Source organism: Henckelia pumila, chromosome 2 (assembly GCF_033568475.1).
Source record: "Henckelia pumila isolate YLH828 chromosome 2, ASM3356847v2, whole genome shotgun sequence".
NCBI lineage: Eukaryota > Viridiplantae > Streptophyta > Magnoliopsida > Lamiales > Gesneriaceae > Henckelia > Henckelia pumila.
In genome coordinates this window covers 134,165,945-134,238,033 of record NC_133121.1, presented here as the reverse complement: position 1 = coordinate 134,238,033, position 72,089 = coordinate 134,165,945, and the positions used below count along the sequence as shown (strand labels likewise).

General features: G+C 35.9%; 5 protein-coding genes, 1 non-coding gene and 1 pseudogene across 10 annotated transcripts; 3 read left to right on the top strand and 4 right to left on the bottom strand.

The window, feature by feature from the left end:
* Positions 1–3,276: 3,276 nt before the first annotated feature.
* Positions 3,277–5,038, bottom strand: LOC140879715 (cytochrome P450 71A8-like). The gene is made up of 2 exons (XM_073283568.1): positions 4,098–5,038; positions 3,277–3,995 (listed from the first exon to the last, which is right to left on the bottom strand). Exons 1-2 carry the CDS (start codon positions 5,022–5,024, stop codon positions 3,384–3,386), a joined length of 1,539 nt encoding a protein of 512 aa, XP_073139669.1. The 5' UTR covers positions 5,025–5,038; the 3' UTR covers positions 3,277–3,383.
* A 7,990-nt stretch (positions 5,039–13,028) lies between these two features.
* On the bottom strand, positions 13,029–17,792 carry LOC140879717 (rhodanese-like domain-containing protein 11, chloroplastic). Its single transcript, XM_073283569.1, has 10 exons — positions 17,515–17,792; positions 17,313–17,408; positions 16,524–16,631; positions 16,005–16,101; positions 15,037–15,076; positions 14,869–14,943; positions 13,924–14,011; positions 13,748–13,815; positions 13,560–13,632; positions 13,029–13,479 (listed from the first exon to the last, which is right to left on the bottom strand). Exons 1-10 carry the CDS (start codon positions 17,656–17,658, stop codon positions 13,396–13,398), a joined length of 873 nt encoding a protein of 290 aa, XP_073139670.1. The 5' UTR covers positions 17,659–17,792; the 3' UTR covers positions 13,029–13,395.
* Positions 17,793–36,067: 18,275 nt separating this feature from the next.
* On the top strand, positions 36,068–39,160 carry LOC140881581 (28 kDa ribonucleoprotein, chloroplastic-like). Its single transcript, XM_073287003.1, has 4 exons — positions 36,068–36,646; positions 36,807–36,908; positions 38,484–38,765; positions 38,911–39,160. The coding sequence occupies exons 1-4, from the start codon at positions 36,197–36,199 to the stop codon at positions 38,977–38,979; spliced, it is 903 nt and encodes a 300-aa protein (XP_073143104.1). The 5' UTR covers positions 36,068–36,196; the 3' UTR covers positions 38,980–39,160.
* A 1,586-nt stretch (positions 39,161–40,746) lies between these two features.
* Positions 40,747–42,898, top strand: LOC140880816 (leucine-rich repeat receptor-like serine/threonine/tyrosine-protein kinase SOBIR1). Its single transcript, XM_073285613.1, has one exon. It carries the CDS (start codon positions 40,859–40,861, stop codon positions 42,755–42,757), a length of 1,899 nt encoding a protein of 632 aa, XP_073141714.1. The 5' UTR covers positions 40,747–40,858; the 3' UTR covers positions 42,758–42,898.
* Positions 42,899–43,068: 170 nt separating this feature from the next.
* LOC140880817 (protein MHF2 homolog) lies at positions 43,069–46,027 on the bottom strand. Of its 5 annotated transcripts, none has more exons than XM_073285614.1 (7): positions 45,971–46,027; positions 45,798–45,846; positions 45,632–45,672; positions 45,332–45,371; positions 44,203–44,256; positions 43,949–44,053; positions 43,069–43,552 (listed from the first exon to the last, which is right to left on the bottom strand). In XM_073285614.1, the coding sequence occupies exons 1-6, from the start codon at positions 45,992–45,994 to the stop codon at positions 43,950–43,952; spliced, it is 312 nt and encodes a 103-aa protein (XP_073141715.1). In that variant the 5' UTR covers positions 45,995–46,027; the 3' UTR covers positions 43,069–43,552; position 43,949. The 5 variants fall into 5 exon arrangements, with proteins under 5 accessions (XP_073141715.1, XP_073141717.1, XP_073141718.1 ...); XM_073285616.1 differs by having other exon boundaries at positions 43,069–43,547; XM_073285617.1 differs by having other exon boundaries at positions 43,949–44,050.
* An 81-nt stretch (positions 46,028–46,108) lies between these two features.
* TRNAT-UGU (transfer RNA threonine (anticodon UGU)) lies at positions 46,109–46,180 on the top strand. The gene has a single exon. It is a non-coding gene; the product is annotated as a tRNA-Thr (tRNA).
* A 1,341-nt stretch (positions 46,181–47,521) lies between these two features.
* Positions 47,522–50,330, bottom strand: LOC140880503 (putative late blight resistance protein homolog R1B-16; annotated as a pseudogene).
* Positions 50,331–72,089: the final 21,759 nt, after the last annotated feature.

Here is a 72,089-nt window from a genome sequence, read left to right as displayed (position 1 = left end):
AGTCTATTTTAAGTAAAAGTATATTTATTATTAAAATTAATTAAATATATATTACGGACATATTTTAAGTGCATGCATACATGAAATATTTTATGATGTGTTTATGATTAAGAATTGAGCATGAAAAATATTTTTATGGAAATTGAAGTGATGTGACAGCATAGAAGTGGGTTCTACCACTGACACAGAGGTAGTTCTACTACCGGCATAGAAGTGGGTTTTACCACTGGCACAGAGGTAGTTTACTACCAACATAGAGGTGGATTTATCCACCGCCACGTACGATGGTTCTTTAGACTGATCAGTCGGCACAGTTATTAGTCACATTCATGGATATGACCATACACAGTTTTTATGTTTATGACATGCTCAATTATGTTATGTATGATGAAAAAAGTTATGTTATGTATAAGATTTATGATTAAGCATTTATGTTATGAAAAATGTTTCCACGCATGCTCATGTACATGTATATGTATTAGTATTTACGTGATGCATTATTTTTAAGCTTGTTATAAAGGATTAGACATGTTGAGCCTCTAGGCTCACTACGCTTATATGGTGCAGGTGAGTATGATGTAGCTCCTACCGGTGGCGAGGACGTATGAGCGAGCATGGCAGTGGCCCCGTGACCGTCTCGCTAGGATTTTATTTATGCATGAGTTATATATTTAGGATATTTTTTATGTTTTTATTGGTTATGATTAATTATTGAATTTTTATGATTTTAGTAGACATAAGTTATGAATTTTCACGATAGACATTATTTTATTTACTGCATGACTCAAGATTTTATCAAATAAATGTTTATTATTTTATTAAGCGAGTTATTATTTGTAATATCAGTTTTAAAGTATATACATATATGTATGGGCGTATATGTATAATATTATCTTTAGTATATAAAAAAAAAAAAAAAGTTTTTTCCGCATTTAGTAGTACTAGGGTGTTTCAGGACTGTATTCATTATTGAAGAGACTTGAAGCTACTCTGAAAGCTTCCACCAGTCTGATAAGAACTGAGAATCTTATCTGTGTAAATTTAGGAGTTTCGGATTAGGCATTGGATAAGTCCTAAGTCTGAAGTGGGTGTATTGCAAGACGTTGTAATAACCAAAGTCTTCTAGTGAATTCCTTCCTAAGTGGAAGAAGGGGTGACGTAGAAGGATTAAGCCTTTGAACTTCCATAAATCGTGCCTTAGTCTTTACTGCATATTTATCTTATATATTGCTCATACATCGTGTTATAACTTGCCTTTGCATCACTAAAACCTCTGAACTATTTTCGCACTGTTTAAGTTGTTCAAACCGTTTTAGAAGTTGAGAAAACAGATTAAGTGAACTAAACTTCACTTGATCATTTTGAAAAGAAAGAAAATAAGTTTCAGAGTGTATTCACCCCCCTCTACCCTCTGAACCGATCCCAACACTTACAAAGTGGCTTACAGGTCCTATTAAATTAAGAAAGTGTATCAAAATTCTTTTAAAATATCTTTATTTTCAACTTACAATTATTTGTCTTGTTAAAAAAAAAACTCTTAACAAAAAAAATATTATTTTTTATTTTATTATTTATTGTGTAGTATTAAGTGTGTCAAAATTGAACCCGACACCAGTTGACAGATAATTATCGAATTAAGGTGGAGATTTTGGGGTTCAGGTTAGACCCGAAATATTTGAATTTTTAAAATTTTTAACAAAATAATTAAATACTCATAATAATAATTAATATTTTTTGATTTAAATACATAATAAAAAAATCTCACTTATATAATTTAAATTTGAAAGTTCAAGTGTACAAAGTTTAAAATATACTTAATACACAAAATAAAAATTATTTTTTAAAATCAATATTTTATAAAATAATTATTACATGTTGAAAATCTATGATACAATATACAATAATTTTTTTTCAAACATACAATATATAAAAATATAGTAAATATTTCTTAATTTTATAAATAAGTAAAAAAAATGTAAAAATTTTTCAAATCAAATCCGAATAAATTAATAGCGACCTACTCGAACTCGACTAACCCGATCAACCCAAACCTAATAATTTGTTTCTTTATTTTGTTATTTAACAAAATAATTAATTATTACACATAATAAAAAATAAATATATTTTAACTTAAATACATAATAATAAATCTCGCTTATATATGATGTAAATTTGAAAGTTTAATTTTAAAATTTTAAAATATATTTATTCGAAAAAAATAAGCAATTATTATTTTTGCTGAACTCATTAAATAATTATATTTTCATAATTATATTTTAAAATTTTATAAAATATTTATTTTTTTAACTCAGTAAAATTAATTCTATAACTAAGTAATATAAAATAATAATATTTTTGTTAAAAGATTTTTTTAGCAAGACAAAATTAATTGTAGATTGAAAAGAAAGATTTTTTTAAAAAAATTGAGATACTTTCCTAATTTAATAGAGTGTGTAACCCTCTATGTAATACTATATGTACATATAGCATTATCCATGTGAAAATGGGCCGAGGAAGTTTGTATTTGCTTTAATAATATGATGAGTTGATTGCTTCTCTTAGTTTTATTAGAATATAAGATTTTTTTCATGGTAGAATCCAAGGTGTTTTTTCGCCATCTTCAGCTGCAACGTTAGGGATTAGAGAAGGCCTCAGTTGGCTCAAGGAGCTCATTAATTTTTCAAGCATCATTTATAGGGTCCGATGCGCTTCTAGTTGTCAATGCGCTGAATAATTATTCTAGTTTTGGTTTAATTATTGAAGATTGAAAAATCATGGCGTTGGATATTTTGTCATGTACATTTGCTTTCGTTCGTCGATCAACGAATCAAATCACTCATGCGCTGGCTCGACAATTGATTCTATGACTGATTTTGAAGACCAGGTTTCTCCGACGCCTTCTTTTATTATTGATGCAATAGCTTCGGCTTTGGTTTAATGAAATATCTTTTAAATAAATAAATAAGCTTTTTCTACACATTTCAAGTTTAACTCTTAATTTTTCGCCATTTACGGTGCATATGTCGCTGATATTGAAGTTGTTCGATCTTACTCCTTCAGGTAGTCTTAAATTTTCGCTATTTTACGACACGTGTCATTGATATCAGATTTATAAACATAGGTCGTTGATATCAAATTTGTTCGATCATACTGCTTGAAAGAGTAATCCAAAGGGCCTTTATTATTATTTTTCTTTTTTGCATTTGAGATGTTTATGTGAACATCTCAACTACAAAAAATATGAACTCTTAGATCATTTTCAAGCGGTGCTATCGATTCATAATGTGAGGATTATTATAAATTTAAAGGGTCACATTTATTACCAACTATATAATAAAATCCAATCACCTTAAATTATGACAATAGCGGATGAAAACAGTTCACTAAACAGCACATTGAGTTGCAACTGCAAGTAGAGGAGTAGCTCTACCAACAGCAACCCCAGGCCTTTCTTTCATGTCCAAATCCTTCCCATCAACTCCATCAGCCAATTCCCAGTCAAATTTATACACAATGTTTGCCAACACAAACTCATTAGTAGACATGGAAAATGAAATCCCCGGACAACCCCTCCTCCCAGCTCCGAACGGAATCAACTCGAAATCCATGCCCTTGAAATCTACCTCGGAATCCAAAAATCTCTCCGGCTTAAACTTTTCGGGTTCGTCCCAACTATCGGGGTCTCTACCGATGGCCCAAGCGTTGATCATCACCATCGTCCCGCGCAAAACGTCGTATCCCCTTATCTTAACATCTTCGCCAGCGATGCGTGGCACGAGCATGGGGATTGGGGTGTGGAAACGAAGAGTTTCTTTGATAACAGCTTTCAAATAATGCATTTTCTCCAAGTCATCCTCTGTTATCTGCTGTCTCCCTTTAAGGATCCCTCTTACTTCTTGTTGGAGTTTCTTCATGAATGCAGGGTGTCGTAAGAGCTCTGTCATAGCCCATTCCAGAACAGTCGCAGTCGTATCAGTTCCGGCGGCGAAAACATCCTAAAAATCACAAAGTTGTAAGCAACATATTAGCTTTGAAAAAATTAGTTTACAGTACTGAAAGTGTGAAACAAAAACTTAATCTTGAAATGAAAAAGTTACCAAGATTATAGCTTTGATACTATCTCTGTCAATGGAGACACCAGTAGTACTATTATCCATGTAAATCCCAAGCAAGATATCAACGAAGTTATCTCCATCGCCGCTGATTCTTTCCTGGCCCTTTATCGAGCGTTCTTGAATCACTGCTTCCAGGAAATCATCCATTTCTCTGGCAACTTTCTCCACTCTCGAATCGAACCCATTAACCCAATCGACCCAAGAAAGCCATGGAATGAAATTCCCAACGCTGATACTCCCCAAAACCACCAAAAATTCTTTCAAAACCATCAAGAATCTCTTCCCATTTTCCCCTTCACCGTACTTCCTACCAAAAGCCGATCTACACACAACATCATTAGCTATCCCGACGAACATCCCACTCAAATCCACCACACCACGTGATGAAGAACATTCCCCGATCTTTCTCATCATGATTTCGGTTTCCTCCTCCCTTATGAAGTGAAAAGACTGGACCCTTTTGTTGCTGAGAAGCTGCAGCACGCAGATGCTTTTCAGCTGCCGCCAGTATTCGCCGTACGGCGCCACCGACACGTCCTTACAGTTGTAGAGCAGCCGCTTGCTGACGCTGGAATCGGGTCTGTTCACGAAATTCAGATCGTGGGTCTTCATGATCTCCTTAGCTGCGTCTGCCGATGAAACAACGAGCGCGGGCACGCTGCCGAAGTGAAGAAGCATGAGCGGGCCATGTTTCTTGGCTAAGGATTGGAGATTTCGGTGAGGCAACGTGCCCAGTTGGTGAAGATTTCCCAGAATCGGTAATCTTGAAGGGGATGGAGGTAAGTTCAATTCTTTGCCATTCGTTTTGCGGAACCAGTGATTTCTGACGAAGAAGCTGAGTACGAAAACGAACAAGGAGAAAAGGGCAGATTGGAGTATGAAGGGATGCGAAACAAATATTTCACACATTCTGATTTTCTGTACGTAAATGATACGGTTGGTATGAGTTTGTGTCGAGTGGCCTATATAAAGAGGCCCCGCCCAATCAATATCTTCCGTGTTCGGGCTGGTCGACGAGGAGGTCTTGGTTCAATGGTTAAGGTTGAGGTCGTAAAACAAATGTTAAGTTTAATTCTCACTCATTATGGGTAGTTTTTCTAATTTATTTAAGTAGATTTAGAAGTTTTTTTTTAATTTTTTTACTCGAGATAAGTACATCTCGAGTTTACACTCAAGTCTCGTATGTAGTACGGACTGAAAACAGATACATTATATGATTCTAGTTTAAATCAAAATTATATTTGTAATATAAAAAAACAGTTCGGACTCAGTCATTTCTTTTCCCAAGTAAGATGTTTCAGCAACCCTCTCGTGTAGATATCTTGTGAGTAATCTTTTATATTTAATATAATAGCTTATAAATCACGTTATTCACATAAATTAAATTAGATTATTCTTATACTACATGATCGAATGAGAAAGTATTGGTCATAGAGAACAGAATTTGTGGTCTTTTGACTTGAGGTTACTTTGGCTTATTCTACCAATTTCGACACGCAGAGACAATATCTTATTTTTTACTATCAGGAGAGAGCAGGTGTTGACAAAGTCAACTTTTTCCCAATCAAATGATATTATATTTTCATTATTTGGTTTTGAGATAAATAATATATGGATAAATAATATAATAATATAAAATAAATAAAAAATGATAGTTAATATAGTATTTGATTTGATTGATAAATTATAATTTATTTGATTTGATTTATTAAATTTTATATAAAAATGATAAATTATCATTTTGCCCTTTTAAAAATAAATAAAATATGAATAATATTATTTATAAGGGTAATATAGTAATTTGAATTTAATGATTTGATTGATGTAAAATAAATGATTAATGATTTGATTGATATAAAATAAATAATTAATGGATGGATAAATAGTATGACGAGAAGAACGCGAGATTGGATATGCTAAATTGTATATGGACTAATAATACTCGTACCAAACAGTAAATAGTTAGTATATTAACTCTATTATCTCGTGGAGTTTTATAAAATTATTAAATATTAAATCATCGCGTGCAGTTAGGGGCGAGCACGAGCATTCGGCTAATTCGGTCAAAAATCGAACTGAATTATTTTTAAGCTAACCGAACCGAATTTATGCTAAAATCGATTAATCCGGTCGGTCACCAAATTAATCGATTTTTTCACAAAATAAATTAAAAAATACTAAATTTTATAAAATTGGTGATTGAAATATGATATTTTTATCATAATAAAACACATTAACCTTAAAAAAATTAAAATAACAAAAAATAAATACAATATTAAATATAAACACATTGAAAATATATTATAAACTATATGTAAAGTCTAATAAAAAAATTTAAAATTTAATTATTTATAATTTGGCTAACCGAATTAACCGAATTTTTTTTTAAGAAAACCGAAAATCGAACCGAATTAACCGATTTTACCGAAATTTCCTAATACTAAAACCAAATTTTCATATTAACCGAACCAAATTTCTGAATTCATTCGGTTCAGTCGGTTAATTCGGTTTAATCAAAATATTACTCACCCCTAGTTAACATCCTCGGAGCTCGAGGGCATAGACTTTTTCTTACTTGATTGACGAAGAAAACTCGGAAATGAAGATTGAGTTTCGTTGTTTGGATTTGAATCATGTGATATATTGTAAATTAGTTTAGTTCACTACTTCCTCATTGTTGTATGAACCATACTACAATAAAATCAAATATTTTTCTATGTGATTATTCATGCTAGCAACAAATGCATATGCTCATGCGTATGTAAAATAGATGTTATTTTATATGTAATTTTTTGTGCGTAGAGTTGATGAGAGATTTAGTGGGATGATGAATAGGAAAGAGAGGAAAGGGTAAAATGAGAATAAAAATTGGTGTCATCTTGAGAGAGCAGTTATTAAAAGTCTCTTAACTATTATTAAATAGTAAAGATTCTTCTCAAATATTTCAAATATTTGGATATTACGATGCAATTTTATTTTTTTTCATTCTCACGTGAAATTGAATCCACAGTTGTGAGAGTTTTTTATTGCCAGAAACTATCCTTAAATTTTGTGTCAAAGAATAATCCCACATTCCTGCCTCATAATTTTTTATCACGAGAGCCTGTGGCACTTGGTTATATTCTAGTACTTTGGGAAAAACTCGGAGTTTTTTTTTATTATTATTTTTATTAATGATCATGAAACGTGAGAACGAAATGGACATATAACTATTAAGATATAATGTGTTATTTAAAAAAAATAAAAATAACGTACGATGTTATAATTATTATATAATAATAACACAATTTTGTAAATGATGAAAATCCATATAAAATGTGGAGAACTTATTATTCAGTCCTAGAAATCAAATATAACACCTATGATTCACAGGCCCGTGATAGAAATTTTAGTTTCAATTCTTTAACCTCATATGTTTGCATCATTTCAGCGTCGTGAAATTTTTTGGGTTTACATAGATGCATATTATGATAGTGTTTAGGAGAGCTTTTAGGAAGTACTTCTCAACTTTTTGTTAATAAAATTTTAGATTTTTGTTAACAGAAAAGCAAAGAAGTACTTCTAAGAAACTATTCCAAACACAACCTATATATTGTTAAAATTGTGACAAAGTTATGAGTGTCGGGCATCAACAAATATCAATTGGGTATTATATCATATGTCATAGGTAGGACACAAAAACTAATACAATAAACTTAGGTATAGGTATTAATATTATAGCACAATTGTAGAAATTTTAAGGTCAACCGCATCAAATTGATCGAGTTATATGGAAACGGTGAGATTTGGACGCAAGTCTGCGGATAACAAAAGATGATGCGTGTATGGTCTTTTACCACAAATTTAATTTTGGAAAATTGTCATAAATATACCAATGGTCGTTATCGGCATGTACTAAACCACAGTAGAGATGTTGTGCCTTAATTATAAAAAGCAACCAATTGCAAATCTCAAATTCAATTGTTCCGAAGTAATTTTTTAGTTTTATTAATATGAGATTTTTTTAACCTTAATTATAGAAAGTAATCAATTGCAGAGCTCAAATCTGAATACTATTACGTAAGGGATTTTGTGTTTTATTAATATGGGTTTTTTTTAAAAAAAAATTTGTAAAACGTTTAAGGTTTAAATTTGTTTCCTTTTCTTTTGTTTTCCTTCTCACCATCCGTCATTTTTATTATTTTCTCTTCCATCCAATATGTTAATTTTTGTTAAATTTATTTATATAAAATGGTATACAATTTAATTTATATAATTTAAATTAATGGTTATGGAGAAGCAAATTTTAAATTAATTATTTTAATATTAAATATTATTTTAATAATAATTTTTTCATTTAATAATGCAATTTTATCATTTCTCTGAATTCTATGAGTATTGTCAATTTTTTTCATGAATAATTTTTTAAAAAATATAATACTATTAACATGTTAATATTTAAATTAAAATTTAGAACATTTTCATAATGCATTATTGGATAAAACTAAAAGTAATAACCACATTTCTATACAAAATAAATATTTGGTTCATTGATTATCAGTTCAAGATAATTTATGTAATGCGAAAATTTTTGAATGCATCAAAATTAAAATTAAAATTAAAATTAAAATAAAAAATTGGAAGGAAGAAAAAAGAAGAAAAATGACGAGTCATGAGAAGGAAAACAAAAGAAAAGGAAACAAATTTAAACCTAAAATGTTTTACTAATTTTTTTTAATAAAAACTCATATTAATAAAACTCAAAAATTACTTCGGAGCAATATTGGATTTGAGATTTGCAATTAGTTGCTTTCTATAATTAAGGCACAACATCCCCTACTGTGGAATGCTCCACAGCAGGGGATCCATTCCCGTCGTTATCCCAATTCCCTCTTCTCTACATTTATTAAATAGTAATGAAAAAAAGTAATGGCTATTGCGTCCGAATATGTAACAAATATATTGTGGTTGCACTTAATAATCTTCGCAAAAAAGGAAAAAGGAAACGAGACAAAAATGTCACAATTTAAAGTATTGTAAGCTTCATCCACACTTAAAAATAAGCCCAACAAAGTGAATGAATGCATCACACATCTTTTCGACGCGTTCAAAGATTTGGAAAAATTCAAAGATTATGCAAAACATTATTTTCAATGATTTGTGATTATCAAATTATTTTTTGGCAAAACATATGTTATTTGTTTATGTTATATGATCTCAAATCTATGTCGTTCCATGCTCGATTTTGAACTAAATTTCTAAATCATATGCATGTTTCCCATGAGTTTTTAACTCTGTACATCGTGCTTTTATGGTAGAATAAAATTTTATTGCTTTTATTATTTCTCAGATATGGATCGATTTAAAGATATCGGCCCCGTTTGGTATCAAAAGCCAGGCCAAAAAGCGTTTTTTTTAATAAAAAAAACGCTTTTTGGCTAATTAGGTGTTTGGATGACCAAATAACTGCTTTAAAAAACAATTTTTAAGTAAAAAAAAAAGTTTTTTCAATAGCAAAAAATTATTACTTAAAAAAACACTTATTTTAAAAAATCACTACAAAATCCAAACGGGTTCATCAAGTCACATTGTTTTTCACATATTTTGTTAATAATAATAATAATAATAATAATTTACACCAATGTTCATTTGTATTGAAATAGTTAATCGTAATTTTTTTATTAGGGAGTAATATAATTCACACCGTTGCTCTCATATTTATTTTGCACTAGGGATGACAACCGGGCGGGTTCGGGGATGGGGGGTTTTGCCAAACCCGAGACCCGCCCCGCCAAAAAGGACCCGAACCCGAACCTGCCCGCCTCTTTTTGGACCCGCCCCGACTCATAACCCGGCGGGTCCAACCCGGGTTTGGACCCGAACCCGTTAATATTATATTTTTTTAAAAAAACTTAAATAAATTATATTTATAATATAAAATATATTTACATGCATTTATATATTTTTATTTATTTTATATGAAATGTATATATATAATGTATTACCTTATATATATTTTAAATATATATATATATACTACGTACTGTATATATGTATATATATATAATTATATAGTATTTTTTTTTTTTTGAGATGATATTATTATTATTATTATTATATATATACAGTATATTATTATTTAATATAGTATATTATTATTATATTATATTATTTATATATATTAAATATGTATAATATATTTTATATAAATATATATATATATATATATATACAGGGCGGGTCCACCCAAACCCGAGACCCACCCCAGACCCGTATCCGGATCCGTTGACTGGACCCGCCCCGCCCCGAAATCCGTTTGACCGTGTTTGAATCCGGCCCATTGTCATCCCTATTTTGTACTGACTACTTGAGTACATTTGAATCTGAATAATTCTTCATATTTTTATTAGGGACTAATGATCTAAACATTTAAAAATATACATAAAGATAGGATTAAAAGATTTTTTAAAAAATATATATATTTTTAAAATATATATAAATAAAATTATATAACGGGAGAATAATTAACTATTTAAACAAGACTTCAACAAATTGAAAAGTATTCTAACAAATTATTAAAATAAATTTATTTTTTATTGGGAAAACATTATAGGGCATATTGTTTTATAACGTTTTACAATTATACGTCCAAACGGAATCATAATTTTTAAATGCTATATATTTTTTTAGTTAATTGGAGGTGGCGTCCGTTTTCGACAATTGACGACATAAAACGACTAAAACATGACTTAATTGCGTAAATGGCGGTCGTTTTGATCAGTCAGGTCTTGGTCTTCTTTAGAATTCTCGGATGGACAAATTTAGCCCCAGTGCAGTAGACTTACTAATATTTTTGCAAATGAGCTAAAATAAAAAAATTACATTAAACTATTTTTATATGATTTAATTTTTATAATAGACTTTTTTTAGATAATGAATGTTAAATTAAGATAATTTGATATTGAATATCATGGCGGATCACTCGAAGCACTAGGCTTCTCTTGATGTCCTCCATCTAATCTAAATCTAAATACTTCAAAGGGCTAAGTTTCAAGCTTGTTCGATTTGCGGCTCTTTGAGAACGGGGAGTAAAGGGATTTAGGCGATGTTTGAGAACTTTTTTCAAATTTTATGAAGGAAAACAAAAAAATGAGACGTATTCTCAAACACTGACTTGGGTGTTTGGGAGAGTTTAAAAGCTCTTGCAAATAGCTTATAAGCTGTTTGCAAGAGCTTTTAAGCTCTCAAATTTTGTTTGGCAAAAATTTTTAAAAACAACTTATAAGCTGTCAAAATAAGCTGTTTTTTAAAAAATAAGGGGGTAGATACTTTTTTCAAAATTTTTTTATTTTAATATTCTATCTCTCTAAAATATCCTTGAATATTTTCATAAATCTCCATCTTATCCTCCACCCATTAAATATTAAATATTATTTTTTAAAAAAATTACAAATCACATGATTTTTTCTAAGTAAAATATTAAAACAATTTTATTTTTTAATATATGTTTATTCTAAAACTATTTTCGTATGTGTACAACTTAAAATTTTATTTTCATATAATTATACCTTTTTTGCTAATTTTGACAATAAAAAGATCTTATAATACCAAATATATCAACATCTTTAAGTTGTTTAAAATAAGTTTACCCAAACATTTTAACAGCTTATTTTTAAAATAAGTTCTAACAGCTTATAAGCTCGTAAAACAGCTTTTAAGCACTAGGAGCTTATAAGCTCTTTTAATAAGCTTAGCCAAACACCCTCTTATTCTATTACGCATTAAAAAAATATGCTCTACCAAATGATTTATGCTATACGAGTATGAGCGTACTATCCACAATATTGTGTTGGCCCCGTTGACCTACATCTACATGGTTTCGAAAAAGTGCAATCGAACTCCTTGAAATTTTAATTTTTTAGCACTATATATAATATTTTTTTTAAATACAAATTAATTGTGTGATATCTCGCTCAATAACAAAAAGAGTCACCTCAATTTTGACAACCATGATCATCTTTGAATAAATGACAATAAAGAAATACACATATTGGAAATCACGACGAAATACTGAGATAAGGACAAATATTCACTATTATCGCATTTAAAGGTTTTATGAAGTGATAGATTTGCAACTTCAAGAGTTAAGCAATCAATTTTACGAGGTGAACACAATTTTGTTATTATGTATGACATGTTTTGATCCATCAATGTTCTCAGTTTTATCATCTGATTTCTCTTTAATAGAGTTAATGCATCTTGAGCACCAACTTCATAAATTTATTTTTGACATATGAAGTAGCAATAAATTATACGAAACTGCAGAAATTAGCGAGATTGCTAAAAACGTCATTTAATCGAAGAAACATCAATTATTTCATTTGATGTATTTACTTTCATTGTAATTGCAACTCTAGAGAACGTTTTTTGAGTAATGAAAATTATCAAAACAACGTATAGAAGTAATCAGTTGGGTGATGATATGTAAATAATTGTTTAGTACCGTATCTTGAGTGAGATACATTTGATACGGTTGATAGTGATGTTATTCAGTATTTTTCAAAACATGAAATTTTGGATAGTTTTATTGTAAAAACATATAAAGTTAATATATGACATTTATGATACATTTTGTGTTGTATAATTTCTTAAATACATTGAATTCGCCCTATGATCGAAAATTCTGACTACGCCACTGATTGGCTCCGAAGTTTTCATGCGTCCCAGGTGATCCAAGGACAACGACTACGCCCAGAAAGTTAAGATTTTAGATATAGCCAAACCTGGGACTCGATTCATAGAGTTCTATCATCTTCTGTGCCCGCACGATATATATAACATCTACTGAAAAGATTATCATCAAAATTTGATGTTTAAAATACCGAAATGAATCCAAGTTATTTATTGTACAGACTCGATCTGATAAGATTCAACAAAGGAAAAAGCTAAAAAGTTTAGAAAATTATAACAGGTGAAGTAGTATGATTTCCAAGTTAAACATAACCTAAGAACTACATAACAGAGCAACAAAAAACAGTAAATAAAACCGAAGACACCAAGATATGCCAATATCGCCTACTTCTACAAGCTCATACAATTCTGTCGATCCAAACGAGTATTTTACTACATGAATTGCAAGGAGGCTTCATAACCACTGCATCATCATGGTAACCCAGACATCAAATAAAAGAACGAAACTCAAGTCAATGCATGGGTCGGGGCAATACCAGGCTATTCTCCAAGATACAATCACGTTCCCCTTTGCTTCCATGGCTACAAAGATTACCTCGTGCTTTTCTATTCAGTGAGACCTGAAGTCTTGCAGATACCGACTCACTTGTTGTGCCCCAAGAAACAGCGCATCTACAGCAACAATTAGTCCAATCTGCAAGGAAGATGTCTTTAATTGAAAAAACATTGGAACTGAGCAGTTACCGACCAGTCTTGCAGGATAGAACTAATTACCAAGCGAGCAGAGAAAACCAGTCGGTAACCCAAACCTTCATTGGCCGCTGCAGCTCTTTGTTGATCTGTCCAGCTAACGTAGCAGAAAAACAATACAATACAATACAATACATATTGATCACCATATACAATACAAGTTACCAAATTCCTCTTGCCAGAAAACAGAAATGAAATTTCATTACACGTACCCAAGAAATTCTGAAAGGCCCCCAATTCCAGCAAATTTAAAGGGCTGGGGCCCTTCTCTTTCAAGGTCCTACAATAAACAGGAAGTCACACAATGTATGCCATTGGAAGAAAAAATAGAAAAAGAGAAAGGGAAAGAAGATAAACCAATGTACAGTATCATTCAAGATATTATCACCTCTGCTTCAGCAGCCTCCAGACCCCCTTGAACCCAAAAGAGGTTTTCGTAACCAGCATTATATAATAGCTCACAAGCCGCAAGGGATCTGCCTGATCACAAACTAATTCAGGAAAGGACTTGGGGAAAAACCGAGTTGGTATACATCTTATTAATGCAGGATAATTTGAAGTTTAAGAAGAAATTTAATATCGTGTATATATTACTTATTTGACATAATCTGATGTACCTTTTTGCACGAATTAGTGTATCAAAACAAGTGACTCTCGGGACTACTTGCCAAGGTAATTCCATATGAGCGAAATTTGATTGTTGTCAAATTCTTTCATCTATCTAGATGAGTTAGTTTCCACTGGTAATTCTTCCAATAATTAGCATAAATGTCTTTTATTGGAGAACGAACATAGGAAAATAACCAAAAGTTAATTAACTATTTAAATAAGAAACAAAAGTGGGAAGGGTTAAATAGCATATGGGTGTAAATAAAAATGACACCCGGATACCATTCATCATGTCCACTTAGAAACCAGCTCAACTCTTTTCCATGATTATCGTACAACAATACAAAAATAGCAAACCCATACTAAAACAGTTAAAGGAGCTCCAAGCTTGTAAATTAAACATATGATTGAACATATTATTTGATGTATATATAATAGTGATTTGAAAACAGAAATTGGCAATCTTATTTTAAAATGATTTTAAAAAAAAATTGTGTTTCAAAGCAGCCGCATAATTAAAAGTTCTATCTGAACAATATCTAGACTCTTACAACCAAATTACAAAATCTACTAAGCATGAAAAAATGTGATGAGTAAGGTATGTGATCAATCACACTCGTGTCGTTTTATTAATCCAGCCTCATGAAAAGCAATGAATAACCACTAATTCCAGTTTGGGTCCATAGTTCATGTGTGAACTTCCATCAATCAAAAAATACCTCACCTCAGCCCCTTTTGGCAAGCCACAATAAGATCAGTGTCTTTCGAAAATTTCTCTGCAACTTTTGATATGAACTCTCTGTTAAGAAAAGAACACACGTGAGACTTTCATGGGTAACATAAGACATGAAGGAAAATGCTAATCAGAAGAAGAAGCTAGTCTGCAGCATACTTATTATAAGATAATGTAGGAACGCCACTCCACCATCCACCTGAAAAGCACAATCAACACAATCAGCAAAAAACCTTCAAAGAAACTATGCAGCTACAACCTCAAAGAACGTCTAAAATAAATAGTTATGGCATCAAATCAGTCCTAATAAAAGGCAGGTTTTTTTCCCTTTCCATACACAATTACAGGAAAGTGATATTTTGACAAGTTCATGTTGCACGTCGAACTCTGCATTGAGAAGACTCCCTCTGTTTCAATCTGAAAGCTTGCTTTTTTTCTTTTTGGGACGTGCCTACATGACACTCCATCTCCATACATAACATAATATCTACTGCAAATTGAAGGGACGATGAGCTTGATTAACTCCAACCACTACTTTTTAGGGTAAGCTACCGCCTAAAATTTTGCCCATTCAGAGTTTCAAAATGTACAAAGGAAATATTAATCATGCCAGTAGTTGCCTTCAAGGTATAATAACTGATGTAAGCAAATGTGAAAAAAATTGATTGCTCTAACATTATTAGATCGGAAAAACCGAACCCAAAAGATGGTGGTACGTAGCACAATATGGATCATCAAGTGGTATCAGATCATAATAACTACTTAGTCATCATAAGTTATCTTTTCGAGGAGATTATCTTTTGCATGTCTCTATTATCTTTTAAAATCAAATTACTGTACCAGCTAAATTAAAGATGAATGCAAGTTATGCATGATATAGGTGATTAAAAGTATTTTTCAAGTTGAATACTAAATTATGGTCGTCCAGAAAAGGAAATCATGAAGATAAAAAAAAAAAAGCTCAAACGAGAACAATTTACATCAGCATTAGTGAATCATAGCTAGACCTTTGATAATAATAATAAAAAAACTTCCACAGAATATGGCAATAAAATAAATTGTTGCGCCAATTAAAGACAAAGATTGTACATCCTTCAGAGAATCCAGATAAATAATTGTTACATTACCCATCATAAATCCAGTAATCTTCCTTGAGAGTGTACCAACATTAAATTGATCATCGGTATCAAAAATTGGAATCCAAGTAGAGCCTTTGACCCACGCCTTCAGAAAAGGAGTACAAAACACGAATAAATTGTACATAATAATATAGAAAATCAAAAGAAATAAAAATGCATTGTCTGCAGATCTAGTATCAGTATGTTGGAAGAAAATAATGAAGAAATCGTTGTCCTTGTCAATTTCAATGGCAGAAGAAACTGCTTCTTTTTCTTTTCTTAATTTTTTTAAAGGAAGAAGAAACTGCTTTTAGAAAGCTCTATCCATGACATTTACCATATCATGACCAAATGGTCAATATGATCAACTGTCAGTAAAAGTGCAATGAAATATTGTTTGACAAAATGAAAGCCATCAACATGGAGTGTGTCAAGACAGCAAAAAACAGTTTTTGCTCTCATATGCCATAAAGAAATAATGAAACCAAATAGGAGTGAACTTTGAGGCATGAACAAAATTGTATTCACCTTTTTACGTTCAGGAGAGGGCCGAACATCAAGTAAAGTTTTGCTTGAGAGTTGAATTGCATAGCCGGCCTCTCTTGGGCTAAGAACATTGACCTTCCCATCCCTGACCTATAATAAATTAGTAACATGTCATACACTAAAGCATTGTCCCTGCAGCATTGAACACAGAAATATTCTTGAGCAATCTACAGAAGGGGCCTGAAGTGTGCATGATAGTCATCCTGAATAAATTACAAGTTTTCCATCATATATTATCTCGAAAATATGAATAATTTTCCTCATGACCCCACACATTGTAAAACCACACATTTAAGTTCCACCAAATCGTCTAACGTCTTTCCTCACAAAATAATCATTCTAGATCAAAGTTTCAATTTCGCTCTGGCAATTAACACGCCACAAAAAATGGCCATACAAAAATTTGCAATGTTGAAGAACACGAGTAAAAGTTCGGAACTATTCCACATAATCTAATGAATGAATTCATAGATCGTCAATACTAATCATCTTTACCACTAAGATACATCTATTCTTGAGAATCTTATTGGCTATGCGAACAGACAGAAACAAAGGCTGAAATCGGCCAACAGATAGTGTTTGCAACCTCTATTTGTTAAGAAAATCTCCATAATTACTTGAAAACACTAACTTAATTAACAAGACTCGGCAGCATATTCTTACATATTCCACTTGAATATTGTATGCGAAAGACAATTTAGCTTTTCTATTTCCAAACTTCGATAGCAAAGCTGAATAATCAGAAAAAATGCGGAAAAAACGCAAGATTACCAGAGCCTCCCATCTCTTTCTCGCTGCAGCCATATCTTTCATTTGCTTCACCTCGTACTCTTCTTCAACGACTTGCATTCTTATGCCACCTTTAGACTAAATTAACCCAAGAAAAGGAACAGGACAGAGACAAGAACACAAACCCATTTCAGAAAACACATAAATCATGGAAAAACAATCACATAAACATACTCCAGCTTACATTTTGCCGAATTTTGCGTCTGAAAACAGAGGGGCTGGCAGCACTTGACATTAGAGCTGAGTCGGAAAGATTATTCCAGCGTTTAGGTATCTCAGGATTGCTGAGGGCACTGATGGGTCGGAGTTGCAGACTCGAAGTCCCCATCTTGCAGATGTGATGTGATTATAGTGCCCAAGATTTGAATTTGTAGATATTTTTATCCTATCCGAATCCGAAGGGATAAATGATCTGCTGGATGTTGGAAGTATATTCGGCTCCGTTCCACACAAATGATCACGATTAACACTATGTACTTCGAATTTCTAAGCATCGCTTTAACATTATTAAACAAAACAGATATTAAGATCTCGTTTGCCTTATAATTAAATTTTAATAAAACAAAAAATATATACATATAATTAATAATATTAATTTAACAGAGATAATTTAATAAAAAAATAGGGATGTAATATTGAATATGGAAAATAAAATTACATAATTGAGATTAATAAAAGAAGAAATTCAGTATAAATGAGTTGGACGAGAGGGCAGTAATTTTTTATTGAAAAAAGTGTACATCATAATATTAGAAATATCACTTTATATAAGTTAATTTTTTATTATAAATAATTACAAATTTTATTAAAATATATCGCACAAATAATTTACACTACTATCCTCCTTCACGTGTTGCGCTTCACGTGTTGCGTGTTCGTACAATCTTGTTTTTTTACGAAAACAAAAAAAAATAAAAAAAATTGTAAAATTTTAAAAATAAAAAATATAGTGTTTTCCTAAACAAATAGTTACGTAAACGCAATAGATATATTAATTATACAAAGTGAGTGGTATTTTCGTGAATAAAAAATCAAATATACAAAGTGAGTATCATTTTGATAAATAATAAAACATATTATGGTTAAAAAGAGGAATCTATATAAAATGACTAGTTTTCATAATAATTTTGATTTTATTAAAAATTAAGTTAATATATAAAGATAATTTCAAATCAAATTTCACAAATTAAATGAAAGTTAGTTAATTATAGATGATCTTTACTATAATAATATCTATACTTCTAAATATCTATACAATATAATAATGCATGAACCCATTAAAATAATGATTTTGATCAATTTAATGGATGAACAAAAATGTATCTTACTACTTATAACTACCATCTTTCAATTTAAAAATATACAAAAATGTTCATTATTTTTAGATGTGATATAAACTATTTATGCACGCGAATTTTCGCGTGCGTAGATTACTATTAGTAAGATATGCATAAACTTTATTTCATTCAAACTGATCGAGTTCTTCTTGCATTGCTTCAATCCAAATTGCATCAGCTAAAGATTCATAAAGCTTCTTAGGTTCTAACCGGGAAATAAAAGATGCATGCAACAATTCATGTAAAATTTGTTTTCTAGTTCTAAAAGGATCATCAGGATCACCAATGACCAACTCAGGTGGATGATTTCGATTCCATTGAAGATTAGGTCTAAGGGGATTTGTATTTTAACAGGTTACTCAGTTTGGAGTGCTCCTTATTCTTCACCAAAAACTAGTTTAGGGATCTCTTGTTGTACCAGTTCCCTGACTGGTTCTGTCTCAATTGTTGGATTGATGAAATCTTGAAGTATTTGATGTGAACAGTCCTTATTTTCACTAATTTAGAGTAGTATTTTACAATCTTCGACTTATATTGTTCAATTTTTATCTCTTTCGGTTTTGCACATACAGTATGTTACGCCTTAAACGCATACAAATCTCGTGTTATGATATTAATGTTTTTAATGCATTAACAAGTCTCATAATATTATGTTTTGATGATTACAAAACTCGGTTAATTGTTACTAACCATTTAAAGTGAGATTTTGCAGATTAGAATTATTGACAAATAAATTATTGAAAGTTATTTTGAAGTTATACATGTATTTATAAAGTCTTTTATTGCTCATTGAATGGATGGAACATTGTTAAGAGATATGAAAAAAAAGAGAAGAAGAAGCCAAAGTATGGAGCAGCAACTTCCGAAAATTACTGGGAATTTTCTAGGCATTTAATCCAATCTTCACCGGTCATAATCGTGATGAAGAAGTTTTACATGTGTTGTCCAAATTTGAGAGCAATCCAACGGCTAGATATGGAGTTATGATTTTTCCACAAAAATTGTGCAGTACCTATTTCTGCAGAACTTGTAGTGATGAATGAAGAATCAACTTCTGAAAATTACTGGACGTGCTTGAGACATCCAAATCAAATCTCCACCGATCAAAATCAATATCAGGATGTTTTCAAACTTATATCAAAATTTCATATCAATCCAACGGCTAGATATGAAGTTATGATTTTTCTACAAAGATTGCACAGTACTTATTTCTACAGAACATTAAGCAAATTATGAGGATTCAACTTCAGAAATTAACTGGGATTGTTTGAGACATTCAAATCACATCTCCACCGATCAGATTCAAATTCAGGATGTTTTACAACCTCTGTCCAAATTTCAGATCAATCCAACGGATGGATATGGAGATATGAATTTTTCAAATTTGTTGCACAGAACAAGTTCGAAAACTTGATGAAGTGACTTCCAAAAATTACTGGAAATGTTTGACTGTTAGAATGAAATCTCCACCGTTCAGATTGAAGATCCAGATGTTTTAAAGCTTTAGTTCAAATTTCAGATCAATCCAACGGTTTGATTGGAAGATATGATTTTTCCACAAAATCCGCTCAGTGCTGAGAAAATGTAGGCAGCGGCGCCGAACACTTTTTGTCACTCCTTGACTTCTTACCACACGCTCCAAGCACTCAAATCAGATTCAAAACTTTGCCAACTATAAATAGAGGTCATCCAAGGTCATTTGGAGACATCCCAACTCATCTCTTCTCTCATTTGCAAGCAATTTCTCACTATCAAAGTGTTTGTGTGATATATTTGAGAGTGTTTGTAAAAATAGTTTGTGAGTTGGTTGTGCTATTGTTGTAAACACTTGAGTGTGAAGCCAAGTGTGTTGTGCTATCGTTGTAAGTACTTGAGTGTGAAGTCAAGTGTTGTGTTGAGGCTATCCTTGGAGCCCTTAAGGCCAAGAGTGTTGAGTTATATCGGCGCGGTGATCGTGTCAAGTTGTAAGGCTATCCTTGGAGCCATCAAGGCCAAGACATTCGAAGTGCTAGTGGATCCTTGGTTAATCGACTTAACCAAGAAGGAGAGACGTAGACGATTTATCGTCAAACTTCCATAAACATTTCTTATCCCTTTTACTGCTTTATTTACATTACGCATTTATTTACCGCACTTATTATTTGATTGCTTAAGTCTTCCGATTGCGTACTTGCATAATCGTTTTAAATTGCTAAAGTTGCCAATAGAACCTAAATCCCCCCATTAGGTTCTAACAAGTGGTATCAAAGCCATTTGAAAATACTTTTCAAATCTTTTTTTATGGCAAACCTAGCGAGTGATTATGCTCAAGGACAATCTACTAATCGTCCTCCTCTTTTTAATGGCATAAACTACGGGTATTGGAAAAATCGTATGTCCCTATATATCCAATCCGTAGACTATGACCTATGGAAAGTGACGGTGAAAGGTCCCTATACACCTATGAAAATAGTTGATGGGGTTGAAATTCCTAAGAGAATGGATGACTTTTCAAAAGAGGACATGAAATTAATTTCGCAAAATGCTAAAGCTATGAATATCTTGCATTGTTCTTTAGATATGAACGAGTACAACCGGATATCGATGTGCTCATTCGCTAAAGAGATGGGACAAGCTAGAGATATGTCACGAAGGCACCAACCAAGTGAAAGAGACAAAGCTCGACTTACTCCAACTCAAATACGAAACATTTGAGATGGAATCCAATGAAGATGTTGACATCATGTTCCGAAGGCTTACTCAAATCATCAATGAGTTAGCACAATTGGGAGAACAATATCCTACCAAGCAAGTTTGGAGGAGAGCTCTTCGTGCCCTACCAAAAGAATGGGATGCAAAGAGAACCGCCATCATCGAATCCAACAAAGGGGACACTGCCGCCTATGATCTTGATCAACTACATGGGACCCTAAAAACCCATGAGTTAGAAGTGTCCACGAGAAAAGAATCAAAGAAAGAAGATGTCAAGCACAAAGGGATAACTTTGACTACACAAGTCGAAGAAGATGATGATGATGACATGGCTCTCCTCGCAAGAAAATTCAAGAAATTCATGTGAGGAAACAAATTCAAGAAAGACAAGAAACCTGAGAGAGAAGTGACCTGCTACAACTGTCAACAACAAGGTCACTACGCCAATGAATGCCCACTCAAAAAGAAAGTGGACAAAGGAAAGAAGAAAGCCCTACTAGCTACCTGGAGTGATAGCGACGACGACGACGAGGAAGCAAACCTCTGCTTCATGGCTAAGAGTGATGACATCGTCTCTGACGACGATGACGAGGTACCTACTTACGATGAACTCTTACATGCTTATAAAGATATGTTTGATATGGCTAAGGTTCTTAGAAAAGAGAATAGAAATCTTAAAAAAGAATTAGAAACTAAGGAGCATGATAATCTTAGACTTAAGGATGACCTAGATCACTTAGAAAAATCATTCGATAAATTCAATGTGAGTAGCAATAAATTGAACAACCTACTTAGCATGCAGAAATGTAGCTTTGATAAGGGAGGAATAGGCTATGGTAAGAAGTCTATAGACTTTGCTAGTCTAATAGCTAAGGCTAAGATAAGATCACCCCCTACTTGTTCTTATTGTTGCAAATCTGGTCATGTTAGACATAAATGCAGATCATTGAAATATCAATATGTTCAAAAGAGATATATGAAATGGAGGCCTAAGAGTACTTAACAACTCATTAGTCGGCATTATGAGATCACAATCTAAGGGAGTTCAATATAGACCGGCTTAAAAATGCCTAGACTTGCGGCTGGTCTCCCTGTTGAACGTTGCTCTGTCCAAGGAAATAGGTTTTTAAAGTGGCCATATGCCCTACCTACTACTGGGAGCACTCTTAGAAAGTGGCGATGATGTTGCTATGAGAGACTGAACTCTTAGAAGTCTATTTTGTATCTCTCTTTTCTAACATTGTGGACCCAAAAGAACTAAAGGGTACCAAAACAATTCTTTTCAGGGAACTAGGAAAACTGTTCTCCCTAGCATATGGTATCTAGACAGTGGATGTTCTAGACATATGACGGGGAACAAGGATCTACTTCAATCAGTCAAACCTAAGGAAAAGGGAACAGTCACCTTTGGAGACAACAACAAAGGAATCATTGAAGGAATCGGCTCAATAGGTATATCTGAATCTTGCCTGATTGATGATGTACTCCTAGTGAAAGGGCTTAAACATAATCTACTAAGCATAAGTCAATTGTGCGATAGAGGTTATGAAGTCAAATTCACTCCCAACACTGCACCATATCACTCATGACTGACAAATCCATAAATTTCAAAGGTTATAGAAGTGAAAATGTTTACAAGGTTTCTTTAAACAATTTATCTTTATCAAATATTAAAAGCCTTGTATCCTTGAATGTTGATGACAACATTCTTTGGCATAGACGACTAGGTCATGTTGGTCCTAGTACCATAGAAAAACTTTTTAAACTTGATTTAGTTGTTGGTATGCCAAAACTCAATTTAAAATTAGATTCTATTTGTGATGCATGTCAACTTGGCAAACATACAAGGGAATCTTTTAAAAGCAAAAATTTTATATCAACTTCTATGCCCCTTGAACTTCTTCACCTAGATCTATGTGGTCCATCGAGGAACTCTAGCCTAGGAGGGAAGCTTTATGCATTTGTCATTGTTGATGATTTCTCACGATTCACGTGGACATTGTTTTTAGCCCACAAAAATGATGCCTTTGATTATTTTAAAACTTTTGTGAAACGTGTTGAGAATGAGAAAAATCTTTCAATAAAGCAGATCCGTAGTGACCACGGAACTGAATTTCAAAATGAGAGTTTTTCAAACTTTTGTGAAGAGAAAGACATCGGTCATAATTTTTCTTGTCCTAGGACTCCTAAAACAAACGGGGTCGTTGAGAGGAAAAATAGGACACTTGTGGAGATTGCGAGGACCATGATATGTGAGCATTCTCTACCAAAATATTTTTGGGCTGAAGCAATGAACACTGCCTATTACATTATCAATCGCGTATCAATAAGGCCAATTCTCAAGAAAACTCCATATGAATTATGGAGAGGGAGAAAGCCTAAAATTTCTTACTTTCGAGCTTTCGGTTCCAAATGCTACATACATAACAATGGTAAGGACAACCTTGGCAAATTTGATGCCAAATCCGACAAAGGTATCTTTCTCGGATATTCTACCTCAAGTAAGGCCTTTAGAGTTTTTAATAAACGCACTTTACTTGTTGAAGAATCTATGCATGTTATTTTTGATGAATCTATGTCTACTATTGTTCGCACTAACATTGATGATGTAGAATTACTCGAAGAAGAGTTGGCTTCCTCAAGCCTAAATGATATAGATGTTTCCGTTGAGGAAACACCACTTCCGAATGATTGGACGCTTCACAAAGATCACCCAATGGATCTTATCATCGGAAGTCCTTCGAAGGGAGTAGCCACTCGTTCTTCTCTTAATAATATTTGTAATCATCTTGCCTTTGTTTCGCATGTTGAACCTAAATGCATAGATGATGCTTTGTTAGATGATGCATGGATAATTGCGATGCAAGATGAGTTGAATGAGTTTAAACGCAATGATGTTTGGATTCTTGTTCCTAGGCCGCATGATAGATCTATCATTGGCACTAAATGGGTGTTTAGAAATAAACTTGATGAGCATGGCACTATCACTAGAAATAAAGCTAGGCTTGTTGCTAAAGGATATAGTCAAGAAGAAGGCATAGATTATGATGAAACTTATGCGTCTGTTGCTAGACTAGAATCCATTCGCATGCTACTTGCTTTTGCTTGCTCTAGAAATTTTAAGTTATTTCAAATGGATGTCAAAAGTGCCTTTCTTAATGGTGAATTGAAAGAAGAGGTTTATATTGAGCAACCTGATGGCTTTGTTGATCTTTCTTTGCCTGATCATGTGTTTAGACTAAACAAAGCATTGTATGGTTTGAAACAAGCTCCTCGAGCTTGGTATGATAAACTGTCTACTTTCTTGCTTTCAAATGGTTTTTTAAGAGGAAAGATCGACATTACCTTATTTACCAAGAATGTCAAAAATGATCTTTTGATTGTGCAAATTTATGTTGATGACATAATTTTTGATTCTACTAATGAAACTCTTTGTCAAGAATTCTCTAAGTTGATGCAGGAACACTTCGAGATGAGTATGATGGGGGAACTTAAATATTTCCTCGGATTACAAATCAAACAGTGCAAGGATGAGTTCTTTGTGAACCAAAGCAAATACATCAAGGAGATTCTAAAGAAGTTTGGAATGGAGAACACAAAATCATCATCCACACTGATGAGCACAACAATCAGACTCGACAAAGATGAAAATGGTAAAACTGTAGATCAATCTTCCTTTCGTAGTATGATTGGCTCCTTACTATATGCTACTGCTAGTAGACCGGACATTATGTTTAGTGTTTGCCTGTGTGCACGATTTCAATCATGTCCAAAGGAATCACATTTGTTCGCCTTAAAACGCATTTTCAAATATCTTTCAAATACTCCAAATCTCGGCTTGTGGTATTCGAAAAATTCTTTCTTTGATTTAAAAGCTTATTGCGATGCCGACTTTGGTGGATATAAGGTGGATAGGAAAAGCACTAGTGGAACTTGTTTCTTTTTAGGAAACTGTTTAGTTTCTTGGTTTTCAAAGAAACAAAATTGTGTTGCGTTGTCAACGACCGAAGCCGAATATATGGCTGCTGGTAGTTGTTGTGCGCAAATTCTTTGGATGAAGCATCAATTGCTCGACTATGGCGTCTCTTTTTCAAAAATCCCTATTTTTTGTGACAACACAAGCGCCATATGTCTAACAAAGAATCCGATTCAACATTCGCGCACCAAACATATTGATATTCGTCATCATTTTATTCGTGACCACATCGAACGAAATGAAGTTGAACTTCAATATGTTGACACAACTAATCAAATTGCTGATATTTTTACAAAACCACTAGATGAAAATACTTTTATTCGTTTGCGTGGTGAACTTGGCATGATTGAGTTGTAATCACTTGTTGACATATTCTAAAGATAATGATATATTAAGGGGGAGCTTAATATAAAATTCGAGCAACTTAATTTTGGATAATACAAATTAATTGTATTTATTCAATATTATACGCTCATATTTTGTTATTTATGTGAAATTTATGTGTTGCATTTTAGAAATCATATTTCAATTCTCATGTTTTTGCATACTTTTCCAATCTTTTTTATTATCACAAAAAGGGGGAGAATTAGTTTGGTTAAATACTTTAACTAAAGGGGAGAGTTAGTATGGTTAAATGCATGAAGAATAAAATCGGTTATTTGATAAACAAACTCTTCTTCACTAATTGTTTAATTTAGGGGGAGTTTTATTCATGCAATTATATTGTGCAAATTTAAATTGTTTATTTAATATTGTACATTTATTTCTCCTATTTAACCAAGTTTTGTGATCATCAAAAAGGGGGAGATTGTTACGCCTTAAACGCATACAAATCTCGTGTTATGAGATTAATGTTTTTAATGCATTAACAAGTCTCATAATATTATGTTTTGATGATTACAAAACTCGGTTAATTGTTACTAACCATTTAAAGTGAGATTTTGCAGATTAGAATTTATTGACAAATAAATTGTTGGAAGTTATTTTGAAGCTATACATGTATTTATAAAGTCTTTTATTGCTCATTGAATGGATGGAACATTGTTAAGAGATATGAAAAAAAAAGAGAAGAAGAAGCCAAAGTATGGAGCAGCAACTTCCGAAAATTACTGGGAATTTTCTAGGCATTTAAATCCGATCTTCACCGGTCATAATCGTGATGAAGAAGTTTTACATGTATTGTCCAAATTTGAGAGCAATCCAACGGCTAGATATGGAGTTATGATTTTTCCACAAAAATTGTGCAGTACCTATTTCTGCAGAACTTGTAGTGAAGAATAAAGAATCAACTTCTGAAAATTACTGGACGTGCTTGAGACATCCAAATCAAATCTCCACCAATCAAAATCAATATCAGGATGTTTTCAAACTTATATAAAAATTTCATATCAATCCAACGGCTAGATATTAAGTTATGATTTTTCTACAAAGATTGCACAGTACTTATTTCTGCAGAACATGAAGCAAATTATGACGATTCAAATTCAGAAATTAACTGGGATTGTTTGAGACATCCAAATAACATCTTCACCAATAAGATTCAAATTCAGGATGTTTTACAACCTCTGTCCAAATTTCAGATCAATCCAACGGATGGATATGGAGATATGAATTTTTCAAATTTGTTGCACAGAACAAGTTCGAAAACTTGATGAAGTGACTTCCGAAAATTACTGGAAATGTTTGACTCGTTAGAATAAAATCTCCACCGTTCAGATTGAAGATCCAGATGTTTTAAAGCTTCAGTTCAAATTTCAGATTAATCCAACGGTTAGATTGGAAGATATGATTTTTCCACAAAATCCGCTCAGTGCTGGGAAAATGTAGGCAGCGGCGCCGAACACTTTTTGTCACTCCTTGACTTCTTACCACACGCTCCAAGCACTCAAATCAGATTCAAAACTTTGCCAACTATAAATAGAGGTCATCCAAGGTCATTTGGACACATCCCAACTCATCTCTTCTCTCCTTTGCAAGCAATTTCTCACTATCAAAGTGTTTGTGTGATATATTTGAGAGTGTTTGTAAAAATAGTTTGTGAGTTGGTTGTGCTATTGTTGTAAACACTTGAGTGTGAAGCCAAATGTGTTGTGCTATCGTTGTAAGCACTTGAGTGTGAAGCCAAGTGTTGTGTTGAGGCTATCCTTGGTGTAGTAACCCGGAACCCATTTTAAGATAATAATATGTTAAACATGATTAAGGGTTGGTAATTGATCTATTTCGGAGTGTTATTGGACTTCGGAAGAGGAATTTGGGCTTTTGACTTTGGGCCAGATCGGAAGCTCCGATCCCAGTTCGGAAGCTCCGATCCTGACCACTTCGGAAGCAGATCGGATGCACGGAGATCGGACGTTCCGATCAGGAACGGAGGTTCCGATCTCCGCCAGCCAGCAATGCTCAATGACTCAACTGTGAGTTTTGACAAGTGTTGATCGGGGGTTCGATCGGAAGTTCCGATCCCGGAACGGTGGTTCCGATCCCGACGTGTCGGACATGCACAGAATGAGCTGGAATCGGAAGCTCCGATCCCGAGATCGGTGGTTCCGATCGTTGCCGAGATTTTGGCTATAAATAGGGCTCATTTGCTTTAGTTTTGAAATACGAATTCCCGCGTTTCCTTCTTCAGTTATATAGTGTGAGATATACACTTGAGGGCCCTATCGATTATAATAGAGGTTCTGGAATAACCAAGGTGTGGTTATAGTCATCCGGGACTAGCGACTCCAAAGGGCTAACTACGGACGAAGGTATGGTCCGGGAATCTATTTAAGTTTTGAGAGTACTTATTAGCTTAGTTAAGGCTTATAGAATTTATGTAGTGATACGGTGAACTTTTGAATATAGGCTTGGAACCTAGGATCCTATTATACTTGAACTAGCCTAGAGGTACGTACACATTGACTGAGATTGCCAGCGAGTATACATGTTTATACGTTGCATTTATTTGGCATTATTATATGGCATGATGTATGATTTATCGCTTTCTATACTCATATGTCATGTGCATATACACGTTGAGCCTATTTCTTGTTATACCTGATTATAGAGCCGCTCAGCTCTTTACTCGATAGTCTGTCACTGAGAGTACCGCGACGGCGGGGGCATTTATGTCTGTCTACTCTGGTGTACTAGACGAGTGTGGTTGCACCCAGAGGTTGATCCGTGCGGTGGCAGCACTCATATGGCGCCGGTTCTGAGCATGACTTTTCAGATGACCCTGTACCAGTCATCATGTTGCATGCATTATATACATATGTTTACTCATGTTTATGTACTGGGCGTAGCGCTCACGTCCTAGTTGTTATCTTGGACACCCTATTCCATGGGGCAGGTCGCAGGATGGACGGAGCTGGTAGTTCAAGGCAGGACTAGGGAGCAGGAGCTTTGAAAGTTTTTATACAGCACGATTTATTAGCTGTATAATGTTTACTTTTAAGAATTTCGATATGGTTGTATCACTACAGATTTAAGCCTGGATTATATTACTAAGCTGATATGTAAATTATGGATTATGTTTCCGCATGTTTTTACTCTGTTAAGTATTTTGTTGTATTAAGTTTAATGCATGCTATTAGTTGCCAGTTAGTAGGTGATTCCATGCAGGGTCACTACATTTTTGGTATCAGAGCATGCATAGATTTTGGGATTTAGTTTAGTCTTGAATAATTCTTGCGCATTTGGGATTTTAATGTGCAATTCTTTTCAGGATATGGCTGACGAGAGTCACGGTAGTGTTGGCCAGGGAAGTGGTCATCATCATCGTCGCCATCATCATCATCATGATGATCAACATCGTCCTCATGAGGGTCGACGTCGCTATACTATTAATAAGTTTATGCAGGTAGGACCGAAACCCTTAGTGGGAGGCGAGAATCCTGAACAAGCTAGAAGCTGGATGTCTAAACTTGAGAGCACGTTCCGAGCTTTTGAGTGTACTGAGGAGCAGAAATTGGAAGTTCTAGAATTCGTTCTAGAGGATAGAGCACATTTTTGGTGGGATGCCAAGGTTGCTCAGGCACGTACTGAGAGAGGACAGGTGACTTGGGGGGATTTCTGTCGGGAGTTTCAGAAATTATATTTTCCTCCGGCTGTTCGCCAAGCACGATCTATGGAGTTGCTTACTCTGAGGCAAGGATCAATGACTATTGATCAGTATCAGCAGCGATTTCTTGATCTGCTACCTTTCAGTCCTCATATCAATGAGAGTGATGCGTCGAAATATGATATCTTTCTGCAAGGCCTGAACCAAGATATCTACTCTCAGGTTGTCGTCTGTGATGACCCGGTATCTTATGAGACTTTGGTGAACCGTTGCCGTCTTGTGGAGACTAGCAACAGGCGTGCACAGTTGATGATGCCAGCACAGCCTAGTGGATCTTTTGAGCCTCGAGCTCAATCTGTTGTGCCATCTGTACCTACGTCTTCTTCTACTCCTACTACTTCATCTGGATCTCGTGGTTCACGAGGTATGTTCCGTTTTGGGAAGAAGAAGAAGAAGGAGGAGTTTTGTAGCCACTGTGGTGGGAAGCATCCTGCAGCTTCATGTCGGAGAGTTACTGGGGCATGTTATATTTGTGGTCAGCAGGGACATCTGCGGAGAGATTGTCCTCAGCGCATGGGTTCTGCTAGTGGATCGGGATCCCAGGTTGGATCTCAGGCTTCTACTTTTCCACGTCAGCAGCCAGCACCACAGAGTTCTTCTGGTTATCGTCCCCAGACTCAAGGGCAGGTGTTTGCTCTGTCTCAGGAGCAGGCTACTGAGGGAAGCGACCGCATGTTGGCAGGTAACTTCTTGTTATGTGGTATTCCTGCACTTGTATTAATTGATACTGGAGCATCGCATTCCTTTATTTCTAGTCGCTTTGTTAAGAGACATAGATTACCTTACGTATCATTAGATATGGATTTAGTTGTATCTACTCCGTTGGAGCAGGAGGTAATAACTAAGCGTCTAGTGATGGGTTGCCTTCTGGAGTTTGAGGGTAATGTGTTATCAGCTAATTTGATGATATTAGCGATGACGGATTTTGACTGTATCTTGGGAATAGATATGCTGACTTTGTATCACGCTACTGTGGATTGTTATCAGCGTCTGGTACAGTTTCATCCCGTTGAGGGTGATAGCTGGTACTTTTATGGTGAGGGTGCGCGACCTCCGATGCCACTTGTTTCGGCTCTGAAGGCATGTCATGTCTTGGAGTCAGGTGGGGAGGGCTACCTCATCTATGCAGTTGATATGTCCATGAGTAGTACGGGTATTGATCAGCTACCGGTTGTCAGCGAGTTTCCTGACGTATTCCCTGATGTGATTCCTGGTTTTCCTCCGGTTCGAGAGGTTGAATTTGGTATTGATCTAGTACCAGGAACTACGCCTATATCCCGAGCACCTTATCGTCTGGCACCGTCAGAGATGAGGGAATTGAAACAGCAGTTACAGGATCTGCTTGATAAGGGATATATTCGTCCGAGTGTTTCTCCGTGGGGAGCACCTGTTTTGTTTGTCAAGAAGAAGGATGGATCGATGCGATTATGTATTGATTACAGGCAGTTGAATCGTGTCACCATCAAGAATAAGTATCCTTTGCCGCGGATTGATGATCTGTTCGATCAACTACAGGGTACTTCTGTTTATTCGAAGATAGATCTGAGATCTGGATACCATCAGATGCGGGTACGAGACTCAGATATATCTACGACTGCTTTCAGGACCAGATACGGGCATTATGAGTTTCTGGTGATGCCATTCGGTTTGACGAATGCACCGGCAGTCTTTATGAATCTGATGAATCAGGTATTTCGAGATTATCTGGATAGCTTTGTCATCGTCTTCATAGATGATATTCTTGTCTATTCTCATGACAAGGATGAGCATGCACAGCATTTGAGGATTATTCTACAGACGTTACGAGATAAGCAGCTATATGCGAAATTAAGCAAGTGTGAATTCTGGCTTGATCGGGTAGTATTTCTCGGTCATGTGATTTCTAATGAAGGGATATCTGTTGATCCTAGTAAGATAGAGGCAGTGCTGAACTGGTCTCGACCGACGACGGTTGCTGAGATTCGTAGTTTCTTGGGTCTAGCGGGATATTACCGTCGGTTCATCGAGAATTTTTCATAGTTGGCCAGGCCTTTGACTCAGCTTACACGGAAACATGTTTCCTTCATTTGGTCCTCGGATTGTGAGGAGTCATTTCACGAGCTGCGTAGACGTCTTACTACTGCACCTGTGCTAGCTCTACCTTCTGGATCAGGAGGTTATGTTGTTTATACTGATGCCTCTGGTCAGGGGTTGGGATGTGTGTTGACACAGCATGGACATGTTATTGCCTATGCTTCTCGACAGTTGAAGACGCATGAGAGTAATTATCCAGTGCATGATCTCGAGTTAGCCGCCATTGTATTTGCGCTCAAGATTTGGAGACATTATCTTTATGGCGAGAAATTTGAGATATTTACGGATCACAAGAGTTTGAAGTATTTATTCACTCAGGCAGAGTTGAATATGCGACAGAGACGCTGGATGGATCTCCTGAAGGATTATGATTGTGAAATCAAATATCATCCAGGTTCTGCTAATCTTACTGCTGATGCCTTGAGTCGGCAGGTGAGACTGTCTGCACTTCAGACTAATGAAATATCTCATATGATTCAAGAGTGCTGTTCATTGAGTTTTACGCTCAAGCACAAGAAAGGGAGGAATGGGATTCGTTTGTATACTATTCTATCTGAGCCAGCATTGTATTCTCGGATCAGAGATGCTCAGATATCTGATGTTAAGACTCAGCGATTGGCACGTCTAGCCAATGGAGTTAATACATCTGGATTCCATTTTCAGGCAGATGGTTTATTGTGCCTATCCAATAGAGTGGTTATACCTAATGTTGCGGAGCTCAGGAATGATATTCTATCTCAAGCTCACAGGAGTCGATTATCAGTTCATCCTGGAAGTATGAAAATGTATAAGGACTTGCGAACTAGATTCTGGTGGAAGGGGATGAAGCGAAGTGTGTATCAATTTGTTTCGAGATGTTTGGTTTGTCAACATGTCAAGGCTGAACATCGACGACCAGGTGGATTACTGCAGAATCTTGAGATTCCCGAATGGAAGTGGGAGCACGTAACTATGGATTTTGTCACCCACTTGCCTATGACTTCACGTCAGTGTGATGCTATCTGGGTTGTCGTTGACCGTTTGACGAAATCAGCACACTTTATTCCTTATAACCGGGAGTATTCTTATGATCGCATGGCATGCTTATATATCCAGGAGATTGTGCGATTACATGGGATTCCAGTGAGTATTGTCAGTGATAGAGATCCGCGATTTACTTCACGTTTTTGGGGTAGTTTTCAGCAGGCGTTGGGTACCACTCTGAGTTTGAGCACGGCGTATCATCCGGAGACTGACGGGCAGTCAGAACGCACTATTCGTACGCTGGAGGATATGCTACGTTCTTCTGTCATGGACTTTGGCTTATCTTGGCAGGATCAGTTACCTTTGATTGAATTTGCCTACAATAACAGTTATCATCGTAGTATTGATATGGCACCTTTCGAGGCATTGTATGGTCGACGGTGTCGTACTCCGTTATTCTGGGATGAAGTCGGGGAACGGCAAGTCGAGGGTCCTGAATTGGTGCAGCAGATTGTAGACAAGGTAGATTTGATCAAGCATAGGATCAAAGTTGCTCAAGATAGACAAGCCAGTTATGCGAATATTCGCCGCAGGCCACTTCAGTTTGAGCCTGGTGAATATGTTTTTCTGCGAGTATCACCTTTCAGGAAGGTGATGAGATTCGGTGTGAAAGGCAAGTTGTCTCCTCGTTACATTGGGCCTTTCCAGATACTGGAGAAGATCGGAGATGTTGCTTATCGTTTGGCTTTACCGCCATCTCTTTCCAGTATACACAATGTTTTTCATGTGTCGTTGCTTCGACAGTACATAGCTGATGAATCTCATGTGATTCAATCTACTGATATTCAGCTAGAGCCAGATCTGTCTTTTGTTGAACGACCAATCTGTATCCTAGACAAGAAGGAGAAAGTTCTTCGGAACAAGACTATACCACTTGTGATGGTACAGTGGCAGCGCTGAGGCGTTGAAGAAGCAACTTGGGAAACTGAGAGTCGTATGCGAGCAGAATATCCTGAGTTGTTTGCTTTGTATTTTTGATTACCATCTAAGATGTAATTACCGTTGTTGTAATAAGACATGGTTTGTTGTTTCATATTGTTATCTTGATTTATCTTTAGATGTTATTTCGCGGACGAAATATCTAAAGGTGGGGAGAATGTAGTAACCCGGAACCCATTTTAAGATAATAATATGTTAAACATGATTAAGGGTTGGTAATTGATCTATTTCGGAGTGTTATTGGACTTCGGAAGAGGAATTTGGGCTTTTGACTTTGGGCCAGATCGGAAGCTCCGATCCCAGTTCGGAAGCTCCGATCCTGACCACTTCGGAAGCAGATCGGATGCACGGAGATCGGACGTTCCGATCAGGAACGGAGGTTCCGATCTCCGCCAGCCAGCAATGCTCAATGACTCAACTGTGAGTTTTGACAAGTGTTGATCGGGGGTTCGATCGGAAGTTCCGATCCCGGAACGGTGGTTCCGATCCCGACGTGTCGGACATGCACAGAATGAGCTGGAATCGGAAGCTCCGATCCCGAGATCGGTGGTTCCGATCGTTGCCGAGATTTTGGCTATAAATATGGCTCATTTGCTTTAGTTTTGAAATACAAATTCCCGCGTTTCCTTCTTCAGTTATATAGTGTGAGATATACACTTGAGGGCCCTATCGATTATAATAGAGGTTCTGGAATAACCAAGGTGTGGTTATAGTCATCCGGGACTAGCGACTCCAAAGGGCTAACTACGGACGAAGGTATGGTCCGGGAATCTATTTAAGTTTTGAGAGTACTTATTAGCTTAGTTAAGGCTTATAGAATTTATGTAGTGATACGGTGAACTTTTGAATATAGGCTTGGAACCTAGGATCCTATTATACTTGAACTAGCCTAGAGGTACGTACACATTGACTGAGATTGCCAGCGAGTATACATGTTTATATGTTGCATTTATTTGGCATTATTATATGGCATGATGTATGATTTATCGCTTTCTATACTCATATGTCATGTGCATATACATGTTGAGCCTATTTCTTGTTATACCTGATTATAGAGCCGCTCAGCTCTATACTCGATAGTCTGTCACTGAGAGTACCGCGACGGCGGGGGCATTTATGTCTGTCTACTCTGGTGTACTAGACGAGTGTGGTTGCACCCAGAGGTTGATCCGTGCGGTGGCAGCACTCATATGGCGCCGGTTCTGAGCATGACTTTTCAGATGACCCTGTACCAGTCATCATGTTGCATGCATTATATACATATGTTTACTCATGTTTATGTACTGGGCGTAGCGCTCACGTCCTAGTTGTTATCTTGGACACCCTATTCCATGGGGCAGGTCGCAGGATGGACGGAACTGGTAGTTCAAGGCAGGACTAGGGAGCAGGAGCTTTGAAAGTTTTTATACAGCACGATTTATTAGCTGTATAATGTTTACTTTTAAGAATTTCGATATGGTTGTATCACTACAGATTTAAGCCTGGATTATATTACTAAGCTGATATGTAAATTATGGATTATGTTTCCGCACGTTTTTACTCTGTTAAGTATTTTGTTGTATTAAGTTTAATGCATGCTATTAGTTGCCAGTTAGTAGGTGATTCCATGCAGGGTCACTACACTTGGAGCCCTTAAGGCCAAGAGTGTTGAGTTATATCGGCGCGGTGATCGTGTCAAGTTGTAAGGCTATCCTTGGAGCCATCAAGGCCAATACATTCGAAGTGCTAGTGGATCCTTGGTTAATCGACTTAACCAAGAAGGGGAGACGTAGACGATTTATCGTCGAACTTCCATAAACATCTCTTATCCCTTTTACTGCTTTATTTACATTACACATTTATTTACCGCACTTATTATTTGATTGCTTAAGTCTTCCGCTTGCGTACTTGCATAATCGTTTTAAATTGCTAAAGTTGCCAATAGAACCTAAATCCCCCCCTATTAGGTTCTGACAGAGTAGATTAATCAAACACAACATGAATGCTTTACTCAATAATTAGAAATTTCTTGTTAGAAAAATCTATAAGATCTTCTAAGTGTTGAGTAACCAATAAAAAATTATTAATAATTTCAAATTAAATTAATTTAAGAATTCAAACAATCAATTCAATTTTATCTTCACCCAAAATAAATAAATAAATAAATAAATATAACAATATAATAATGCAAATTAATTTAAAAATTCAAACAATCAATTCAATTTTCCCCTCACCAAAAAAAAATAAAATAAATCAATACAATATAATAATGCATAAACTTTTTAGAATAAACACTTTGATCAAATTAATGGATGAATAAAAATGTCTCCAACTACTTATAACTACCATCTTTCAATTTTATTTTTTAATTTAAAAATATAAAAAAATGTTCATTATTTTTAAACGTAATATAAACTATTTACAAATGTGAATTGTCGCATGCGTTGATTAGTAGGAAAAAGAAAATTATTTATTTTTAAAAGATGCAAACACTATTATTTTTTTTCTAAAATACAGGTAAATGTAAAATGAAAATTAATAATTTATATATATTTATTTACATAAATATGCATTTTGCGGGGAAAAAAAAAGTAATTAGGATTGAGGAAGCATAGGGGGCACCAAAATAATTGATGTAAATTTCCGCCGGCCGTGTACTTTGGCGCTGCCCCCTCGTCTTGCCTGGCTCACCATTCTGCGCCAAACCCTTTCGATCCTCCTCCTCCTTTTACAGGTACAGAAATCTATGTCTTTCGCAGCTAAAGCTGTACTCAAGCCCTTGTCAATGGCTACAAACGGCTGTTTAATTTCAGGCCCATCACTTTTCACCTCGGAAAAAGCTTCGGATTCACGTTTTTCTCTTACACCCACATTGAAACCCATAAAACTTCGACTATCTTGCTCGTCTTTCTCGTCTATTTCAAACCCTTTAGTCTCTTTCAAAAGCAGAGAACCTGTTTTGAAAGTTTATGTGATTACTGCTCAGCAAGAAGGGAGCAACCAGGCGTTTCTCGAAGAAGAGGGACAAGGATTTAAGGCAGATTTTGACTGGGAAACACCTGCGAATGAAGAGAGTCATGAGTCCCTCGAGTTATCCGAGGAGGCTAAAGTGTACGTGGGGAATTTTCCTTATGATGTGGATGGTGAAAAATTGGCTCAGCTTTTTGGGCAGGCTGGTATTGTTGAGATTGCTGAGGTAATTGGATGATTTTTTAGTATTCAATTTTGGATCTTTGCATGATTTTGGGTGAAATGACTGATTGTATTTTATGGGATTTGGGTTCTAAATTTGTATGTAATTTTGTTTGAAAAATTGAATGGATATTCTTAAGGGTTATTGAATTATGGACTTGCAGGTTATATACAATAGGGAGACTGACCAGAGTAGAGGGTTTGGGTTTGTTACAATGAGCACTGTGGAAGAAGCTGAGAAGGCTGTGGAAATGTTCCATCGTTATGTAAGTTTTCTGAGTGTCCCTTTATATTGAGTTGGTTAACTATAATAGGTGGTTTGATTTCTTTAATAATGAGGGTAATTAGCTTTTTCAAGATCTTGTTCACCATTTTAGGGTTCATAGGTTTCTTTGTCTGCACTTTCGAGCTGCAAAATGTGGCGTGCTTGGAATAATTTTCCATAGAAACTGCTTAAGAAGAATTAGCTCCTGCCCTATATTAATCAAATAGTGGTCTGCATCCATAGCATTTCAATCTTTATATCCTTCTTGCTAGTAGTAATCTACTAGTGTTTTAGAGTGTAGTATCGAAAATGGCAGACAGAGATGGTGGTGATTGGTTATACAGTATTTGGTTGATGAATTGGGACAAAAATTCCCATTTGAATCATTTCCCATCGAACGGTGATAAGCAACCACCCACACACAATTGGAGCTTCAGACTGTCATTCTACGCGGAGGGCTTTCTCTTGAATGCTTCAAATCATTGGAGAACATTTCACCTAACTACATGCGTATCCATTAAGATTTCATAAAATTTTAAATTTTAATGCTCGTAATCTGTTAACATTTGAAGTATCTTCTTATTTAAATCGTTTTTCTCAAGATGTTCAGCAAGACGTAACAGGTGATGAGGATCTTGCGTCATGTTTATACTTGACATCTGTGTCTAGTTTCAGAATTTAGTGATGTTTATTTATATCGAAAGAGAAGAAACAGAAAGAATTGTGTATTATTGATGTATAAATAATGAAATATCAACATCTATATTGGCTGAGATACCGAATTCTAAATGGATATAAATCAAGCTAAAAGGTAGTGTAATTGGGAGAATCCTGGTACAAAATTGATGTTTTACCTCTAACTCAAACTAAAACTTAGTGTACTTGGGAGAATCTGATACAAAATTGATGTTTTACCTCTTTACAATTTTTGGGAGCTATTTGAATTAATTTTCCCTACAATCTAATCTACTGTATCATTCAATGTGCCCATTGACGTGGACGGCCACTGCCTTTTAGTGGTGTCACTTGGTAATGATGGCCAGCAATATGTCAACTTTTCAACGCAATAAAACTAATATAATCAATATTTGTAGTGGCAAATGCTGCATTATTTGAGGAGTGAAGACGTCATTTTTAACGTACATAACTTTCGTGTTTTAGGAAACTGTTATAACTAGTTACCGTTGAACAACAATAACGTAAACATTAATTAGTGTATAAGCAAATGTGAAAGACAATTAAATTGTTTTTGTTTTCAAAATACACAATTTTCTTTCAAAGTCACACATCTTGGCCAAGGTTTGCACCTTTACGTGCCACTAACAGCATCCGCTGCTCCTTGAACTTTTGGGGCACCGCATATAAAACTTTAAATTTTTTTGGGGACGGCTGTCACCAAAAAGCCCCCCCGGTTGGATCCGCCCCTATGTTGAACCCTATGCCTTTCTTCATTAAAGCAACAGAAACATTTGAAGCTCAAACTTATGGTACAGCGGTCTCTCTATGTCACTACTCTTTTTTAAGTTGCGATTATTCTTAACATTTTTTGTTGGTGATCTTTCCCTTCTCTCAACAGGAGTTTAACGGCAGATTCTTAAGTGTTAGCAAAGCTACTCCAATAGGATCACGCCCTGAACGCAGCCCTCGAAGATCTGAACGCATTTACAAAATATACGCGGGTAACTTGCCTTGGAGCGTGGATGACTCACGTCTCCAACAGGTTTTCCTCGAGCACGGCAAAGTTATAAATGCCCGAGTAGTGTGTGACAGGGAGACCGGAAGATCCCGTGGTTTTGGCTTTGTAACTATGTCGAGTGAATCTGAAATGAATGATGCCATTGCCAACCTTGATGGACAGGTAACCCCTTCTCTAACTTTTTTCATCAGTTCTACTCGAAATCCACACTCCGGAAAAATCACCAGACTCTTTTCCGCTCGCTCATTGTTTGATTGCAAACAGCTGTAAGCTTGTTAATGTCACCGTTGATGCTGTGTTACTGCAGAGTTTAGATGGGAGGGTAATTAAAGTGAATGTAGCTGAAGAAAAACCAAGGCCTAGCAGCAGTTTTTGACTTGATCAAGACGTGCGCAAGTCGCATGTTTCATGACTATTTTTGGTAAGAAATCTCGCGGGGCCGTGAACGAGTTGATTTTGTAATGATAGTTCAATTGGATTTTCCTTTATTTTCAACAAAATTATTGGTTACGTGTGAATTCATAAGCTTATGGTACGAGTGTTTTTCTTCGGATTAATGTTTTTGGAGTTGAGCATGTGAGACGGTTTCATGGAACTTTATCTGTGAGACGGATCAATTTTGCTCATATTTATAATAAAAAGTAATATTCTTAGCATCAAAAGCAGTACATTATTATGAGGGACTCATTTAGAAGATTTGCACTTGCAGTACAAAATTTAGACGTCACAGGAGATCGTTTCACAGGAAATTTTGTGTTTGAAGTTTACGAGGTATTTACTTCCTACATGTTGATTTGCTTGTATACATTATACATACACTCACTATGGATATTCCCATCTGCTCTATGAAATCCAATTCTATAGCCAGTTGTCAAGTGGTCATAAGGATTATTTTTCATGATATATACGGATTGAACCGATATTTCTTATAGATATGAGATCGTCTCTTAACAAATATACTTGCCAATGTATCAAACCGGCTTCCGGGGACAAATTTGTTTTTTTTTTTTTTAAATTTATTTTAGCCTTTCCCTACACGTTAATTTTAAGAGCTTATATATACGCATCAGAAAACTAAGAAATGTGGGGTTTATTGTTGGATTTCATTGATCCCACGACATTTCATATACTCCAACATTATTTACCTACTGGGTGTAGCATAGAATTTACGTTAAAGAGATACATGGAGAAACATTAATTGCTATCTAGTTATCAATCAATATTTTCATGTGTGGTTTATATATTTTGCTGTCATCCAAAATTATTAAGATTAGAATAATGTTAAAGATAAAACAAATATTGTGTATTACAATAATTATATCGTGAAATTTTGTTATATAATCACGAAATTGTGTATTTAATATATCATGACATTTTGATAAATGAAATTTTTGTATTAAATTTTTTGTTTTATATAAATTAATATACAAATTTCGTATTGCACCTGCCGCAATACTCGTAAGATTATTATCCATGGGGCGTGGCGTAGCTTTTCCCTTGAATATACCTTGAGAAACATTAAGGGCCCGTTTGGTAGGCTTGATAACTCCAGGATTGATTTGCAAACCCATGTTTGTCTCAATTTTCGAGCTTAGATAAACATATGGATTGATAGAAATATACTGTAGTAGTTGGACAATGAATCTAACACTTTTGTCATGGATTAATTTTGTCCATATGGATTATACACCATCATTTACCATACTACACCTTCAATATAATAATAAATAATAAAATCACAACTTATTCATGAAGGAATGGATGAGAGAATTGAGGGAAGTAAGGATATTTTGGTCATGACATAAAATATATATTAATCAATCCCACTAATATATCACACACCAAACATAATATTAACTATCAAATACAAATATAATCTTCTTTTATCAATCACTTATCAATCAATTTATTAATCATTTAGTTATCTCATCATCCTACCAAATGGAGCCTAATTGTTATCTAATTATCAATCAAAATAATCCTGTATAATATATATCCAGGGACAGAAAAGGAAATTCAAAGGTCAATCGGCGACTAGAAAATTTGGAGCTTGGACCCGCCGATGCACATCGGCACATGTGTTTCTTTCCACACGGCAATGCAAATGCAAGACTTGGGAGATTTCCAAGTCAACTCTTGTGTGCCATTAAATAAACACCACACATCTATCTAATGCAAGCTAAAGTCCTCCATCTCCACCACTCCGCTCGCTCTTCCCCGCCGGCTGCTCAGTAAAGTCTAGCTTGGCTAACTTAATGAAAATGGCTTTAGCTCGTATCCGTTTCAGTTTCTTGATCCTATATTTCTTCATGAGTATTCTTCTTGTTCATTCAAGATTGAATCTTCACCCTCCTGATCATGCTGCTCTCTTGCTTCTCCGCAGAGATTTCGGCATCCGCACTCCTGCGGAGAGGAATCCGTGTGATTCCGCCGGAGTATTCTGCGAGAGAAGAATCTCCAACGATTCATATGTGCTCAGAATCACTCGTCTTGTCTTTGAATCCCAAGAGCTGAAAGGAAAAATATCTCCTGCAATAGGGCAGCTCTCTGAGCTGAAAGAGCTTTCCTTAAAAGACAACCACTTTTTTGACCAAATCCCATCTCAAATTGCTGAATGCCAAAAACTTGAAGTCCTAAATATCGCGAAAAATCGGTTGTCAGGCGAAATCCCGCCTGGTTTATCATCATTGGTCCGCCTCCGGGTCCTGGACTTGTCATCAAACAAGTTCACTGGCAATCTGAAATTCTTGAAGCACTTTCCTAACATGGAAAAGCTCAATCTTGCTGATAACTTGTTTGCTGGGAAAATACCTGTTTCTTTGAAATCCTTTCGGAATCTCCGATTCATTAACATCTCTGGGAACAGTTTACTCGAGGGTTCATTGCCATTGATGAATCAAGTGGAGGATTTCTCCACAGAATTTGCGGAAGAGAGAATCTCTCTCCCGAAGCGTTACACGTTTGCAGAAAAATCTAATCAGACGAGCCCAGCCATGGGACCTTCGTCGAGTCAAGAATCTGCCCTATCTCCCACGGCAGCGGTGGCACCTCATAAGTCCAAGAAAAACAGAAGGAAGATAGTGGGCTGGATTCTTGGATTCCTGGCTGGAGCTTTAGCAGGAAGTGCTTCTGGATTGGTGTTCTCTTTACTTTACAAGCTGATCATGTTCTTGATCAAAGGGCGTGGAAGGGACAAAACCTTGAAAATCTTCAGCCCCATGATCAAGAATCCTGAGGACCTAGCTTTCCTGCAAAAAGAAGATGGATTAGCCTCACTTGAAATCATAGGAAGAGGTGGATGTGGAGAAGTGTACAGAGCAGTTCTACCTGGAAGTGATGGGAAAGAAATCGCCATTAAAAAGATATCCCACGGCGCCAGAGACTTGGAGGAACTCACAGACGAAGACAGCAAGCTTTTGGACAAAAAGATGCGCCAAATCCGATCAGAAATTCAAACTGTCGGCCAAATCAGGCACAAGAATTTACTCCCCCTCTTAGCCTACATGCCACGGCCCAATTGCCATTTCCTCGTGTACGAGTACATGAAAAATGGAAGCGTACAAGACTACATCCAACAAGTGAATCAAGGAAAGAAACAATTAGATTGGCCGGCCAGATTCAAGATTGCATTAGGCATCGTTTCAGGCCTCGAGTACCTCCACATGAACCACACTTTCCGGATAATCCATCGGGATTTGAAGCCCGCCAATGTCCTCCTGGATGACGAAATGGAAGCCAGAATCGCAGATTTCGGCCTTGCAAAAGCAGTACCCGATTCCCACACTCATGTCACGACTTCAAACGTGGCTGGAACAGCTGGTTACATCGCCCCGGAGTATTACCAGACGTTCAAGTTCACGGACAAGTGCGATATCTACAGCTTCGGGGTCCTCCTCGGTGGGCTGGTGACTGGAAAGTTGCCATCTGATGAGTTTTTCCAGCACACGGAGGAGGTTGGTTTGGTGAAATGGATGAGAAATGTGATGACTTCTGAAGACCCAAAGAGGGCGATTGATTCAAATCTTCTGGGGAATGGGTACGAGGAGCAGATGCTGTTGGTTCTCAAAGTCGCATGCTTTTGCACACTTGATAATCCCAAAGAAAGGCCTAATAGTAAGGATGCTAGATGCATGCTATCTCAGATCAAGCATTGATTTTGCAAGAAGTTACAATTAATGTTAGATTGTTGTGCCGTTTATCGAGTCCATTGTAAAATATTTAAGCTATAATTTACAGAGCGACTAGCTTGGTTCCTCAAAACCCTAATGCTTGTAAAATATCAATGTGATTTTCAAGATCGTTCTTATGAAAGTTCACTTCATTTTCCCTACAAAGTGGTTCTTCATTAAGAAAATGTCCGAAGTTTTTCGTGTATAAAATATAACTTCATGTTAAATCTCTAAGGTAGAGAAGAAAGTTGACTTCTAATTTAAACCCCTGAAAGCACTGCCGCCCTAAAACTACTAGTGAAACTGTCACCACTTTCCCTCCAAATTCACATAAGCTGTGCGTTTTCATGCACACGTTACCCAAACCTCATGTTGTTGAGACAATTGAGCTCTCGTCTTGAAGAATGTGAATCGAAAAACGTAATTAAAACTTGAATTACTTTAATTAATAAAATCGAAAAATGTAGCGATCGGGGAAGTAAACCGAAAGCAGTATTGTGGATAATACAATCATTAGAATCTAATATCAAATCTTTCCACTAAAACAACTTGAAAAGAAAGTGTTGAGTCGAAGCCTACAATGTTATCTCATGGGGGATAATAGAGCTAACGCTGTCACTATGATTCCAAGATTAATTGTGCTGATGCCGTCACCTTATGATGCCATTAAAAGCTAACACTGTCTCAGGAATCACCATTTTGTAAGCTAAAAACTGCGGAAATTGAACTATGGAAACCTTGGCCAGGCCACTTCACCGGCTTTTGAATTTCAGTGCTGACCTGACAATTAATTTTGAGCATCAGGCACAGATGGGAGGCTGACAGAGTCTTATTCGTCGATTCAGCATTCAGAAGGTATAAATACATATACTGATGCTTTCAGAAACCACATATCAATCTGTGTGTAGTTTGAGCTCCCAATAAATTTCAAGAATTTACATTAAGGAATGGAGCTTTTGATCCATTGTACGTGTTGCTCATTTGGAGAATTCATTAACATAATTATTGACTATAAAGTACCTTAAAAATGATGCTTTCAGAAACCAGATATCAATCTCTCGTAGTTTGAGCTCCCAATAAAATTCAAGAATTTACATCAAGGAAAGGAACTTTTGATCTATTGGACGTGCGATCATTTAGAGAATTCATTGACATAATTATTGACTTATAAAGTACCTTAAAAATCTAGAAGTAGTTGTGGAAGTATCCTCTCTAAATGTGTTGCTTCTATTTTAGGAGAACCCTCAATTTCAGCAATGGCAGCAGCACGTTGAATAGCTTCTATCACCGAGCAGAGAAACGAACAATCAAAAGTGTTTAATTTAAAGAAAGCTGATACTATAGCAAAGGACAACTGATTTATGAATATAAACGTGCTGGTAGTTTCTAAGAAAACTATAGGAACATTGATTTTTTATGAAATGTCAAACCTGTAACAAAAATCCGGAGTAGTTCACAGCTGAGCTTCAATGCATGTGGATTTGCTGCATTTCATACCAATGCAGAAGCAAATTACTATTACTCCGTAGTTAGTAACGATGATATCAAAGTCTGTGCGAGACAGGGTTTAAGAAGACAAACCCCGACTGGTAGCAGTACCAAACAAGGAAATATGAAAAAAGAAAATTCAAGCAGTTAACCGAACATGTGTGTGGAACAGATGTATGTATTTGCTTGAAAATGCGAACTTTGTCGTTTCAAAAGGACACTAAGGCAACCTAAAAAGGCTTCCAACAGCCTATACTACTTACCTAAATATCAGTAAAAAATATCTTTGATTAACTACATGAATCAAATGAGAAATTCTCTGAAAAAACTATGGAAAAACGTCTAATTCAAGTCATCCTTTTCGCTTGACGTATTTGATTTTACGCTGAAATCTTAGTTACAGTCAAGTGTCAACACATGGGAAAGTAGCATTTATCTTGAGAGCATAGACATTCTATTCGAAGGTTGACTTCTCAATACCACCTACTTTAATAGTGGAGCAAATCAATACCTTCACTAACCACTGTTTCTAGTCATAATAGACAACAAAGTGCAACTTCCCACAACAACGGGATCTTGTTATGCCAAAGATTTAACCTTATTGTGACCAAAGTTTTTTTAAATGAATGAACCTTCATAACATACCATTTTCCCAGTTAAAAAACAGTGCTTAGCAAAAGGCATGTCATGTTAACCACGACGTTACCCCTGTTTTAACAGCAAAATAACCAAATGTTCCTTCAAATATAACATGGATTGAACTCTCAAAACCAAACCAACTTCGCTATACAAACACCATAACAAATTCATAGCACGTGTATAGCAATTTGCAGCATTACATAAGTAACATCAAATATTACTTCGCCGGGCATAATGACATGCCTATAATCCCCCAATATCCAAGTCAAAAAAATATGCTAATCCCCTACCATGTTATATCATCCACTATTCACTACAGATATCAAGACATCCAATTCGACAAAAAATTAACACTTTTGCCAACGAAATAAACACTCCTTCTGAGCACGAAAACTGGAAAAACAATCCAATGGTTATGGAAAGATTTCTTACCCCCATTAAACCCTTTTTTCTTAGACGTGCTTGCTCCTGCCTACAGACAATTAAGTAGAGAATCAAACAACCAATAAAATAGCATTTAAAATTAGTCATTCCTACAAACAAAATTTACATGGTTATTATATTCAACATTAGGCGTCTCACACGTCACACTCGTAAAATTTTGTATTTATGCCTATCTAACCAACATGAAACCGTAGAAAAACAAGAACAAAAGAAGAATATCAGGAACTGAAATCTAACTATAAACAATAAGGTCGTAAAACTAAAAAAATTGAAATATAGAAAGCGAACCTCAGAATCCACATTTTGCGAGTTCTCATTCTTATCCCGCTCTGTGCAGCCAAAAAAAATAAAATAAAAATAACAGAAATTAAATAACAAAAAGGGCTCTATCTAATGCAGAGTGTTTGAAAAAGGAAAAGGCAGAAAAAGAGCATTTGATCGAAAACTGTGATACCCGCGGCAGTTCTTCTCCAAACGAGTTCGAAAATTTCACGAATCAAATCCTGTTTCAATGGCATTCATAGAATCTCTTATCATTCGCATCCTTAACCACAATCACATGAGAAATTCAATTACTGGTCAGAATCAAAATCAAATTAAAAGATTAAAAAATGGGGAGTGATTTACAGGATCGAATGTATGTTCCTCCATGAATGATAGATGAAATTCCCGAAATTTGACGAAACAAATTGAATATGGAGAAAATCCAATTAGCAAAATGTATAAGCTTTATATAAGGTAAAGCAAAATAGTTGTAATAACGAGGCCCCTATAGCTCAGTGGTAGAGCGCCAGTCTTGTAAACTGGAGGTCTGTAGTTCGATCCTGCATGGGGGCAATCTTTTATATTTTTATTTTTATAAAATAAAATAAGGTTATCTATTATCTATTATTATTATTATTTTCTAAATTTAATTTTGTTTTTAAAATGGATCATGCTTCGTTGATTTGTGCAAAAATTAACTATAGATCCGAGAAAACTGTTAATAACAGTTTATTCTATACTTTGTTTCTATAGTTTGACAAAATTGCTTTGTGCATTATTTTTCTTTTATTCTAAAAATTTTGCTTCAACCCCAAAAACTCATATATACAACAATTATGTAGTTTAACAACCAAAATGGGCATACTTAATTTTTATTATTATTATTATATAAATAAATATAACATTAAAATTCTGATTTTTATTCCCAAATTTCAATATGTTTCATAGATTATCTCAATCTTTATCAGAGACGAACAAATTTTTTTATTTTTATTTTTGTTGTTTTTTCCTAAAAATTTGGAGTGCAAAAAAATTCTAATTTAGACCAAAATTTTGTTAAACCTTATGATAAAATGTGAAACATATTAAAATTTGAGTTAAAGTTAAGTTTTTTTTTAATATTATTTCAGAAAATTTTTAATATATGCTCTAGAAATTAATTCTATAGTTTTTGTAAAGTAAAAATATTATTTTGAACTTTCATGTTATATATATGTTTAATTTGTATTTATGATGACAAATATTTTTGAGAAAACAATAAATTTGACAAATCGTGTGGTTGGCCCATTATTTCTCAAGTATATATTAAAATTGATTTAAAAATGAACTTTTTAAGTTAAAAAAAAGCACAATAATACATGAGATAAATAAACACAGAGAAATATTGAAGAATGAAACAACACTTGATATGCTTGTGTGAATGAGAATTTGAGCAGGTTTGGTGTGGGTGGGGGGTGTTGCGAGATGACCAAGGTCGGCTTCTAATGGCTTTTTGGGAAGCAAATAAACCAGCTTATCTCAGTTGTTTTCGGTGAACTTCTAGCAATTCGTGAGGGTGTCAAGTTACTTTATCAGAAAGGTTTTTGCAATGTTCAATTGGCGTCAGATTCATTAGCGGCGTTCAAGCAGTAACGGCCTCTGGTGAAGATTTTGGCTACACTGGTGTTTGTGCCTCAGAGATCATCGATATGCTTCAGGAACCAATTATACTAGATCTTATTCATGAGCCTAGATCGGTTAATCATGTAGCGCATTCTATTGCCTCTTTTTCCCCTTCATCTTTTATATGAGTGAATAGTGATTTTTTTTTTTGGTTGGTTAAGCTTGTAACTAATAATGTTTCATAATAAAATAAGTTTTGCCCTAAAAAAAAAAAACACAGTCAATAAACTTACTCGCAGTGGAGTGCTTTTTTGGTCATAACATTCGAGGAAAAAAAACCAAACAACTTCATCTATATATAAACGTAGAGCTGAGCTTCACACGAACTTGAAGATCCTCATTTCCCAGTTTCCGTTGCTCCTCTTGTATTTGTTGTGCCGATGAATTCGCCTCTTCTCCGCAATCATACAACTCTATCAGCTTCAGCGTCGGAATCTCTCCAATACCATATGGGATTTCCTCCAACTCCTCGCAGTACCGAATGATCAAACTCTCCAGTCTTGGAAAGTGAGAGCTCTCTGTTTCCCAATGCCACACATCTACACTCTCTAAAAGCAGATATTTCAACTTCAAAAAACCCCCCTCTGCCGTATTCCACTCTTCCCCGTAGGCGGCTCCTCTCAGTTTCAGAACTTCAAGATTCGGCAAAGAACCGATTATGTTCATCTCCTCCCATGGAAGCTTCAACCAATTTAAAGTTAATTTCTTGATCGAATCCGGGAAGGCCTGGTCCCCAAGTAATATCTTGCCGAAACCTCGGCAATTTAATGATTCAAGTTTTTGGAGATGGACCAGATTGTTCAGCTTGTAGTCATTGTGGCGTGGGACGCTGATCTTCAGTTTCTTCAGGTTTGGAATTCTTTTGAGGAAATTCTCGTAGTCACAACTGAAGTTTGTTATAGTTGAAAGTGTTTGCAGGTTGGGTAAATCATTTGACCACGTGGGTGGATGGAGGGGAAAACAGGCTCCTTGTTTGATCTCAATATGCCTGAGATGTGGCATTTCCCATATTTGAGATGGAAGAGATATAGGCTGAGCTATCTTAGATGATGATGATGGAAGAGATATAGGCCTCTTATATGATGATGACACCAATAAAGTTTGAAGATTCCGTAAACGATACATTGAGAAAAGAACGTGAATGTTGGGGTCAAAAACAGATGGTTGAATTCTGAAAGCAAGATACCGAGAATTAACTACTTCCATGATCGTTTCATGTGAGTAGTCATTTAAATGGTCAACTATCCTCAACAATCTGAAGCAGATGATTAGATCCTTGGTGCTCTCTGAAAACAAAGAACGAGTGAGTGATGCTGATTTTGCTTTTTTATAGATTTGACACCACTTGAGCTCAGGAATCACAAGGCGTCTAGCATCTTTTATGCAGGATGAGGAGTAGACCAAATGATCAGGGGGTGAAGGGTGACGATCACCACCCTTCAAACCAAAGAAGTTTGAAATTCTGCTGCTAAATTTTTGAAAAGAGTTGCTTCTCCGGATGTATGGAGGGGGCATCAACCTAAAAAAGTTCTCTTTGTGAGCTTCCTTAATACACAAGTCCCTCAAGAGATCATGAATGCCGCAACTTTTCATTTTACCATTGGATTTTCGAGTTTCAACCAAGATAAGGTTTCTGTCAACCAGATCCTTCAAGTATTCTTCCGCAACCTCTTCTAAGCTTTTACCCACAATGGGCTTTAGGAAACCCTCAGCAACCCACAATCTGATGAGTTTGGAGACATGGATTTCACCATCCCCAGGAAAAATTCCCATGTAAAGAAAACATGGTTTTAGATGAACAGGCAATTGTTTATAACTCAAGGACAATACATTCAAGCAATGCTCGTCATGTTCAGAATTTACGACAGAGCTCAGATTTTGTGCTACATATTCCCAATATTCTCTAGTACTCATGTCGGATTTCGAAAGGAGTCCGCCCATCACAACAATGGCAAGAGGAAGCCCTTCACACTTTCTCGCAATCTGTTGCCCGATTTCCTCGAATTCTACAGGATAACTTTCTTGATCACCAAATACAGTTTGACACAACAAACTCCAACTCTCGTACTCATCTAAGAAATCCATTGTGTAAGGGCTACACGAGCTCAACCTATGAGCCACATCCGACAGCCTAGTCGTCACCAAGATCCGGCTCCCGTTTCCGTTGTCCGGTAAAAGCATTTTACCTCATCCCAGACTTCAACGCCCCAAATATCATCCATGACAATCAAATACTTCCGACCCGATAAACCTTTGTGTAATTGTTCTCCTAATTGATCATCTCTCATTTCCTCAAAAGATTGAGTAGTGGTTTCTTGATTCTCTCTCTCGACTACTGATGCTCTAATCTCACATAGAAGCCTTAGAATAATTTCTCGAACACTATATTCTTGAGAAACAGTGATCCAAGCACTGATATGGAAATGTTGTACGATCAATGGATTCTCATAAACATTTCTACAGAGAGTAGTCTTGCCAATACCTCCCATCCCGACAATGGTTAAGATCTGGCGTTTGTGTTGGTGTCCAGTGAGTTCATCCATCACTCGAATTAAATGTTGTTTGAATCCAACCATGCCGCTAATCTTGCCACTGGGAGGAAGTCCAGATGAGCTGGTGCCGTGATATTTTCTTGTATCAACATCTTTAAGTACGTCTTCACTTTCTTCCATCCTCAAAACCATTTTCTTAATGGAATCAAAGTTTCGAATCAGTTTCTTTATGTTTGGGCAAAAGAGTTTCTTTTCCTCGGGGGGAATGGGTATAGAAGAACTCTTTGAAGGCCGTGGAAAGTAATTTCCAAGAATATCATCCACCAACTTGGTTTCTATTATATCCTCTGCTCGCTGGGCCAAGTTTTTCATTTGATTTTCCATATCTGGAGGTACTTCGATTCCTCGTTGGTCACAATCTTCAAGAAATTCTTGCAAGAAACCAACCTTTTCGCGAAGGGATTCGATTTGATGTTTATCGTAGAGTAATTGATTTTGAGAGTGGCAGAAAATTTGATCTAAAGTTTGAGCAAGAGAGACTAGAGATGCATAACCCATATACATAGCTATATTAGAAGAAAACAATAAGTAAACAGAGTAGAGAGAATAATTGAAGCTAGCAGAAGAAGGATTTCCACTTCATATATACATTTTGTGTTGTTTATGAACCATACAATCAATCATCAATCACCAATAATTCATCAAGCAACCACCAATACAACATTAACTTGCGTAGCCAACTCGGGCAATATTTGTAAATATTTTAAAAAAATGATATTTTGTTAAGGAATTAAAACCGCTAATTAATTTTTTAAGCATTTTTCAAACGCTACCTTCGTCCTAGCCCTTAGGCTAACAAGCATTACTGATTTTCATGTTTTCTTTTACCTTATCACAAGAATACAAAACACCAACTAATTGATAAAAGTTACAATTAAAATCACTGCATTTTTACATGGTTTTCCAGGTTCAGCGCTCATGCGGTTAATTCAGAAATACATAAAGCAAGGTGGCTCACGTATAATGCACAATTGTGGACAAGCTCGAAGATGGTAGATTTTTATATGATAGGCTGATAGATGGATAGGGTGTTGTCGGATGGATTCAGGTTGGGTTGACGTAAGTTTAAAAGTTTAATTATAAAAATCTCGCTTATGTATAATTTAAATTTAAAAGTTGAGTTGTAAAAAAATTAAAATATATTTACTACATGAAATAAACAATTATTTTTAAAAATTACAAAATAATTATCACAGATGAAAATCTATGATACAACATACAATAAATTTTTTCAAACATATGATATATAAAAATGTAGTTAATATTTTTTAAATTTTGTATTAAAAATAAGTAAAAAAAATAACAGATTTCGAGTCAACCAGCGTTGACCCTAAATCGACCCAACCGATTAATTTTTTCTGGTCAGATTTCGGGTCTCACACAATCTAATCCGAACCCAAAAATTTCAAACTCTAATCCGATATTTTTTTGTGGCCACTTAGTTCGAGTTTAATTTTGACAGCTTAAAAGTGGATATTAAATAATAATAATAATATTTTCTTGTATTTTTTTAAGAAAGCCAAACAATTGTGAGTTGAAAAAATAATAATTTTTAAAAGAATTATGGTATGGTTTCTTAATTAATAACTAGCAAACGTGACACATGCATTGCGTGTGTAACAAAATATTCACTTTCTTATTTTTATCTTTCTAATTATTATTATTTTTTTACTTTTGATCAACGTGTTATTGGAAAAAAAAAATCATACAAAAAATAAAAAGTAGAAACTAAATGAAAAATATGATAAAAATTCATTAATCAGGGGTAATTTGGAAACTCATTAAAAATAACAAAAATAGTTATTCTATGGAGTTTATCTATTATTATAGAGTAAAGATAACATGTAATTCTCTATGCAAAACTCAATGTACAATTTATTTTTTAAATATTTAATTCTACGGTGAAAAGGAAAATGTTCTACGAGATTAGTAGTGTTGAAAGTGAATTATACGCAAGTTATAAATTATTATAATTTAAATGCATAGGATGATAGGACCTCTTTTTCAAAATATACTTTTAAATAGTTTTAGTCAATAAGAACAGTTTGTAATTTTCCTATGTAAAGTCTTGCAAGTATGACCTCTAAATTTAAAAGAACAAAGAATCAAATATATAAGTTGTAATATAGGTTATGAGTTTATACGATATTTTAAATAAGTTTAATTAAACAACTTCTTATTCGAAAAAGAGCAATCAACATAGCCTAAAATTATCAAATTATATTATATTATCTATACAATCTAATCTATACTATAGAATAATGAAGCCCAGCCCAGTCCAGCCCCCACTGTTGGTCCGTCCCTGTCAATGAATAAATAAACATATAATATCACTACAAAAAACCGTCGATCAGAAACCGACAAGTATAACAAAAAAAAAGTTAAATAGGTCATATGACAACTTCAGTAGCTAATTAGATATTGAATCATGGTGACTGAAGTTTGAAATTGCCCATAAAAAGTATAATACTTGATTTTAATAAAGCTAAACATTCGAAATTTGATAACTTCGGTTTCAATCAAAAAAAATTGTTATTACGTGCAACAAACGTATATTTTTCTAGTTATATTATATATTATATATAAATATATAAATATATATATATATTATTTTATATCAAAACTCGTTCGGTGGACAGGGATCGGAAGGACGATCGGAAGCTATGAAGAGCGTTCAGAACTAGACTTGTCAAAACGGACCAAGCCCATCGGGCCAACCCGTCCCGCTATGAAAAAATGGCGGGTTGGGTTGGGGTTTTAGTGGCCCGTTTGGAGGTGGACCTAAACGGGCCAACCCAAACGAGCCACGGGTTGAGGCGGGCTGGCCCGAGGCGGGGCAGACCAGCCCGCCAGATTTTTTTTAAAAAAAAAATTTCAAATTTTTTTAAAAAATTATGGCATAAAATTACTCATTTTAAATATTAATTTTTTGAAAATTATAACTAGTATTTAATTTGTTTTAATATTTTACATTATTATTTTTTATAATTAAATATCTACAAAAAGTAATTTATACTATTTGGATATATGATTTTTTATACAAAATATAATAGTTAACATCAATTTGCATGTGTAAGTTTGATTAGTAGGTGATTCCAGAGCGGATCACTACATATTATTTGACAAAATTGCTTTGCTCATTTTTTTTTATCATAAAAACTTTGCTTCAACCCCAAAAACTCATATACAATAATTATGTAGTTTAACAACCAAAATTTTCATAATTAATTTATATTATATAAATAAATATAACATTAAAATTCTATATTTTATTCCCAAATTTCAATTGTTTCAAAGATTATCTCAATCTTTATCAGAGACGAACAATTTCTTATTTGCCTTTTTTTTTTTTCCTGTTTTTTTTTACGAGGTACCTAACAATTTGGAGTGCACAAAATTCTAATTTGGACCAAAATTTTGTTAAACCTTATGATAAAATGTGAACCATATTAAAATTTGAGTTAAATTTAAGATTTGTTTTTTTATACATAATGTTTAATTTATGCTCTAGAAATTAACTCTATAGTTTTTGTAAAGTAAAAATATTATTTTGAACTTTCATGTTATATATATGTTTTGTTTTTATGTTGAAAAATATTTTTGAGAAATTATGTTAACAATAAATTTGACAAATAGTGTGGTTGGTATCCATTATTTCTCAATTATATAATAAGATTGAAAAACACAATAAGACATGAGATAAACACAGAGAAATATTGAAGAATTAAACAACACTTGATTTGAAAAAAGAAATTGTTTTAAAAGAAATGATGAAACAAAAATAGATATCAGCTTAATGAAAATATTTTTTAATTTAATCTTGTAAATAAATTTTCTCTATTTTAGGATATGAATAAATTTATTTATAAAATTTTGAGTAATTAAAGACAATTAATAAACTTACTCCAAGTAACGTGCTTTTTTGGTCATATGTTACATGTACATGGAGGTTGACACATTAAATTACACATTGCACTAGTAATTTAACGTATAACACTATATGTACATGCATCATTTTTCACTAGACAACAACTTCATCTGTATATAAACGCAGTGCTGCGCTTCACACGAACTTGAAGATCCTCATTTCCCAGGCTCCGTTGCTCCTCTTGTATGTGTTGTGCCGATGAATTCGCCTCTTCACCACAATCATACAACTCTATCAGCTTCAGCGTCGGAATCTTTCCAATACTGCATAATAAATAATAAAATAAAAAAGAATAATATTTTCGTTAAGAATTTTGTTGAGCAAGAAAAATCGTTGAAAACAAAAATATTTTGAAACAAATTTGATATATTTTCATAATGTATAGAACGTGTAATCCTCGATATAATACTGTACGCATTATCCCATGTGGAATAAAAAGGCAGTGCTGCGCTTCACACGAACTTGAAGATCCTCATTTCCCAGGCTTCGTTGCTCTTCTTGTATTTGTTGTGCCGATGAATTCGCCTCTTCACCACAATCATACAACTCTATCAGCTTCAGCGTCGAAATTTCTCCAATACTGCATAATAAAAAATAAAATAAAAATAATAATATTTTCGTTAAGAATAGCGTCGAAATTTCTCCAATACTGCATAATAAAAAATAAAATAAAAATAATAATATTTTCGTTAAGAATTTTGTTGAGCAAGAAAAACTGTTGAAAACAAAAATATTTTGAAACAAATTTGATATATTTTCATAATGTATAGAACGTGTAATCCTCGATATAATACTGTACGCATTATCCCCTGTGGAATATAAAGGCAGTGTTGCGCTTCACACGAACTTGAAGATCCTCATTTCCCAGGCTCCGTTGCTCCTCTTGTATTTGTTGTGCCGATGAATTCGCCTCTTCACCACAATCATACAACTCTATCAGCTTCAGCGTCGGAATTTCTTCAATACTGCATAATAAAAAATAAAATAAAAATAATAATATTTTCGTTAAAAATTTTGTTGAGCAAGAAAAACTGTTGAAAACAAAAATATTTTGAAACAAATTTGATATATTTTCATAATGTATAGAACTTGTAATCCTCGATATAACACTGTACACATTATCCCCTATGGAATATAAAGGCAGTGCTGTACTTCACACGAACTTGAAGATCCTCATTTCCCAGGCTCCGTTCCTCTTGTATTTGTTATGCCGATGAATTCGCCTTTTCACCACAATCATACAACTCTATCAGCTTCAGCGTCGGAATCTCTTCGATACCAAATGGGATCTCCTCTAACTCCTCGCAGTACCGAATGATCAAACTCTCCAGTCTTGGAAAGTGAGAGCTCTCTGTTTCCTAATGGCACACATCTAAACTCTCTAAAAGAAAATATTTCAACTTCGGCAAATGACCTATTATGCTCATGTCCTCCCATGCGAGCTTCAACCAATTTAAAGTTAACTGCTTGATTGAATCTGGGAAGGCCTGGCTCCTAAGTGAAATCTTGCCGAAGCCTTGACAGCTCAATGATTCCAGTCTTTGGAGATGGACCAGATTGTTCAGCTGGTAATCTTTTTTCCATGGGACGCTGATCTTCAGTTTCTTCAGGTTTGGAATTCTTTTTAGGACATTCTCGTCTTCACATCTGAAGTTTTTTTTTTTTTTTTTTATAGTTGAGAGTGTTTGCAGGTTGGGTAAATCATTTGACCACATGGGTGGACTGAGATCGACCCAAATGGCTTCTTCTTTGATCTCAATATGCCTGAGATGCGGCATTTGTCATATTTCAGATGAAAGAAGGTATATAGGCTCGGCTATCTTGTATGATGACACGAATAAAGTTTGTAGATTCCGTAAACCATACATTGAGAAAAGAATGTGAGTGTCTTGTTCCAAATCAGATGGTTGAATTCTTAAAGCAAAAGGGAAAGCTCCCGACGACTCCAAACAAAAGGATCGGGAGAGCAAATAGCAAAAGAAGCCAGCGAATGAGTATTCGCCGACCTACGAATATGACACAAAGTAATAAGATCATCTTGAAGTAACACCTCACGAATATCTGATGCTAAAGCTCCATCATAGCTGAGATCATCTTCTGGCCTTGTGACTACTTGCACAGCTAGCTAGTAGAGAATCTGAAGAAATAAAATGGATTATTAAGTTCCTTTCACGACAAATCTTTATACCATTTTCGATCGCCAGAAGTTCAGCATGAACCACTGACTGGGGCCGATCTAACTGTGGGCCAAATGCCAAAATTGGTTGTCCCTCACCATTTCTGATGATACCTCTGATAGCAAAACAATTAGTGCTGACATTGAGAGATTTCCGGGGCTATCCATTTTTCATCCGAAGTACAGGTTGCATGAGGTAGCGTGGCAGAATTAGCACTACATGAAGTCTGGAAATATCTTAATGGTTTCACACCAATCCACATGCATCGGTAATCTGGAATTTTCTTTGTTATGCACCAGGTCCAATCTTGTTTTCCGAACGGCCCATGTGCGCATAGAAAATAATTCAAATTGAGCTTTGCGTAGTGCCAATTGCATCCAAATAAATACATCCAACATGTTCATGTGTTTTACCTATTTTAAAATGGACCAGGAACTCGATTGTTTCCACAAGGACTTGATGGCTGGACAGAAGAAGAAACCGTGTGTAGTGGAATCCTCACTGCCATGGCATAATGGACAAATTCCCAGAAATGGAACGTGATGTGCTGCCAGATTTGCTTCCGTGGGTATAAGGTTTAGAAGAGCTCACCACCAAAAGATGCTGACTTTTGGAGGAATCGAAAGTGCCCAAAGAAACCGCCACCAACCTTTAGAATGATCCGACGAACTCGAAACATATTGCTCATAACATCCAATTTCCACTTTATGTTGGAACACGTTCTCGGATCTGTAGATATGATACCCAAGGCAGCGGAAGGTTTAAAATTTTTTATTTTCTGATCTGGAACGATTCCAGATCGTGGGTATCAAATCCTTACGATTAAAACAAATAAGTAAAATAATACAAGATTAAATTTTACCTCTCAAGTCTCAACTTGAGGTTATGGACTCCAACAGATAAATCTGCTCTTCTTGTATATCCCAGGAACTGATGACTCGATCAACTCCTGAATCAGGTCCACGAACAGAATTCTAAAACCCTCTGACAGACTGCACTAGAAAGTCTATCAGAAGTTTCTACGAATATAATTCAACAGATCTGATCTGTCAAACCAGACTGCAAATTTCGAAATTTGCAGACTGGATTTTCGAACATAGAGAAGGGAAGGGACGACCAAACCTAGGGAGAGTGCTCTCTAGGTTTCGAAAATTATGAGCTCCTTGTGTGTAATTTCTGTACTGCAATAACTTATTTATAACATGGGCCGCTAACAGCTTAGGTCCCATTAGTCATAAGTTCAAGCCTGACAAGCAAAGCCCGCATGTTCAGAAATTAATATAAAATTCATCGTGACTCAAATTGATAAACCAATTTTACCAATGTGTACAGAAACCTTTTCTGCATATTTTAAAGTCAAGATAAATTTTCTGAATCCGAATTCAGTGGTTTTCAAAAATGGCATCCCTATGTCATTTTAGGAAATCTCACTCCCTCTACTCATCAATAAGAAGTCCTACTTCTCATTCACTAAATTTAACTCATTAAATTTAATTATCTCAACGGGGATTAGAAATATATTACTTGTGTAACCCTCAATAGTTCAGGGATACAGCTAGCCATGGGCCCACAACTCCTTTGTGACTCGGAACAATAATTTCCGACTTGCCCATCGAATCATGGTAAGAGCGCCTAGCAACATCGCCCCATGATTCCCTAGGTATCACTGATAGTGCCTGCAAGAACCAGTGGGTTTTGGTTAGCGTACAGTACGGTCCCTTCATCCATATATCTCGATTGAATCAACAACCATTGGTATATCGAGAGTCGTTCGAGATTCGATAACTATGCAATGCATCTTGGAGATCAAATAGTGACATCGCATGTGCAACTAGGAAACCAAGTAACCTAAAGCACATCATGTACTCTGGCCAGAGATTTGTCACACTAATATCTCCTCAGATCGCATAGGATATTCACACTTGCAAGCGTGTGGTGAATCCTTGACAACAAATCATTGACTCCTATATTTGTCGTAACTGTACCCAATCTCAACACCTGATGACCCTCATGGAGTCGGTAAACGAGTCAAAGTACAGTACTAGCATATATAGTCTCGATGATATTTCAAGTAGTAAGGACCAATGGTGTACAACCAAAACCACAGACTTATCCACTCAATTAGTGAAAACCACTTGGAAAGTCCGAGTAGGGTAATTCGATCATCCATCCAATGAATATTCATTTGCATGCTTCGAACATCTCCATGTTCCATACCAATGAAACGTGGTACTCGACATCGCAAATGCTAGTCTCAATCTCGAGCGATCCTTATCTTTATTGCGGACGGCTCAATTGACTATGAACTGGTTTAGAATATACAGTGCTTATAAGATGTGTTTCATGATAGTCATTCATATTCACTATCACATCTTACGTGCACTCTAGTATATTCAAGGTCTTTATCTAAACATCGTATTGTACGTCATAATATAATAATATGATAAAAGATAAAGTAAATGCCAATATAAAGTGTAAATTATATTAAACAAAGATTGTTTACAAATAGAGTCATAAAGGCCCTTAGCCACAAGTTGGCTAACAGGGCACCCACTCTTTCACTTTATACCCATCCCGCACCGAGTACTTCCCTTTCACATCAAATATCCAAAACCTGAGATCCTTATGCCGCGAGCTCGCTAAGGGGATATCAATAATGTCTTGTATGGCATATGGAGGGAATATATGGTTGATTAGTGGCCGATTCCAACTACCATTTTAGTAGCCCGGTTCCATTTTACAATATTAAGTGATTTTAAACCTTGGTCCGGAGGTTGGCGAGGCGCTCCAGGGTTACGGTGGAGTGGTGCCCAAGTTCTGGGGCAATCGTCATCAGTGGGCTGACGACGGACGCAGGTATAGCTCTGGCTCCTTATAGTAAATAGGGAGTATGCTATAGCGTAGTTAAGGCTTTTAGAATAAAGTTGTAATGCATGAGTACTTTGCATTGTAGTGCGGACTGTAGGCTTGGACATAGTGCTGGTCTAGCTTGCCTAGTGTATGAGATACGAAAGTATTATTAGAGATATCCAGATTGAGTATGCATGTATTATGTGTTTGCATGGATTATGTGATTGAATGTTTTATATGCCTTTATACATACAACATGTCATGATTGTATGTTGCATACATGAGCATATTGAGCTTTTACCTTAGAGGTATCCTGTAGTAGGGCGCTCACCCTACGAGTTTGTGGATGGTTGGATACGTAAGTCTTGTGTCAGGTCACCTTATGGTTGGACACATATACTAGTATCAGGTCACCATTATCCACTGGGTATATGAGCAACCTTCTGATGCGACGGCGCAGTGTGCTATATACCCTGGGCCCGGTCTATGAGCTTGTTTCTTGACCTGAGAGTCTTGGTACCCAGTTCACTTGCATACATGCACACATAACACCGTATACTCATACTCTCGTACTGAGCTTATCATGCTCACGTCCCGTACTTTGTTGTATCTGGACACCCTATTCCATGGGGCAGGTCTGCGGCTGGACGATGCGGGTGGTTCCAGGAGAGCTTAGGCGATGGAAGAGCAGCAGGGTTATTGTCTAAGCTTTTGTTTCAGTTGTATTTGGGTTAATACACTGGTTTTATTCGATATGGTTGTAAATAATATTTTTTTATTACTGTTTAAGTTTCCGCTGTTATTTCTGATATTTTATTTGATTAAGTTAAATGCATGCTTAAGCTTCTGATTAGTAGGTGATCACGGTGCGGGTCACTACATTTATGGTATCAGAGCATGCATAGTAATCTTGGGATCTAGATTATTGAAATTGGGATTAACTTTTAATCATCGTGTAGATGGCGGGTCATGGTGACGAGAGTAGTCACGGCAGCATAGGTGGACGCTGGGGTGATCAGGACGATCGAGAGCATCGTCGGGGCCATCATCACCATCACCATGATGATCACAGGCGTTTCAGCATGCATAGGTTTATGCAGATGGTTCCGAAGCCTTTAATCGGAGGAGAGTCACCGGAGGATGCGGGAAACTGGCTACGACGTATGGAAGTTTGTTTCCGGGAGTTTCGATGCACTGAGGAGCAGCGAATGATGACTCTTGATTTCCTGGTCGAAGAACGAGCTCGAAAGTGGTGGGATTCTATTTCTGCGCCTTTTATTGCAGCCCGAGGAGTTGCTACCTGGGATGAGTTCCGCAGGGCTTTTCATAAGCTGTATTTTCCTCCTGCTCTCCGACAGACGAAGACAAGTGAGTTGCTGGGTTTGCGGCAAGGATTGATGTCGATCGAGGAATACCAGTTGAAGTTCTTTGAGTTACTGCCCTATTGCCCCCAGATTTTTGATAGCACGGAGGCGAAGTATAATCTGTTCCTGCAAGGTCTTAATCCGGAGATTCATGACCGAGTTGCTGTGGGAGATGAAATGACTTACGAGGGATTAGTGAGCCGATGTCACCAGGAAGAGGACAGCATCCGCCGTAACAGATCCTTCTACTCATCTAAACCCGCGAGTTCCTTGGGTCCCCGTTCTCAGTCGTTCAAGAAGTCTGGTTCTACTTCTTCTTCCTCAGGATCCGGAGATGTGATGCATTTCGGCAGAAAGAATCAAGGTCCTTGCAAGCATTGTGGAGGGAATCATCCTGCCAACAGGTGCCGGAAGGTTTCAGAGGCGTGCTTTCGATGTGGAGAAATTGGCCACCTTAAGAAGGATTGTCCACAGGCCGGGGGAGCTGGTTCTGGCTCAGGTTTTGGTTCTCAGGCTTCAGTGCAGCAGAGGCCACATGGACAATCGACAGGGGGTTCTAATTTGAAACCTCGTGCTTCCAGTCAAGTATTCGCCTTGAGACATGATCAGGCGGTGGATGAGAATGAGAAAGTTATAGCGGGTACGTTCTTGTTATTTGATATACCTGCTTTTGCACTCATTGACACTGGTGCATATCATTATTTCATATCTGCACGTTTTGTTAAGAAATATAAGTTTCCATACATTTCACTAGACACAGTGGTTGTTGTTTCTACCCCGACGGGTCAGTCTGCGTCGGCTAAGCGTCTAGTGATGGGTTGCCCTTTAGAGTTCGAAGGGAATGTCTTGATGGTGAATCTCATGATATTAGCAATGGAGGATTTCGATTGCATTTTGGGAATTGATGTGTTAACTACATACCGAGCTTCAGTGGATTGTTACCAGAGATTGGTAAAATTTCATCCGGTTGGCGATGGTAGCTGGTTCTTTTACGGTGAGGGAGAGCGACCTCAGATGCCATTGGTATCAGCTTTGAAAGCTTGTCGAGCTTTGGAATCTGGCGCGAAAGGCTACCTCATCTATGCAGTTGATACATTGGCTGGAAGTATTGGTATAGAATCTATTCCTGTTGTGAACGAATTCCCAGATGTATTTCCAGAAGAAATTCCAGGATTTCCTCCAGTACGTGAAGTTGAGTTCGATATAGATCTGATGCCAGGGACTTCGCCTATTTCTCAAGCACCGTATCGTCTGGCTCCATCAGAGATGCGTGAGTTGAAGCAGCAGCTTCAGGATCTGTTGGACAAGGGTTATATTCGTCCAAGTGTTTCTCCTTGGGGAGCACCTGTTCTATTCATGAAGAAAAAGGATGGGTCTATGCGTTTGTGCATTGATTATCGCCAGTTGAACAGTGTAACGGTCAAGAATAAGTATCCTTTGCCTCGTATAGATGATCTGTTTGATCAATTGCAGGGTACTTCTATCTACTCGAAGATTGATTTGAGATCTGGATATCATCAGATGCGAGTTCAAGATCAAGATATAGCCAAGACAGCATTCAGGACCAGGTATGGACATTATGAGTTCCTAGTAATGCCATTTGGGTTGACTAATGCACCAGCTGTATTTATGGATCTAATGAATCATGTATTCAGAGAATTTCTGGACAAGTTTGTCGTTGTATTTATTGATGATATCTTGGTGTATTCACATGATGTAAATGAACACGCTTACCATTTGAGGCTGGTATTGCAAACTCTGAGGGATAGACAGTTGTACGCCAAATTGAGTAAGTGTGAGTTCTGGCTGGATCGGGTGGTGTTTCTTGGCCACATTATATCCATAGATGGAGTTTCTGTGGATCCAAGCAAGATTGAGGCTGTAATGAACTGGTCGCGTCCGACGACGGTAGCTGAGATCCATAGTTTTCTGGGTCTAGCAGGATATTATCGTCTCTTTATCGCGAATTTCTAGCAGCTCGCTCGACCTTTGACACAACTTACTCGGAAGGGCGAGAATTTTGAGTGGTCATCATAATGTGAGGAGAATTTCTGTGAACTTCGTAGACGGTTGACTTCTGCGCCTGTGTTGGCTTTGCCGTCTGGATCTGGAGGGTATGTAGTGTACACGGATGCTTCTCTTCAGGGACTGGGATGTGTCTTGACTCAGAATGAGCATGTGATTGCATACGCCTCTAGACAGTTAAAAGTTCACGAAAATAACTACCCAGTTCATGATCTTGAGTTAGCAGCTATTGTATTTGCATTGAAGATCTGACGTCATTATCTTTATGGAGAAAGATTTGAGATCTTCACAAACCACAAAAGTTTCAAGTATTTGTTTACTCAGGCAGAATTGAACATGAGACAGAGACGTTGGATGGATTTGCTTAAGGATTATGACTATGAAATCAAGTATCATCCAGGAGCTGCTAATCTCACTGCCGATGCCTTGAGCCGCAAGGTGCGACTGTTCGCACTACAGACTTGTTTTATGGCAAGTGCAATTGAAGATTGTTGTTCTTCAGGGTATACCTTCAAGCATAAGAAAGGTATGCAGAGTATCCAGATGTTTGCGATCTTATCTGAGCCTGCTTTGTATTCTTGGATTCGAGATGCTCAGATGGCTGATCCGAAGACCCAGCGTTTGGCTCGTTTAGCCAGGGATGATAGTTCGTCTGGATTCCATTATCAGTCAGATGGTTTTTTTTTGTTTATCTGGCCGTATTGTTGTTCCAAAGGATGATACTCTGAGGGAGGAGATTTTATCCCAGGCTCATCGTTCTAAATTGAGTATTCATCCGGGGAGCAACAAGATGTACAAGGATTTGTGAACCAGGTTCTGGTGGAAAGGAATGAAAAGGAGTGTGTATCTATATGTTTCTAGATTTTTGGTGTGTCAGCAGGTCAAGGCAGAGCACCGACGACCTGGAGGGTTGCTTCACAGTTTACCTATTCCTGAGTGGAAATGGGAGTTGATCACGATGGACTTCGTGATCCATTTACCGGTAAGCTCGAGGAATTGTGATGCTATCTGGGTTGTGGTAGACCGACTCACCAAGTCAGCACATTTCATTCCTTATAACCGAGACTTTAGTTTTGATAGGATGACAAGGTTGTACATCCAGGATATTGTTCAATTGCACGGAGTGACTGTGAGCATCGTCAGCGATCGAGATCCCAGGTTTACTTCCAGGTTCTGGGGGAGTCTTCAGCGCGCTATGGGTACTACTCTTGGTTTGAGTACAGCATATCACCAGAGACTGACGGGCAGTCAGAGTGCACGATTCGTACTCTTGAAGACATGTTGCGAGCATGTTCTATGGATTTTGGTCCAGCATGGCAAGATCAGTTGCCATTGATTGAGTTCGCGTACAACAACAGTTACCATCGCAGTATTGGGATGACTCCGTTTGAGGCGTTGTACGGGCGACGATGTCGTACTCCACTGTTCTGGGAGGAAGTGGGGGAGCAACAGGTTGAGGGACCAGAGTTAGTCCAGCAGGCTGTTGATATTGTTGGACAGATCAAGAAGAGAATTAAGGTTGCGCAGGATCGACAAGCTAGTTATGCGAATGTCAAGCGCAGACCTTTACAGTTTGAGGTGGGTGAGAAAGTATTCCTGAAAGTCTCACCATTTCGCAGGATTTTTAGATTCGGTCACAAAGGTAAGTTATCTCCTAAGTTCATTGGTCCATTTGGAATTCTGAAAAGTGTTGGAAATCTGGCTTACAGGTTGGCATTACCACCGTATTTGTCAAAAATCCATGACGTGTTCCATGTTTCACTGTTACGACGGTATGTGGCGGATGAGTCTCATATCTTACAGCCGTCTGAGGTACAGTTGGACTCGAATTTGACATACGTGGAGAGACCTTTGCGTATCATAGGTCATAAGGATAAGGTGTTATGCAACAAGACCATTCCTCTTGTTCTAGTTCAGTGGCAGCGTCGAGGCACTGAGGAGGCCACTTGGGAACTTGAGAGTCGTATGCGTACAGATTATCCAGAGTTATTTTGAATTGTTGTATTTTCAGATTGTAACTTGTAAAATGAATCGGTTTGAATAAAAGATGTTTATTCAGTGTTTTACTGCATTCAGTACTTAAGATTGTTCGAGGACGAAATATCTTAAGTAGGGAGAGAATGTAGTAGCCCGGTTATATTTTACAAGATTAAGTGATTTTAAACATGTTAAAAAATGACATATAATTTTAAAAGTGTCAAAACATGTTTAAGGATTCCTTATTTGGTAAAAGTAAGTGGAAAATCAGATCCGGAACGTCCGAAAATGATGGGGTAGGTCCCGGGGGTCTTGGGGGTCCAAAACCAGTTCGAAAACATGAGAAACAGTTCGGAGCTTCGGGCAGATCGGAGCTTCCAATCCGAGATCGGAGCTTTTGATCCTGAGATCGGAGCTTCCGATCTCAACCAGAAACAAGTGTCAAGGAGATTTAAACACGTGGCCAGATGTAGGAGATCGGAGCTTCCGATCTCGGCCGTCCAAAACGTGGCAAACATGCACCGATCAGAGCTTCCGATAGTGGCCTATAAATAGGGGTTCCGAGGGCCACAATTTCACACCAATCTCACATTTTCTCTCTCGGTTTTAGAGTATTCTAGGTGTTTTAGGGGTGATTCTAGCCTTCCTAGGCTTGGTCCGGAGGTTGGCGAGGCGCTCCAGGGTTACGGTGGAGTGGTACCCAAGTTCTGGGGCAATCATCATCAGTGGGCTGACGACGAACACAGGTATAGCTCTGGCTTCTTATAGTAAATAGGGAGTATGCTATAGCGTAGTTAAGGATTTTAGAATAAAGTGGTAATGCATGAGTACTTTGCATTGTAGTGCGGACTGCAGGCTTGGACATAGTGCTGGTCTAGCTTGCCTAGTGTATGAGGTACGGAAGTATTATTCGAGATATCCAGATTGAGTATGCATGTATTATGTGTTTGCATGGATTATGTGATTGCATGTTTTATATGCCTTTATACATACAGCATGTCATGATTGTATGTTGCATACATGAGCATATTGAGCTTTTACCTTAGAGGAATTGTAAGGCCCAAAAATATTAAGTTCTTAATTACGGAATTTAAGATTTAAATTCCAAATAAGAGAGAAAAGATGAATTTAAGAATTTATGAAAATTAGAGATTTTAATTTCGGGTTAGAAATATTTAATTTGAGGATTTTCGGATTTTAAGATTTTAATATCCGAAATTCTTAAATTAAAAGATTAAAAATATTTGCAATTGATATTTATGGAATTTAAGATGTGAATTCCAAGATTATAAATATCAAGAATTGAATTTGAGGATGAAATCCGAGCAAGGACCCATTTGCATATATTGAGTAGTTCAAGGACTAAAATGCGATAAGGTCCAAAATGATTTAATTTTAATTCGAGAATATTTAATTTGAGAATATTTAGAGTTTAGACTTGAATTCTAATATTCTTAAATTATTTAGGATTAAAATTGAATTAAATCGCTTGTCCGGGGACTGAATTGCAATTAAGCCAAAGTTCAGGGACTAAACTGCAAATAGGCCAATATATATCCAAAATTCACATATTTCCTAGTCTTTCACGTGTGAATCAGAAAGGAATCAGAAAGTTGCCGAGAGAAAGAGAGAAAGGGTTCCAAAGCCATTTTTGTCCCTTTAAATGCCGATATCTTTTGATCCGCCCGATAGAATTTCCGATTGAACATATATTTGCGATCACAGCTCCGAGTGCTACGTTTTGACGTAAGTTTTATGAAGTTCTACCATGTTTTAATTTTAAGTTGTTGTTAGAATTAAGATTTGATTGTATAAACATGTTCTAGCATATACAACGATAACATATCTAAGACGGATCAAGAAAAGATTGTCGTTTGGACATGTTTTCGATTTTTGAAAGAATTGTTGAAATTCTGAAAATATGGGGCTGTATATTTCGAAATTATCTTATGGAATTGATGATGATATAGTGTTGAGATGGTGGTATTGATGATGCTTATGGTTTGAGAATTACCGAAATCGTATCGTTACGCCGCCGGTTCAAGATTTTGAATTGATATGCATTCTAAAGGTCTAGAGCTCATCTTCAAGTTTATTGTAGATGAATTGAATATGATATTGAGTTTAGAATGTAGATATAATGATATTTGAATCGAAAGATTTATCGGACTCGAATAGTTGCGACGTCGGTTTGAATTCTGATTGTATTAGCAAGATTTGAATTGTATAAGCTTTAAAGAACCATCGATTCAGATTGGAATTGATGTTTAGATATGTTATAATCTATTTCAGATTTGAATTGAAGATTATCAAAGTTGAATCGACGTGTTTTAGTTCGAATGACTTGAAGTGTTTGAAGTTGAATCAAGAATACCTTCAAGTAGCATTGATTGAAAAAGCAGATTTTGATGACCGATTTGGCTAGCGTTGAGATGATCAAAATTGGCAACAGATTCAAGAGGTTTGAATCGCGATGAAAGGTATGAATCGACATTATTCCTGCCAGGTAGAACAACTCGAGAACGTGGTGATTTTCGAGTTATCCTGAAATTACATACTTAGTTGTTTAAGTGCTCTTATGTGATTTACTTGATTTTGTTGTTATGAATATTGACTTATGTGTTCAAGATGTTTATCAGTATTTATTTAATTAATGCATACAGATTATGTTGCATTCATCTTGAACCCTACCTTGAATAGCACAGAGGGCAGAATGGCCTAGAGTGCAGATGACGTTTGGAGAACTGTAGTGAGTGGCATGGAATGTAGATTTACTTTCAGAGTCAGATGACTCATGGCACGGAATATAGATTTATATCCAGAGCTAGATGACTCACTATAATTGCACCAAAGTCAGGGGAATTAAGATATTTAACACCACCTCGATTGGGAGAGTCGGTGGTTAGTTAAAGATTTTATTCCCCGGGATCCCAAGAACTAAGCTTATTGATATCAGATTTGATAGCCTATTCTTTGGCACATGCATTGCATTTATGCATTAACCTAGAATTTTCTATGGTTTAGATTATGCAGTTATAAATGCTAGCATGTTGTGATACACTATTCTAGATATGAATGTGTGCTATTGCTTTAGATGAATCATTATGTGTTAAGAGTTTAAGCGTCGATGATGATTCTATGATTTACATGTTATTACATGTTTTATGATTTTAGAGTTTTATAGCTTATAGATTCCATATGCTTTCATGATGTATATGCATATCTTTCATACTGAGATTTATTCTCACCGGAGTTATCCGGCTGTTGCTTTGTTTTTATGTGTGCATTGCATCAGGATGGGGCATGATCAAGCTAGAGTTGACTTGGATAGCATGAGAAGAGAGATAGCATGTGGTGATTCGGGTTTTAAGCAGATGACATGTAATTATGATTTGGTAACATGTTAGAAAGCAAGAACCTTTGTATAGGTTGTTTTTGCCAAGTATTGATTTATACTTGAGAGTCATGTATTCTAGATCACTTGATATTAGTTTGAATGCATGTAAATTATCTAGAAGCATGTTTAGAAGTTTATATGAAGTGTGTATGAGTTTTGGAATCAAAGTGTATAGCAAAGTTGCATTTTTATTTCCTGGACAGAGTGCCCGCTCGATCGGGTAAAGTCCACGGATTGAGCGCGGCTTGTGTTTGCAAAAATAGAGTTTTGAGTTTTTGAGCTCGCTCGATCGGGTGATTTCCACCGATCGAGCGAGGCAAAAATGGATTCAGACCGAGAGCTGCAATTTTATGCTCGCTCGATCGATAACATTTACCCGATCGAGCGAGGGGCCTTCTTTTTTAAAAAAAAAAAATTTAGCTCTTGGTCTATTATTCATGTATTGTTTGATTAATTGTTAATTAATCATTTATTGCCCTAAGATGAGATTAGCAACCCGGGTCCCTATATATCCTGTAGTAGGGTGCTCACCCTACGAGTTTGTGGATGGTTGGATACGTAAGTCTTGTGTCAGGTCACCTTATGGTTGGACACATGTACTAGTATCAGGTCACCATTATCCACTGGGTATATGAGCCACCTCTTGATGCGACGGCGCAGTATGCTATATACCCTGGGCCCGGTCTATGAGCTTGTTTCTTGACCTGAGAGTCTTGGTACCCAGTTCACTTGCATACATGCACACATAACACCGTATACTCATACTCTCGTACTGAGCTTATCATGCTCACGTCCCGTACTTTGTTGTATCTGGACACCCTATTCCATGGGGCAGGTCTGCGGCTGGACGATGCGGGTGGTTTCAGGAGAGCTTAGGCGATGGAAGAGCAGTAGGGTTATTGTCTAAACTTTTGTTTCAGTTGTATTTGGGTTAATACACTGGTTTTATTCGATATGGTTGTAAACAATATTTTTTTATTATTGTTTAAGTTTCCGCTGTTATTTCTGATATTTTATTTGATTAAGTTAAATGCATGCTTAAGCTTCTGATTAGTAGGTGATCACGGTGCGGGTCACTACAACCATTCTCAATCAAAGTGCTCAATGTACTGAACTCCTCAAGGTCAGGATGGAGTTCTAGTTTCTCATTATACCTCGGCACCCAACGATCACTGAAATTTCCGATCTTTGACCCATCACCGACTCGCCAACTAAGACCTTTTGCCAAAAGAGGTCAACTCCGGTTATGTGTTGTTTATGTTGCCCATTGAGATTGTGCTTTTTTTTTTTCCCTCTGGAATTGAAGGTTCAATTTTTGATGTGTAGATTATAATGACAATGTTTAGTTTTTACATGAATAAAATGATCTAGGGTGCAGTAACCAAACAAACATAAATTTAGGAGCCAAAACTTTTATATATGTCCAGGAGCCTATTATATTCAAGACATATCTTCTTTCTTTGCATTGTTGGGAAAAAATTCATATAAACTTAAATCCAAAATCATCACGTTAAATCATCAAGATTAAAACTGTAAACTGAAGCGAAAGCGTACCTTAATTCATAACAATTGATACCGATTTAGATCTGCATGGTTTGGCCTTTCAGATCAACACGATTTGCCTTGAGAGTCTCTTTAATTCTCTCACCCTCTCTAACTATCGATGAGAATAGAATAGAATGACATCAACGTCGTGTGATCTGGGGACCATAACCTTTTATTTATATTTAGGGATTCTATTTATGCCCATCAATCAAATAGAAAAGCTCACTAGTATCTACACATTAAATGTCACATTCTATTAGATACATTAAAGCCCAAATAAACCAAAATTTTATTTAGATCACTTTATGGGCTAACTTTATTTGACAGTCCACAATACATAATTATTTACATATAAGCCCAACGTTGGATTTATGATCCAAAAATCTCCCACTGTGCTATATGTGAAACTTTATAATTATGTTTTGCAAAATAACCAAATGAGCTCAACTTTGCTGTCATTACCGAAATGTATCTCCTGCTAATCCGGTCCATCAATCATACTAACATAGGATCAAAGAGACCTTTGTCACGTTTATTGTAACTCGACCCATCAATGGTCACATATGCCATATAGCTGAATGACATGGATTATGATGTGGATGTGTAGCATGGAAATTTCATGTAACGTGATCTTAACATGCCTATTTCCAACTGGTCCACCCTTAACTTTAGTGAGATAAACCAAAATAGAGTCATAGTGTGAATAAACCAATACCTTTATTTCTGCAGAAATAACCTTTCTTAATGTATCCATAAACCAAAAACCGAATCACTGAAACATGTCTATAAAAGAATTTAAAATTACAAACTCCCACTAAAACTGAATATCTTTAATTGACAAAACACACATACAAATAATGTGCACACCAAAACTTTTGGGTGATAGTCCATTAGCAAATGGATCCACAATCATGGAGTTTGTACCGATGTGCTCTATAGACATTATTCACTCTGAACTCTTACTTAAATAATCAAAAACTTGATTGGATGCCTTATAACACACTATAAAATCTACTGTCATGTCAAAAGAGACTATAACAAGTGACCTTTTAATACTCTTTTGTGAAATGACACCTGTTGACATTAGATTTAAATAGTACAACATAGTTTCACACTATCTAGGCATCCCTTAAATCAGAGTCAGTATACCAAATGATCTCAAAATCGATCTGACCTCTGATATGTGAGCATAAAATTCCTTATTTTCTGTAAATTTCATTTTACGTAATTGACTATTTTTCAATAGTCTACTCCTTAATTATTTAAATATTTGTCCAACATCCCAGTCACGTATATAAAAGCTTTACGTGTATATACCTTAGCAATACAATAGATTCTCTACTGCTAAGTCATAAAGAATCTTTTGTATTTCTTTTCTTTAAATCATTATTAGGGCACTGGTTGAGACTAAATTGTCTCCCTCAACTTAGGGTATCAACTGGTTTACAATCTTGCATCGCATATCGCTTTAAAACTTTCTCGATATAGCTTTTCTGTGATAATCTAAGAATACATTGAGAGCGATCCCAATGTATCTGGATACCAAGTACAAAAGATGCATCACCAAGATATTTCATCTCAAAATTATTAGCAAGAAATCTATTGGTGTCATGCAACATATCTATATCGTTGTTAGCGAGTAGGCTATAATTGAAACACCTACTACTACTAAATGCGAAAAACTTTTTTTTTTTAATAATAATAACTAAAAATATTACTATACATATATGCCCATACACATATGTATAAACATGCAAGTAAAATATTTCTTTTTAAATAAAATATCTCAAATAATAATAAACAACTAATAATTTTAAAAGGTTTCATGCATGAAATAAAGATAATAAGTATTACATGTTCAAAACCCTCATATGCGGAAATAACTAAAAAAAAATAATATATAATTTGTTTAAAATTCAACAACATAATAAACTGTATTTGAAAATAACACTAAATTCTGCAACGGTCACGGGGCCACTGTTCCGTGAGCTCATACACCCTCACCACCGGTAGGAGCTATAAAAAAATCATCTGACTCACCTGCACCATATAAACGTAGTGAGCCTAGGAGCTCAACATGTCTAATCTTGAATAACAAGGGTTAAAATAATTTACACGCCAACATACTAATACATATACATGAACATGCATGCATGGAAAACTTTCATAATCATACCATCATCACTGATCATAAACTTATCATAATAATAACTTACTTCTTCATCATACTTAAAATAGTTGAGCACTTATATTTTTGAAGCAGTCTATGGTTCTATCAGTAAGTGTGACCTAAACTGTGCCGACTGATCAGTCTCCTGAACCAACTTACGTGGTGGTGATAAATCACCTCCTATGGTAGTAAACTACCGCTTAAATCATATGGTGGCAGGTGGATAACCACCCCCGCGTCACACTACTTCAAGTTCCATCAAGAAAATACTTTATTGCTCAACACATACATAATCATAACCTTATAAAATTTTCATGAATGCATGCACTGAAATTTGTCCGAAATATATATTTAATCGATTTTCATAATATACATACTTATACTAAAATATTTTCATGCACTAAATAATTAAATATATATTTTGGACTTAGGGGTTTTTCATGGTCTTGGTCCAGACTGTTGGTCACTCAACTAAGCCCATCAACTAACTTAAAGCCCATAATTAGTAAATAAATTTTAAAAAAATTATAATATTTACTAAAATAATTTACTTAAATATAATTGGGTTTAAATAAAAATATTTAGGCCCATTAACTAAATAATCCATATAAATTCATGGACTAACCCATAAAAATCACAAACTGGCCCAAAAATTCCTATGGGCCCACAAGCCCATAAAAATATTTGGGCTAACTTAAAAATAATATTGAAGGCCCAAATAAAATTATTTGGAGATTCAAATAATTTTATTTTAAATAACTTGACCCAAAAACCAATTAAAACATAATATACTTAAAAATTAAAAGACTCGAGCCCGGCCCACCTAACCCGGACC

Coding starts and splice junctions, on each gene's coding strand:
- LOC140881581 (XM_073287003.1), top strand. CDS start 36,197: ATGTCTTTCGCAGCTAAAGCTGTACTCAAGCCCTTGTCAATGGCTACA. Junction 36,647..36,806: donor GTATTGTTGAGATTGCTGAG/GTAATTGGATGA, acceptor ATGGACTTGCAG/GTTATATACAATAGGGAGAC. Junction 36,909..38,483: donor TGGAAATGTTCCATCGTTAT/GTAAGTTTTCTG, acceptor TTCTCTCAACAG/GAGTTTAACGGCAGATTCTT.
- LOC140880816 (XM_073285613.1), top strand. CDS start 40,859: ATGAAAATGGCTTTAGCTCGTATCCGTTTCAGTTTCTTGATCCTATAT.
- LOC140879715 (XM_073283568.1), bottom strand. CDS start 5,024: ATGTGTGAAATATTTGTTTCGCATCCCTTCATACTCCAATCTGCCCTT. Junction 3,996..4,097: donor GTATCAAAGCTATAATCTTG/GTAACTTTTTCA, acceptor TGTGATTTTTAG/GATGTTTTCGCCGCCGGAAC.
- LOC140879717 (XM_073283569.1), bottom strand. CDS start 17,658: ATGGGGACTTCGAGTCTGCAACTCCGACCCATCAGTGCCCTCAGCAAT. Junction 16,102..16,523: donor CCTCTCCTGAACGTAAAAAG/GTGAATACAATT, acceptor CCTTTTCTGAAG/GCGTGGGTCAAAGGCTCTAC. Junction 14,012..14,868: donor GCTTGCCAAAAGGGGCTGAG/GTGAGGTATTTT, acceptor GTGATCAGGCAG/ATCCCTTGCGGCTTGTGAGC.
- LOC140880817 (XM_073285614.1), bottom strand. CDS start 45,994: ATGGAGGAACATACATTCGATCCT. Junction 45,847..45,970: donor AGGAACATACATTCGATCCT/GTAAATCACTCC, acceptor CCATTGAAACAG/GATTTGATTCGTGAAATTTT. Junction 45,372..45,631: donor CGCAAAATGTGGATTCTGAG/GTTCGCTTTCTA, acceptor AATTGTCTGTAG/GCAGGAGCAAGCACGTCTAA.